The following is a 72,089-nucleotide window of genomic DNA, read 5'->3' on the forward strand; positions in this document are numbered from 1 at the left end:
TGACAGAGGTAGTGGGGAAACTAGTGGAGGGTTGACCCAAAGCAAAGGAAACAGAGCTCGCTGCTAAGCCCAGGAAAGGCTTTGGGCTTAAAAGAGAAAAACTCACATGTTTCCTTCATCAAGCAAGGAGACCTCAAAGGGCAAGTAGATGGTGGTGTGGGACCCGAACCCAGAGCCAGACCACTGCTTTGAATCCAGCTTGGCCACACTCACCAGCTGTGTGGTCTTGAGCACTTACCTCACCTTACCTGTATCCTTATCTTGGTACATGAAAAAGGACAAGAATGTCTCCCCTCTACGGTTGTAGTGAGGACAAGGGAACTTAGTATAGGAAACAGTCTTGGAAAGATCTCTAGCTTATTATTGTTTTGAAATTGAAAGTGTGTCTCAATTCTCAAGAGCTGTAGAAAATTTGATAGTGCTTTCCCCATTTTCCTTCATTTTAAATAATGCAGCAAGGTTTACAATAAAGCAGTCACGGATCCAGATAGCTGTAACTCATTTAACAGGACAGCAAAGTCGGAATCCGGAAAGCTGGATCTTCATCCCTGTTCTGTCTCTGACCAGCCTGCTTCTTTGAGATGAGTTTTTTCACTTCCCCTGGCTGCACTGTCTTCAACTATAAAACTGAGATAGTTAGAATGACCTTGATGCTTTTGGTAAAAATATTGATTAAAGATAGCTTGATCGGGACGCCTGGGTGGCTCAGTTGGTTAAGCAGCTGCCTTCGGCTCAGGTCATGATCCCAGCGTCCTGGGATCGAGTTCCACATCAGGCTCCTTGCTCGGCGGGGAGCCTGCTTCTCCCTCTGCCTCTGCCTGCCACTCTGTCTGCCTGTGCTCACTCTCTCCCCCTCTCTCTCTCTCTGATAAATAAATAAAATCTTTAAAAAAAAAAAAAAAAAAGATAGCTTGATCAACTTGTCAGTGCTTAAGCCAACTGAAAAATATGTATACACTTCCCTCAGCGAGAGCAGCAGGAGCCATTCAGTAGGGAAAGATTAGACTTTCCAACAAATGGTGCGGGCACAACTGGATACTTGCGTGCAAAGAATGATGATGGGCCCTTACCTCACACCATATAGACAATTAATTCAAATGGATCAAGGAATTAAATGTAAGAACTGAAACCATTAAAGCCTTAGAAGAAAACATAGGCGTCCGTCCTCATAACTTTAGATTAGGTAACAGTTTCTTAGATATGATATCAAAAGCACAAGAAGCCAAATTAAAAAAACAAACAGACAAACAAATTATGTCATCAGAATTTTGCTTTGGCATGTTTTAAAGACTCAACCAAGTAGTCATGTGTTTTTTGGTGTTTCTCTTTGCTGAGTAGTATTCAACTGTATAGAAAACCAACACTGGTTTGTCTATATAAAATAATGTCTTCTATCATTCACCCGTTGATAGAAATTTGGGTTTCCAGGCTTGATTCTTACCAATAAAACTGCTATGAGCATTTGTGTAAAAGAAAATAAGGAGGCATCTTGCTGGCTCAGTCAGTAGGGCATGAGACACTATCTCAGGGCCATGAGTTTCAAGCCCCACACTGGGCATAGAGCTTACTTAAAAAAAAAAATGGCATATTATAAAGGTTATTTTTAAAATGTGATTCAGTTAAGATTTTTTTTATTTATTTTTACCTTGTTCACTAGTAGTCGTGTGATGGGTGGAACTGGGTGGGGGAGGTAAGGGAGAGACGGGGAGAATAATACAAACTGATAATTCAATAACTATTCACTAATACCTTGTTTAGCCCATAGAGCTCAGAAAGTGACTGTTATTATTTCTGAGTTATAGATGATAAAATGTCCAGTGAAGATAGTTATGTCAATGGTGTGAAAACATATAAGCTGCACAACAGTCCTAATACATGTCTATCTAATTACTTACTTCTATGGAATTATTTCTTATTCATTTATTCATGCATAAGTGATAGATAAATATAGTATTGTAGTTATGAAATTCAAACCATACAAGTAAGCCCTTCCTCCCCATACTTGGGGACCCCTTCCTCCCCATACTTCCTCCCCATACTACGTCTCTCTTCAGTGGCACCCCCGGGGGTGGGGGTCAGCCAGCCCACCCTTTCTCCAGGCATGTGTATGTATAGAATACTTAAATTCACTGTAATGGGTGACTAATCACAGCTTATAAGTATAAATTAACATTCAATTTCTTCTTTTCATGTAACAGTACTATGTCTTGCAACTATGTGTCTGTACATAGTTCTAGCTCTTTAAATACTCACTGTGAACCAGCAGTAGGTCTCTAGGACAATCATTTCCAGCCTCCACTCAGCATTAACTTCTGTATCTGCTCGCAGGGTGGATGTCACAGTTACTTGAGATGATGGATACCTACATGCTTTATTTTAATTGATGTTAAGTTCACATAACATGAAATTCATCCTATTAAAGTGTACAACTCAGTGGCTTTTAGTGCATTCTCAATATTGCACAACTATTGCCACTATCTAATTCCAGAACAATCCCATCACTGCAAAATGGAGACTAGAACCCTTTAACACTTTCCACTCTTTCTTCCTCCTTCCCTATAGGCCCAGACAACCACTGCTCTGCTTTCTGTTTCTGTCTGCCTACAGCGAACATTTCATTTAAATGTAATCATACACCATGTGGCCTATGTGTTTGGATTCTTTGACACAAATGACAATGTGTTCTAGATTCTTCTAGAATAATGTGTTCAAGATGCATCTACATTGTAGCATATACCAAGACTTTATTCCTTTTTATAACAGAATAACATTCTATTGCTCGAATACGTCATACATGTTTATCCATTCCTCAATCGATGGACATGTTGGACTGTTTCCACTTTGGAGCTATTAGAAATAATGCTGCTATAAACATTTGTTTGCAAGTCTTTGTTTGAGAGCTTATTTTTAAGATGAAAGATTTTCATTCATTTCAGTTAATAATTTACTCAGCATCTTTCATATCCTAGAGATTGCACTAGGTTCTGGTGTTAGAACCATCCACAAGACAGGTAAGGTGCCTGACCTTAGGGAGTATACATTCTATTGGGGGAAAGAGACAGTAAATGAATAGGCAAATATATAAACATTTTAATTGGAAATGGTGTCAATTCTTATGAAATGGAAACAGGGCAGTGATAGAGAAGAGGAACTGGTCAGGGAAAAAGAAGGAAGAATTTAGGCAGGATGATCAGGGTACTGATCAGGGATTTCCAGAGAAAGAACCAGTAGGGTATGTGTGTGTGTATGTGTGTGTGTGTGTGTGTGTGTGTGTGGTGTGTGTGTGTGTGTGTAGAGAGAGAGAGACAGAGAGAGACCTATTTTAAGGAATTGTTTCATGCAATTATGGAGTTGACAAGTCAAAAATCTGAAGGATGGGCCAGTAGGAAGATCTGTTGTTACAATTTAAGTTCCTAGGTTGTTGAAAGACAACATCCCCTCTTGCTCTGGAGAGGGAAGTCTTTGTTCTGTTAAAAACTTCAACTGATTAGACACCAACATGACAGAGCTCAAGCTCCTCAAAGTGCACCAATTTAACTGTTAATCTAATCCACAACATACATCAGAAAACATCCAGGATGAAGTTTGACCACATATCTGGAAAATGTGGCCCAACCCAGCTGACATAAAATGAGCTGTCACGATCAAGGGAACTGTTTGTGAAGAGATGTCAATTCTGGCCACAATATGAGAATGCACAGGAGTCCTCCGTGCACAAGTTCAAGAGAAAAGCACAAGGACAGCAAGAGCCAAATCCTAGGCAGGCAGAGGGTACAGAGTTAGCTTGGAGTCGAGGGGAGAGAAGGTGTGGTGTCAGAGAGGCGAGCAGGGCAGAAACGTAAGGGGAATCTTCCCAGGGAGGGAGAAAAGCCATTTCCCGCCTGCAGCCCCCCTCCACACCCCACTGCATCACATGACCAACCCACACAGCCGCATGCCGCTGGGGCAGGTAGGCTGGAAATACTTCTCCAGACAGCCGCACAAAAAGAAATCATCAGGACTTTTGAAGGAAAACACAGGGAAAGTAACATCTAACATAAATATCATTTCTCTTGGTTCTTTCCCGTGCTTCCAGAAACAGACAAATTTACTTCTAAATTGTCCTGCTGAGTCGGCCTTTATTACCCGCCTTAGGAAGGCTGCATCTGGGCCAGCTGGGAAGCAGGCTGTCTTCAGTAACGCTCAGGCTCCTGGCTCAGACATCACGAGGCCAGCGGAAGCTTGATTTCCCCACAGATCCCAGCAGCAGCCCCAACGCCTTGATTGCTTCTGATCAAGGCAAACTGAGAAAGCAAAGCGGGGACATCTGTTCTCTTTCTGTCACTTGAAGCCAGCAAAAACCTGCAGTCAATGTGGTCACTCAAAACCCTCACAGAAGTAAATCCCAGCTCCAGGAAGCCCCAGTGGCAGAAGCCCGAATTAAAACTTTTTTCCAGCCTCTGTTAAGTAGGAAAACTGCAGGCTGACTACAGTCAGAATCAGAGGTCAATGCGTCTCCGTTGCTGACGTCCATCAGAAGTGTTAACTGGTCCTGCATCCTGACCTCCTGGGAGTGGGAGGACGGTTGAGGGAGGCCTGAATGTGACATCTGTCTTCGGCCTGTCCTCTGCTAGCACCTTTGCCAAATTCAGACTGACACAGTTTCAGCTGGAAAACATCTGCACCATGGCCTCTCACTGAGTTGCTGCAAAATGCCTCGTGTTCCCCCTGGGGGTTTCAGACTCTCTCTGCCACCCCAAACTGCCCTCAGAGCCCTAAATGTTCTCCTGCTTCCTCTTCCTGCGATCCCACTTCCAATTTAGATCAGGCCACAGGAGCCATTGTCACATTCCCCAGGGAGTCACGTTCCCTCCCTTCTCTGCACCATCACACGGTTGGTTTCTCCACCCAGAATCTCTGCAACCCTCAGCTCCTACCCCACGGGCATCCAGGTTCCTATCCCTCCACCAGGTCTCAGCTTTGGGGACCCTTCCCTGTCTGTCCTGTCTGAATTAGGTGGCACTCCCCCAAGGCCCCACAAAACCTCATTCTAAACACCACCCAGGGGGTCATAACCCTCACCTTGTATCCCCACCACACTGTGAGCTCTATGAGGGGAGGGTCCATAGTCCCCATTCATCTGGGGTCCCCCGCGCCTAGGGTGCACCTAGCAAAGAGCAGGTGTCATATTATCCCTCTTGAAGGAATGAATGAATGAATGGCATAGTGACAGTCTCTAGGGATACAAGGGAAAAGGACAAGACAACCGGTGCTTTCCAGAAGCTTACAGACAGCTGAGAGGCAGCCACAAATAGGCAATGTCATCAGAGAGGAAAGTGGTGGAAACGGGGGAGGTTATCTACTTCCTACCAGGGGCTCATGGTGCTTCCAGGAGGAGCCAATGGCCGACCTGAGTATTGAAGGATGAGTAGAAACGAGCAAGCTTGTGGGGGAAGGCAGCCTAGGCTTGGACACGAATCCGAGTCAGAGGGAGCAGCAGCATGCTCGTGTTTGTGGGAAGCCAGTCCTGCACGAGCTTCATGTCCGTTAGGTGATGAGGCTGGAGTGTTTGGTCCACAGAGGTCAGGGCTGCAAACACAGATCTGATGGCCAGCCACCTACACTGGAGGCTAACTCCGGGTGAGAAGGGGAGAGGGTGAGCACAGTCACCCACGCACCCACACAGGAAGGACGGACTCCGAGAAACCTCCACATCTAGTTACTGGGCAGAATGGGGAAAGAAGAGGAGGGACCGGTGAAGGAGAGCGGGAAGGACCAATCAGAGGCGAGAAGCACAACAAGGGGAGGGCCCTGCCTCGGAAGCCAAGGGTGAAGGAATTTGCTGGAAGATGCTTGTGTGGTTAAATCACCAGTGTCTAGCAGAGAGGCCATGACCTACCTGGGTGTCCATAAATTGCAGGGGCGGGGGGTGGGGTGCATGTGCCCAAAAGTCCGCCTTTCAGACCTCAGGCACAGGGGAGGAGATGGGAGATGAACAAATGGAACCAGAGAGACTTCGGCGCTGGTGGAAGCAGTTGGTGAGTCAGAGGGAGAAGGAAGGCACGGGGCAGGCTGGGGCCACACTCGCAGGCAAGGGACAAGGTGATCCTAGCCCAGAGACAACAGGCATGCAAGGATATGGACATCCCCGTTTCTAGGGTGATAGAAATTGAGAGAGTTTCCACCTCAAGTCAGGGTACTCACCTCCCTGACCTACAATCTTTTTGTTTGCCAAATGCAGAGGACGCCTTTCCAGCTCATGGGGGGCTCAGGGATGTGAGAGCCTCCAGGATCCTCGAGGCAAGCACCCCCTCACCCCCGCCGCCCACCCCACCTTGCCATGACCAAGTGAGATGCTAGTCTGTGACGCTCAACATTCCTGGAGAAATTCTGACATTTTAAACCCATTCGAGGAGATGGGGAGGATTTCATGAAGACAGACCATCTGAATTTTTTTTTTTTAAGTCATTACAGGAGTCTAAGTGAGTGTTCATAGGACCCTTTTGCCTCCAAATTTAAGTTCCGGTAGCACCAGGCAACTTCTCATAGGTCAAACCTGGTGAAATTGGCATTTTTGCAAATCAACACAGGTCAAATGGTGGCGATTTCATAGGGTTCTCCCTACTGGCCCCCTTGGAAGCCCAGGCCTTTTTCTTTCCCCAAACCCTGCCTGTGCTATGACCCTGATTTCAGTGTCTGCCTCTCAGCAGCACTCCTCCTTATGCACCCCTGCTAACTCCTGCTCATTCCTCAGGACACAGCTCAGGCTGCACGTCCCCCAGAAAGATTTCATCAAGCATTGTGCTGGTTAACCACGGCTACGTAGCAGTATCACCACAAACAGCAGTGTAAACCCCCCACGCGTGTTATCTTCTGGTTTCTGTGGGTTGGGAGCCCAGGCATGGCGTAGCTAAGTTTCCACCAAGCCACCACGAAAGTTATCAGCTGGGCCTCAGTCCTCATCCCAGAACTAACCAGGGGGAGTCTTGTCTCTAGGCTCATGTGGGTTTGGCAGAATCTATGTCCTTGCAGACTGTTGAGCCCAAGACCTCGGTTTCTCTCTGGCACTTGGCTCCAGGCAGCCCTCAACTCCTTCCTATGTGGGCCTCTCTCTAGGGCAGGTCACAGGGCCACTTGCTTCATCAAACCCAGCAAGGGGAAGTCGGAAGGCAAGAAGGATCAAGCTGCTAATCCGATTGGACCGCAGGAGGACACAGGTCCTCCTGGTGGAGCCGATGACACAAGGACATGCATGCCAGATGTGGGTGTACCTGGGGCCCACCTTAGACTTTGTCTACCACAGCCAACAAGACTGGATTCTGGGTCTTCCACTGCACACCCATTGCCCCAGGCATGACTCCTCCTCCACCTTTGTTACATAAACACAGTGGTTTCTTATTTATATGTCTTTTTCCCCCAAAACTTTTGTGAGCTGTTGGGTGGAAGGCATTTTGTCCTACTTACTGCATCACCCTGACCAGCCCAACGCGCCTAGTGCAAGCAGACACCCAGCACGCACGTGACACCCTCTAATTAGCGGCGTTGCTGCTGCATTGACGAGCCACTGGACAACGCAGAGCAAAAGTCTCTTCGAGGCTGCATCAACTTTCAAGAAGGCCTGGGTACGCAAAACCCAATTATTACATTCCACAGCTACATTACAAAATTAAAATTGGATGGATGAAATAATTAAAGGGATTTTCAGCGCACTAATGAGCAGAGATACTAAATGAGATTTCATGACGCCACATCAAAAACCGAATTCTGGTATGCGCTTGAGGTGTGCCTTCCCATCGCAGAATTAAATGACCCAGCAATGAGCCACTTTCCGGGTGGGAGTTTGGAAGCTGGTACTTCCAGATCTTGATCAGTAAGACAGGGAGCGAGCAAACACATGAATAAGAGGGTATAGAAAGGGAGAGAGGTAGAAAGAAAAGACAAGAACAAAGGAGAGAGATATAAAAATATTAAAATTAAGATATTTCATGTGCAGACGTCAAAGATATTCCATCGAAATGGGGATGGAGCTTATAGAGGAAAGGAGGTAGCAGAGGGTCAAACCCAGCTTGTGGAACAAAATGACTAAGCCAGGGGGGAATTTACATTCCATCTCTGCCTGGAAATCAGGCAGCCCAGTCCTGTGATAATTAAATCTTCTTGTTCATGAAACACCTATAATAAGCCAGACACAGTGCTGAACTCTGTGGATATGGTAGTACCAAGACATAGCTGTCCCCTGCACCTAGAGAGGCACATGGCACTGCTGGGGAATGCTGATCAAACATCAAAAAATAATTGACCACAATCATTTCAATCTGTGATTTACTACCCAATAAATGGGTATGATGATAGTGACAAATGTTGTTGTCTCTAATCACTAGTTTTACCATCTCAACTAGTTATTTAACCTTGTGACCAACAAGACTTTCCACTATGAAGTGTGGCCACTGATCCCTTCCTGCCAAATTAGCATAAAGATTAAATCAGACTAAATGAAAAGATAACAAGTAGCCCAACACATGGCAACCGGGAGACTTTCAATGCCTTTGCTCTCACTGTCCAGTTTAATTGTGCAAATGCATTTGTGGTTTGAGTGTCCAGCACTGCCCTGGACTACGAGTAGGTGCTCAGTTTCCACAACTCGGCCTCTGAAGTGAGGCATTTTGAGGGGAAAGGCAGCATTGCTGTTTGGATGTGGACGTGGGTTCCCTTGAAGAAAACCATCCTCTCTCTCTCATTTTATAAGCCCAGGGGGTTATTAAATTAAATAGTTCCCTTGTTAATAGTCAACAATAGTATCCCTACTTCCCAGCCATCCATGTTAAAATTAGTAAAAATTTTTATTGATCTAGATACCCAAGTGGATACACGGATAAACCAACAAAAACAATATGTCTTCATGAGATTTTGGTTTGAGAAGGAAATAGATAGAGATAGAAATAAAGATAGAGGGCGCCTGGGTGGCTCAGTGGGTTAAACCACTGCCTTCGGCTCAGGTCATGATCTCAGGGTCCGCATTGGGCTCTTTGCTCAGCAGGGAGCCTGCTTCCCTTCCTCTCTCTCTGCCTGCCTCTCTGCCTACTTGTGATCTCTCTCTGTCAAATAAATAAATAAAATCTTTAAAAAAAAAAAAGAAATAAAGATAGAGATACCTACCAGCATGCCTGGCCTCTAGGAATAATGTGCCATTATGATCTTGGGAAAATCACTTTCCCTTATTGGGTCAAGGTTTATTCCCTTTAAATTGAGTCAATTCAAATCTGTGTTCGGATAGTTTCCTTACTGGGAGAGATGGCTTCTAGGACGGTCCGCCTTCTGGAAAGGAAGAGTTGGTGCAGCACGAATCATTGGTGCTGTCTACTGTACGTGTCTGGCTCTTTGCTTGTGGACTTGTGGAGGGATTGCTCTCCCCCACCCCGATGAAATTAGTCTATCCACGTGACCTGCTTTGGCCATGAGATGTGAGCAGACGTGAGGTAAGTAAGTCAATTCCAGTCATAAAAATCAAGGGTTTACACACAATTCGCCCCAATCTCTTTTTCCCGCTGACCCGACGATTGCAGTATCTGAGGTGGTGACTGTCCATCATCAGGCCCCTGAGTGACTGCACTGAGCAGAGCCCTCTCTGGTGACATGCTTTAGGGAGTTGCTGTCACTGCAGCACGACGCAGCCCGTTCTGACTGATCAGACGAGCAATAATGAGGGAGGAAAGAACAACCTGATTCCATAGCAGAGGACTCTGGTCAGAGGAGGAGCTCACAACTTCAAGATCAGGAAGTGGCTTTGAGCTGAATGCATGACCCAGCTCTTGCAGCAGCTCACCGGCTATTACAGGGGTCTGTGGCCTTCTCCGGAACTCACACAGACCCTTATTCTTCAACTTCCAAGCCTGGAATTTTTGGTGGTTTGGCCAGTGTTGTGGTAGATCTGAGAAGATTTGGTTAATCATCAGAGACAGGGGCTGACCATGTCTTCCCCATGGGGCTCTCTAATACTGGCCAACTTGTGTATGCTGCTGGCCACACCAGGCAAAAGCATGAAGCTGACCTACAGCACCTTTAAATGCTGAGGATCTTAGGGGGATACCAAGGCAGTCTGAATGGGGGCCTGGTATACTTTCCTAGTTCTATGACCCCGAGATTCAGCTGCACTTGGGAGAGACAACCCAACAGAAGAGGCAATTCTGGAGATCTCTCTAAATAACAATCCCAGGCAGAGGGTGACTTTGCAGGAGAGGAGAGGAGGACTGTGAGCGAGGTATTCATCTTTCCTTGCGGAAGGCCGGGCACCATGAGCCTGGAGGGAACAGGCTTCATAAATGGCAGCAGGTGGAATGTAGGTTAGCTCCAGAAGGAGAACGTGTCAGAGCAGGTCACAAAACACAGAAGGAGTGACAGATGAGGTTGCCTCGTTGGCTCCCCTTGAAGACCCTGGGAAGGAGATGGGAAGTCTTTCTTAAGGTCAGAAGTTGAGGAACAAGTCCAGACTTAGTTGCATGCGGGTTTGGTTGTGTGTCTCATGGGCCGGGGCAGGAGCTAATAAATGGCTCTCCTCTTTCCTGTCTGGGTTCTCAGCCAACTGAGAAATCAGATGAATGGCGAGGCAGGTGCAGGCCAAAATATCAGCTGAGGGTAAGGAAAAAAATGTCCCTGTTAAATGAACTGTAGAGGGAGGCTGGCTTGTGTCCTGGTCCCAGTCACTGGTGGCCCAGAGGAGCCTTCCCACCACACATGGGACCAGAGCCCCGGAAGAGCCCTCAGCCTCGTGTGTCTCTGCATGCACACTGTGCTCTACAGAGAAGGAGGAGGAGGCACTGAGCTGACCAGGCCCCATGTAATCTTGCTAGTCCTGAAGTTAGAGAGGCCTCTGCTGTGCCTGGGCAGACTGGGGAGAGAAGCAGAAGGATCACCTCCAGGAGCCCCCAGCACGGAAGGGGGGCTCTATGGTTTATAAACAAAGACCTGCCTTCCTCTGGCAGAACACGGGCCCCTGTGGACTGGGCATGGCCTCGAATGCACGAGAATGTGGTCTGAGCCACCACTCACGGCTGTCCCCTGTGGGACTCCAGGCGCGTCACCTGGGCGCTCTAAATCCCGGTTTCCTTACACCAAAGCAAGAAACCATCCTATCAGAGTCACCCTGCGGATGAGTTTTTGAAGGTCACCCATGAGTCCTACAAGTAACTACAAGATGGAAAAGAAGTATTTGAAGCTTGGGCCGCTTCTGCAGGTCGAAGAAGGGTGTTATTAATCCTGCACGTGATTATAGCATCCTCTGTGCTCTGGGCCACGGCTGACGTGGCTCTGCCTTCATTCCTTGTGGTCATGTCCCCGTTTCGGGCTTGAAAAATTCTTTTCAGTCCGTTTTATTTATGTACCTTTCTACTTTGTGCCTAGATGGGTCAAGTTTTAATCTCAGACCCAGGGCTCTGGAGAACACCTTATCCATGTGCCTGTGGGAAAGGCCCCAGGGCTGAGGAACTGGAGAGAAGGGATGAGCCTGCCTATGACTGACCGGCACGCGCAGCCCGGGAAGTTATGAAAACACATTTAAATACTTTTCACAAGGGGCAAGTTTCCATTTTAAGTTAGTAAATCCCCTCAAGGAAGGAAATGTAGCAGAGCACACAAACAATGCCTAGCTGAAACTTTTTGTTCCAGAATTCTTTCTCCCAAACTTAGTGCTAATGCAGCAGAAAGGGGGAGAAAATGTTTTCAAGGGATACATTATGGCTTCGTGAGGGGAGGATTCTAGATACTTAGCACTTTCTGGGACCATCCCTTGATGTTCAAAATTATGCGTGGATCCCGCCAGACCAGTGGATATCCACCTACTGTGCGGATAACCCTGGGGAAGGGGAAATGGGAGACACAGACATGGATAAAGAAGACAGGTCGACAAAAGCTGTGGGCTTAAAAATCTTGGCAGAATAATTCAGCCCATTGTAAATACTTACGCAGACCCACGCAAGAGGCAATGCCCTCACCCTGGAGTTCACCCACGACACAGAACAAGCCCCACTCTCATCAAGCTCACGTTCTTGTGGAATGAGATGGACCGTCACCAGGTGGCCACATCATTTCAGTGACTCCTCGGGGTTACGGGGAAAATAAAATCAGAGATTCTGACCGACAGCATCTGGGGCAGAGGGGATCCTGGAGACAGGCTCAAGAAGGGGAGCTCACCTGAGTTCTGAATAGCTGAAAAGAGCCCCACACCAGTTCGCACAGGGAAGAAACTTCCAACCCCAAGGGAGAGAAGCTGCCAGGGTCCTGAGGTGGGAATGGGTTTGGTGTGTTGGATGAGCCAAAGCAAGGCTTTTGGACTGGAGCAGAGGGAGGAGGGAGGGGATCGCGGGAAGAGAAGTCAGGGTGTTTCTCTGACAAGTCAGGAAACCAAGGCCCAGAGACATCACTATGTAGCTGCCCTTACGTGGGGCTTTGTCATTTGCGTGTTCGCATACATTTCCTGATTGGCTGTCTGGCTCCCCCTTCCTCTGGTGTGCCAGGGCTCTTCTCGCTACCCATACTATGTAAGTAGGGAAAGCCCAGAAGCCAAGATGCTAATGAACTTGTGGAATGTCTTAGTGAGAAAGGGAGGCAGGACCCAACCCAGAAAGCCCAATAGAAATTCTGTTTTTCCCATTTCCCAAGGTGACCATGACCCCAGAGGAAATCTCATCTGTCTCAAAGGTCTCACTGTTTCTTCTTCTCTAGGCTAGGTCTCTCCCTTCACAACACAAACCCGGCTCTTTGGTTTCCATAAATCAGGTTAATCTTTCATTGCAGGACATGGCCCTGAGGAGATTTTGAGGAAATATTTGGAATTGAAAAAAAAAAAAAAAACAAGCAGGAACACCTGGCTTGCTCCGTCAGTAGAGCATGGGACTCGTAAACTCAGGGTCATGAGTTCAAGCCCCACGTTGGGAGCAGAGCGAAGGAAGGAAGGAAGGAAGGAAGGGAGGAAGCAGGAGGAAGGAGAAAAAGAAGAAGAAACAAGCGAAACCAAAAAGTCAGACTCCTAGCAACAGAGTAGAACAGTGAACGTCAGGGGCTGGAGGGTAGAAGAAACAGGGAGAGGTTGGTGAAAACGCAAACTGTCGGAATAAGATGAATGAGGTATGAGGATCTGAGTCACATGGTGACTGCAGTTGACCCCGCAAAACTGCATGACTGAAATTTGTTAAGAAAGTGGAACTTAAATGTCCTCACCAGGGATACCCAGGCAGCTCAGTCGGTTAAGCGTCTGCCTTCTGCTCTGGGATCCTTGATCCCAGGATCAAGTCCTGCATCAGACTCCTTGCCCAGCGGGGAGCCTACTTCTCCATCTAACTGCCACTCCCTCTGCTTGTGTACCCCCCACCAACAAATAAATAGATAAAATGCTTTTAAAAAGGGGCTTGGATTACATGGAGCACTGGGTGTCATATACAAAGTATGAATCATGGAACACTACCTCAAAAAGTAATGATGTATGGTATGGTGACTAACATAGCATAGTCAGAAATAATAATAATAAAATAGAATAAACATTATGACAATAAACAAATAAATCTTCTCACCAAAATGGATCAATGAATCAAATCTTTAAAAAGGAGATGACGGGTGTGGCCATTAACCAGCCCAGGATCCTTTCACTGTGCATGCATGGATCAAATCATCACGCTGGCCCCTTGCAGCATCTTGGCATCTTATTTGTTATTTATACCTCAGAAAAGCTGGAAACTGGAGGCCAGAGGAGCCTCGGAGAATTAGCCTCAGGGAAACACAAGGAGACCACTTCCTGTCAGGGCTGCTTTGCCTTCGCGCCTGCGCGCCGCCAGTGCCCGAGATGTCTGCAGGGCAGAGCTCGTTAACCAGGGCTGGAGTTGCACGTGCCTGGCATGAAGCATAATTTATTTCACTTTGGTTCCGTGTCTCCTGCAGATGGAGGCTTTCTTTACATATTATATTTTGCATCTTAAAAAATACACAAGACGGTGATGTGTTTTGTGAACTTTTTTTTTTCCATCGGACTAATGTTGAGAAAACCAATCTGACTCCCTGCCCCTCTCCCCCACAGCTGTGAAATCACAAATCAGGCATAATAATAGTGTTCTCCTTAAGGATTCACCCAAGCATTCCAGCCAGCCTGCTGTACCAATAATGAAATTTGCATTGTGCTTACAGGGCTGTTTTATTGATATAAATGGACTTTTTGTACCCAAGTGAGTGAGCAGTGGGTTCCTCTGTCTCAGTGCGTGTGGGGCCTCTTGTTCAATCCTGGGTGCCGATGGGGGATGTTCTGGAGACAGCAGACGTGGTCAAATAGTCAGATGTCTTAGAAAACAGAAAGTTCACAGTGAGGCTGCCTCTCTGTACTGTAGGGCCTAAAATCGCATGTGCTCCTGCCTTGACGTCTTTGAATTTCCCAGGGTCCCAACGTTCTCTCTGTGAGTTCCCCTGCTTTCCCCAGATGTGCTTCCAGCCGTCAGAAGAGGCTCCCCACCTGGTTCGTTCCCCTTATCGACCAGTCAGCGATGACCCACCTGAGCCCCAGTCTGACAGGTTTCACGTCCCTGCCATCAGAGGAGGAATTACTCCAACAAGTCAATCACATTCTTCCATAGGAAGCCCCACCCGCTTGTCACCAGCCCACATGCTTCCTTCCCAAGGACAACCTCTGTGAGACCCTGCGTGGGAGTGAGGTGCCCTGCCCTGGGCTCTGTGTATGTAACTAATGAAACGTTGTCACTCTCATCTGTCCGGTGTCCCTGCATTTGGCCATCATGTACTATTAAGGCAGGGAAGCTCTTGCTCCCCAGGGAGGTTAACAGAAGGCAATCAAAACTTCCTTTACAAAAAATCCCCACAATTCCAATTTAGTTGCCCTAATGGGTGGAGAACAAGAGGTGTGGCCATTCTGCTCTGTACTCGTCTGGTCAAAGGGCTCCTAGAGCCCAGTCCAGGCCCAAAGACCGATGCTTGTGGAAAGCAATCAGCAAACGGGAGCATGCTCTGAACACTGCCATCAGCTTACCTGGATAAGACAAGGCCGGGGGCTCAGACTCAGACTGGGCTCTCTTGTTCCGTTGTGAGTTGAGAGGGAAGGGGCTAGAGTGCAGACATGAAACTGAGAAGGAGCTATAGTCAAGGCTGCGAGTGCTCGGCCCAGCCCCCATGTCCCATCCCTTGGCTTCTGCATGCATCTTTCCAAAGGGCTCTCTCTGAAACTTGATTCGCAGGACTGTCCTCGTGCTACTAGAGCTGCTGTCTCCGAGCACATCGAGCACATCGTAAGGCAGAAGTTTATGAGCTCAGAGCCTTGCAGGAGCGATGGCCTGGTGTGAAGACGCAAAGTGTCCCCTGAGCAAGGCGGAACAAGACCTGTGTGGTGTGATTTACACTCTAGGACCCAGCTCAGGTCAAGGTTTCACGGACGCTTTACCGCTGTTTGGCCTCTCCCCACCTCTGTCCTGCTTATCCAGCTTCTGGGAAGGCTCTCCTGAAAGCACATCCTTCGTAAACTAGTCTCCCCCATCCCCAGTCATCTCAGAGAATCTAGAGGACCTGGACGAATTAGCATCCAAGGGCCACGCCTCAATCAGGTAAAGAAATAAAGCATCAGAAGCTGAAAATGGATGGAAAGAGGCAGAAATCAGTCACCACAGGCCAAACAAGAAAACGGGACACCAGACCAGGCACACACGAGTTTGTAATCAAGGCTTTGTAGCCTGGAGAGCTGAGGCACCATAGCAGAGAATCTGAACAGGGCCACCAGGACCCTGTGGTAGAAAGAAGCAAGCTGTGATGGACGAGAGCCACCAAGACTGAGAATGTGATCGTCTTGATTCACTCAAGTGTATTTCCTGGAAACCCAAACTGATTACCTTAGAAAAGAAAAGAACCGAGATAACTGACTTCTAATACATGAATAACATCCAACAGGGAGAAATTAAAAATGTTCTCTGGGATCCATCAATATACAGAATGAGGGGAGGACAGTTCGGGCTTGGTTTAAGGAAGATGATTCTAAGAGTCTTAACCATTCAAATGTGGCATGGCCCTCTCAGGAGTTAGTGAGCATTTAGTCACTGGAAGTGGACCAGAGTTTGGAGTGACATTATTCAGGGCATGGAAGCATCCTTTAGAGAAGACATGCATTCCAGCCAATAAATCATAGCTTCTTCCTCTCCTCCCAGCCCCACAAAGTGCTTCAGCAAATAGACCAAAGCTTCCAGTTTCAACTCCATTTATTTCCCTTGAGGTTTCTTCAACACTTACAAAAAAGTCAACAGGAAAAAAAAAAGTCTCCAAAATAAAGAGTGCCTTAAAACAGTGTGTACAGCTTTTGTATATTTCATATTTTTTTAAATAATTGAATAATCGAGGTAGGGCAATGAATTTATTATTTTGTTAACACAGATCATTTTTTTAATTACATCAATTTAAAAGAAGTGTGTAGGTTGGTACTGTTACACTGACAGATTTGCTATGAAAAAGTGAAGATTTAATGACATACTCATCTTGATCCACAGACCAGTATCTGGGAACACACGCTCCAAAAAATATGTCCACTAAAGACTCGCCATCCTGCTGGTTTTGGCTTTCGTGATTTAGATAATATATTATGTAATTCAAGGAGGTCTCTTTCCAACTTTCATAACTGAATTCAACATCTCAGCAATAATAGAGTCAAGACTGTTAGGGCTGTATTTTGTTTCCTGCCATACCTCACAAATTTTTTGTGTGTCAAGTTTACCAGGCACCTTCACATCCGTTATTTCAGTGGGTGCTCACAGTCATCCCACGTTGGTGGGTGGAATGGTATCACTCTTGCACACCGACGTGTGCCTGGGGCTCTGGTTAGGTCGGACCAAGCATGCCCCTGTGATGAGAGGAGCAATCCTCCCCTTTTCTAGCTATATCTGCTGAGCATGTGGCTTGCACTCACTCCAAAGAAATGACCTCATAATGTGAATGTGAAACCTGCCTGAGTCAAGAGTGAGGCCAGGAGGGAGAATACGCCAGGGAGGGAGTGGACCCGGTGTTCTAGGCAAAGGAAGCCGGAGTAATCAGGCAAGGCTTCCCAGAGGAGGGTCAGGTCAGGGAAGGCAAGAGCAAGTATTCGGACAGAAGGGACATCGGTGGGAAGGCGTACAAGCAGAGAGCCCAAGTCAGCTTGCGCCTGGGCCAGACCCTTTTCCCTCCTTTCTTTGCTTAGCTCATCTGCCTGCTGTCAACTGCCTGTTTTCTCAGGGGAAGAGTTCTCTGTCCCTAAACTACATTAAAAATTTAGTAATTCTGCTCCCCATCAGTCTCTTGTAACACCAGCTCCTTCTTATCTTATGCTTCACTTTACTGGAATGAAGCCTTTCCTCCCCAGCTCAGGTGTACACTTGTTGTTCTTCATCTGTGTATGCCCAAGGCCAAGCACTGTAGGGACTAATGATTAAGAAAGACACATATTCCAAAGAGTTTGAGCATTTCCTAGTTATAAGGAGGACCTGGTCCAGCATTTGAAGAAGGATCTGATCAGCTTTGCAGTTCAGAGCAGCAGGGTGGAGGAGGGTAGTCTGGCAAGGCATGGGAGGGGGCAGGCTGCCTCAGTGAACCAGATGGACATTACTGAGACCGCAAACTAGACTCTGGCAATGCAGAGCGTGGTTGGTGGGGAAGACAGAAATGCTACAGAGGGAATAGACTTGGCAGGACTCATTAGTTTCCTGGATGCCACAGGTCCAGTAGGAGTGAAGGAATCGGGATGTGATTGCTGCTTGAACACCAGGCAAGTCAGTGATGTTTCCAAGAAGATGGGACCCAGGAAGATGAGGAGATATACAGATGTATTAGTTTTCTGGGGCTGCTGTAACAAATTACCCCAAACTAAGTGGCCTGAAACAAGTAAAAGTCATTCCCTCATAATTCTAGGAGTCAGAAGTGTGAAACGAAGTTGTCAGCAGGGTTAGTTCCTCCTAAAGGCTCTGAGGGAGTGTACAAGTCAGGGTTCTCCAGAGAAAGAAGAAACAGGAATTGGCCCACATGCTTATGAAGGCTGATATGTCCCATAATCTGGCACCCACAGGCTGGAGACCCAGGAAAGCAGGGCTGCAATTCGACTGGAGTCCAAAAAGGAACAAAGTCTCAGTCTAAGCACAGAAGAAAACCAATGCCCCAGGTCAGCATTCAGGCTGAAGGCGTGAAATCTCCATCCCTCTTTCTTTTCTTCTACCCAGACCCGCAATTGAATGACACCCTCACACACAAGGGAAAGCAATCTGCTTTACTGAGCCTATTGATTCAGATTTTAATCTCTTCCAGAAACAGTCTCTCAAACACACCCAGAAATACTGTTTAATTAGATAAGTGGGAAGCCCATAGTCCAGTAAAGTTGATGTATAAAATTGATCATCACGGGGAGAATCTGTGTCATGTCCCCCTTCTCTTTCTGGTGACTCCTACAATCCTTGGAGTGCTTGATTTGTAGACACTCCAATCTCTGCCTCTGTCTTCCTATTGCCTTCTATCTCTGTGTCCCTGTGTACCAAGTCTCTTTCTGCCATTCTTTTATAAGGACATAAGTCTTTGAACTTAGGAGCCACCCTCAACCCAAGATGATCTCATCTTGTGATGGCTAACTTCACTATGCCTTTAACTAACTTTTTCTAAATAAGGTCACAGCCACAGTTACTGGGGGCTTAGGATTTGGACCTACCTTACAGGGGGCTACTGTTCAACTCCTAGGCATGTTTTATAAGAGCCAGTTGTCTGGACATCATTCAAGATAAGTTGAAACAAGGAGGATGGTGGGAACTAGAACAGCCATCCAAAGGGCTACAGACAAAATTCTATGGGCAGCTGCAGACTAGACCAGCTGCAGAATCATGCCTAAGAGATTGGTTAAGATACTTAATCTCCAGTGTTTCTTGCTCAGTAATAAATTTAGTCACGTCGCCAATACTTTTGAATCCTCGTTGATATCCAAAATAAATCTGGCATGGAATGATATGCCAACCAAGCTGTTGGAACAGTGTTCTGTCTTAGAATTTTGAAGCTAGAAAGGAAAATATTGGCTCCATAATGAGGTGTATTCATCTTTTTCAGCCATTTACGTATGAAAGAATGATTTGCTGAGTAGCTGAGCATGTGAGGCACTTGGTAAGACTGGAAAATGCAAGCATCACTCCGATGAGCACTGTCAAGTGGTCTTCTCAACCTCAGAAATGCTGACAGTTGGGGCCAGACCATTCTTCATTGTGGGAGGAGCCCTTTGATTTGTAGAATGTTTAGAAGCATTCTTGAAAGCCAGTAGCACTCTTCTCCTCTCAGTTGTGAGAACCGAAAGTAATACAAGCAGTGCCAAATGTCCCCTAGGAACAAAGTAACCCCCAGTTGAGAAGTATTATTGTGGTGCTATGGGAGGGGGGTGGCTGGACAGATTCCATAAGCAGGACAGTGCTGGGGCTGACCATGCAAAAGAGCATTTGAACAAGGTCATGGAGGCCCCAGGTTGTGGCCCCAGGCAGAGGGGAGATTGTGGAGGTCTTAAGGGTCCTGGGAAGAATCTGGAAGGGACTTGCGGAGAGGGTAAGGGGGGAAGGATATTTATCAACTCATTCAGAAATCTTTGCTATTTTAGTAAAGAGCAAGGCCATACCAGTGTCTTAATATGAAAAATCCAGAGTTGGGCCTCAAATCTGGCCTCTTTGTTTATAAATCCAGCACCTTTTATTACAAGAATGATCACCAAGCAGCCCCTGTAGATATGGGGTTAGGCTGACACAGTGGACATCCTTAGCGACAAGTGGATTTAACCAAATTAGAGCCTTGCCCTGCTTAAAATACAAAGATCTGCATTGAGCCTCTCTTTTCCTTCTCATATCCCTAAACCACTTGATTTAAACACCCAGATTTTGCATTAACTCACCAGAATAATTGACATCTCAATGTCTTCTTCTCTTTGTCACCCGTTACTAAATATAATTCTCTTCAGCAAAGTTTTCAGATTGACTGCTCCTGACAGACAACACAGATTTCAACATTTACACAGAAGTTGTCTGTCAAAAAAAAAAAAAAAGGGAAGAAGAAAAGAAGCAGAAAAAATATGCCCTATTTTAGGATGTCTCTTTGCTTAAAACGCAGGAGAGAGAGGAGGGAGAAATCTCTCCACATGCATAACAGCAATCTATGCCAGGATACACAGTCTTGCTGGAGAGGTTGCTAAGCAACGGCCTGGCAACATGTCAAGGGTCAGAGGGAGATGGGAGGTAAAAAGGTACCAAGGAGTGGGCACTGCAGGACATGCAGAGACCCAACCCTCTCGGGACACCCACCCTCCCCCCTCCCCGGCAGCTAGAACAACTCCGGTGGTAGGGTGAGTTTGCCTCTCAGTAGCCTCAAAGCCCAGAAGGGAGATTCCACACCCAAAGCACAGCTTGGAACACAGCCACTGTGGTTGGCATTTTGTCTGCCGTCTCTTGTGCAGTCGATGAGCTCAAGGTTGGGAGTCAAGCAAAGCTTCGTTTCTCCATCTGTAAAGTGGTGATTATAACTGTAGCTACATCAAAGGATGGTGGTGAGGATTTTACAATTTATTCCAGCTGCCTGTACTTCCCTCTCTGACAGCATTCAGTGTGCTACACTGACATTTTCTGTTCTATGTCTGCCTGTTACCACTAAGACTGTGTGCTCCAGGCGCAGGGACCACATCTTCCTCGTCCATCGTTGTCCTGTGACTAGCACATTTCCAGGAATACAACAAGGTCTCATTAAATAACCTGATTTTACATGATCTGAATCCTAGAGGGTCTTGTAAGATCACCGATGCTCTGGTTTCACTTAGATTCTTTTTTTTTTCTTTTTTTTTTTAATTTTTTATTTTTATAAACATATATTTTTATCCCCAGGGGTACAGGTCTGTGAATCACCAGGTTTACACACTTCACTTAGATTCTTAATCACCAACTGTCCTTGTACCTTCAACCCATCTTGACCATCTCATACCTACCACCACTTGACCATCTTCATTTATCAGCACATGTCTCCCTACCTCCTGAATGAACCTTGATCCCTGAACTATGGTTCCCTCCTCTCCCACTAACTTCTGACTAACTCTTCCTTATCCTCCAAAACCCAACTCAAGGATGGCCTCCTCCATGAAGGCCCTGTGTGAATTTACTTCAGCCTCTAGTTTAGAAGTAGATAGGGTGACAATAGGGAGTGGAGGGTATCATGGCACACCCAAAGCCCATTCTGGGTGCCAGAGAGAGAGAGAGCATTGTCCGCTTATGACCTCTGCTAGTCCAAGTCTTGGGGTAATTCATATTTGGCTTGGTAAAGGTCACACAGAGAATAAATGGTAGGCAGATCTTAAATAAAACCCAATTCTATCTGATCCCAAATTTCCTGCATATCTCACTAAATCATAAACTTTCTATCACATGTAGCACAAATCATTCATTCATTAATTCTAATAATCAACAATAATGTGTTAAGCACATACTTTGGACTAGTTGATGAAGGGTGCCAGATTATTATGTATTCAGTAATTCATCCAGTTCAGTCATGTGTTCTTGTGTTCAATGAAAGGCATCATGCCAGTCAACTGGACTTTCTAAGATGAATATACCCCTCGGCCATGATTTGCTCACAATTAGACTCTACAACACACTGTTGGTCTGGAGTCTTGTCTCCAGACCTGGGAAATCAGCACCTTCATGGGTGTTCCAGATCTCAGAGAGCTGCTGGCTTGGGGCATGGACCACAAGAGATGGTTTATATCTTGGTAGAGCTTGAGCTTTTTGTATATTTATTTTTGTTGTTGTTGGTTGTTTTTCGTTTGTTTTATTTTTATTGAAATTGAGTTGACATATAACATTGGGTAAATTTAAAAAGTACAACATACTGATTTGATACAAGTATATACTGTTTTGTGATTGTCAACATAGCAACAACACCTGTATCATATCACATTATTGTCCTTTCTTTTTTGTGATTGGAATGATTCAGATCTAGCCTCTTAGCAAGTAGATGACTATAATACAAATTGTGGTCTATATTCACTACGCCATGTACTAGATGTCTAGGGTATACTAACCACTAGTCACTGGCTTGTACCCTTAAACAACATCTTTCCTATTCCCCCACACCTGTCCTCTAGTAACTATCATTTTACTCTCTGTTTTGGTAAGTTTGTTTTGTTTTGTTAGATTCCACATATCAGTGACAATACACAGGATTTGTCTTTCTCTGTCTGACTAGTCTCACTTAGCATAATGTCCTCAAGGTCCATCCATGTTGTCACAAATGGCAGGACATCCTTCTTTCTTAAAGGCAAGAGCAAATCCTTGCATGTTTCCTAATCTAATTTGCTGTGGCTCAATTCCCCAAAGGCAGAGCAGAAAAATAGCCACTTTGGCATACCCACCATATTCCCTATCTTGTGAGTCTTTTTGCATTTGCTCACTTAATCTTTGCAACAGCTCTCTGAGGCAGGGACCTTTATCCTTGTCTTCACACATGAGAAAACTGAGCTCATAGGGAATAAACAACTCGCCCATAGCTAGTCAGTGGCAGAGCCAATACTGAAGACAGCTTTTCTCTAAAATCCATATTCCTTCCACACCAGCATGCTGCCTTACGCAGACCTCAAAAGATGGTTCAGAATTCCAGAGGCACAGAAGAACAGGAAGGGGGTGTCAGTGGAAGAAACAAGAAACAAGGCATCAAGGTGCACTGCAGTGGGGAAGCATTGAGTGTCTGGCATGGCCAAGGCAGAGTGTGAATGTAGACTTACACGGAAAACATAGCTGAAAAGATTTGGGACAGAGTGAGAAGTGCCTGGAGAATCCTTTGCAGGAAGTTTACCCTCCTGGTTCCATTTGCCCTGCAAGTAACCCAGTAAAGGAAGTCAGTCTTTTTTCTGTTAAAACCAGACCCCAAGCTTCCAGAAGTGGACCTAGGAAATGCACTCATGTTCATAAATATTTCCCTTGTCTGCCCCACAACAGAAACTCCTTAGCTCCACTGTAATTACTCCACTGCTCTCCAGTGGTTTATGAATTCATCCCCCTCTGCTAGACCCCATGACAGGTGCTAACCCAGTGCCCTTTCAGTAAGTGAGACCCTGATTCTGTGAGTGAGTAAAAAATACCTTTCATGCAACACATGCCTCCATAATACCCACCACGCCAAGCTCGTATTGCATGGACCACTGGGTGTAGTACATAAACAATGAATTCTGGTACACTGAAAAGAAATTAAAAAAAAAAAAAAACACCATTCATTATTTCCATCTAAATAACAGCTTAGAATCCTTTGAATAATTTGTACTCAGTGCTTAGGACTTGGTACTCTAGTGCTTAGGACTTGGTACTCTAGTGCTTATTTAAACCCTCTTTGGAAATATGTAACAGGGGACACAGCAGATAAACTTTTATAAAGCCCAAAGTGATTTGAAGTACTTGTCTGAATTTGACTTCTCTGTGACATCCCACCAGAGGCAAGGAGTAGGTACTCTTGCTGGGTTTGGGGAGGGGGGTGGTCAAAGAAATCTGAGCTTAGGCTGCTAATTGGGCTGTTCTTAATTATAGTCATTCTTTATGCTAGGGAGTGGGAAGGGGAGGCAGGGTTTTATTTTTAACAACTGCACTTTCTGTGAGAAGTGTGGCCCCCATTTACAGCAACAAATGGAATTTGTGCCAAGGAGATGCGGCTGAATTATTAAGTGCAAATAATTAGGCCCTTAGTTCCTGGAGTTGGGAAAAGGAGCTCTCTGTGCAGCACAGGGGTGGAGAAAGTACCATTCATTTTGAGTTTTTCATCATTTAAAATGATAATTAGTGAGAGATAATATGCCTCAGTAGCCAATTTCGCCTCTGATTATTTGCTTGAACATGGTAATTGTGTGGTTTTGTTTTGCTCTCTCTTCGACGTGCTTCCTAAAGTCCTTGTGATGTTTTAGGGGCTAGGGGACTCGTTATTGTCTCTGAAAGTAACCATGGAAGTATATAATTAGACATTATTCAGGGTGGAATGACCTAGGTTGCAGGGAGCCTCAGTGGTACCATGCATCTAGCTGCATGGACTCTCTCCTGGTATCAGCAGAGTATTATCTTCCCACAGATCCTGTAGTCCCATCCTGTGGGATTGTGAAGCAGCCCACGTTCAGGCAATAGGAGACCTGTTTCTCAGCCCTAGCTCTGCCTTGTCTGCAAAGGGTGTTTCTTCTCTGCAAGTTTAGGGGAAGGGGCAGTAGGTGATGTCAAGCTTTCCACTAAGTGTGCATTTTTTTGTTTTGTTTTGTACTTCATTTCTTCATTGCAAGTGGGAGACTGCTGTTGAATTTCTTCTCTATATTAGAAAGGCTGGGTATACCAGAAATAGGTAAAGAGAGAGTTCCATTTGTGTTGAAATATAAATATTTATTCTGTATATCATGGGTATATGAGAAGACTAATAAAAGGCATAGCCCCATGCTATGACAAACATCAAATATCAGTGAACCAGAGTGGCTCTTTGCTTCTAGAATGGATTGGGTAGCAAATACAAGGATTGGGTTGTATTTGCTGTTTGGAAATCCAGAAAGAAGTACCAACCCAGAAAGATAGCAATTAGGAAGCCACCAAAAGGTGGTGGGCGTGGGTGGGAGGCAGAAAAGACAGCTTCAAGTGAGCACTCCAGTGTAGTGTAGTGTAGATGGGGACTAGAAGCCTTTAGCCAGGTATCGTGTGATTCCAGGAATGCCATCTATGTAAGACAGTGCGTCAGGGTCAGAGATCAGCTCCTTCAAGGTAAATCCCAGACTCCTGAGCATGGCACAGTATGTCCTCTGTGACCCACACTCTACACCCCCAACCTCCCTGCTTCAGCCCCTCATGTGCCAGACCAACTGTTCGTCTGCCTGTTTCCTGTTGTACTCACACTGAACTTCTCAGAGTTTTTAGAATGCTCTACACTTGTCATCATCTCTGAGAATTTGTCAGCGTTCTTTCTTCTGTCCAGAATGTCTTTGTCTTCCCTCTTGGTCTACATGACTATGAATCACTCTGCAAAACTAAGTTCAAATATCAGTTCCTCTGGAAATTTTCCATCATTATGTCAAATGTACTTCCTCACTACATCAAAAACTAATGACGTACTGTTTGGTGACTAACATAACATAATAAGAAATAATAATTTTTTAAAAAGTACTTTCTCAGTACCTCCACAAGACCCTGCATTTATTCCAATGTTGTACTTACCTAGCACATCATAGGTGTTCAGTAATGTTTAAATAATTTATTTACATAGTTCTCTTTTGTGACTTACATAGGATCTCTTCTGTGTATTGCATCATTTGAGTTGGTTGAAGAAAGTTGCAAAGAGTGAGTTGGGTTGATGTGGTTAAACTGAGAAGTGTTGAGTTAGAACAGGATGAACTCAAGGCAAAGAGAAGCAGGAAAGTCCCCAGCCAATAAACCAGGGCATAAAATGCCCAAAGGCCTGGCTTTCCACCATACATTCCACCAGCAATGGCCACAGTCACCAAACTGTGGAAAGAACCAAGATCTCCTTTTCAACAGTGCTGTGGCTGGAAGATAGAAAAGCTCCAAAGCTCTCATGCATGGAGCCTGGCTCCTACACCAGGCATGTGATTTATCTGATGGGTAAGATTGGAAGAAAGACCAGTGGTACGTAGAGATTAGCCCCTTCTGGCCTCAGGTTACTCCACACCTCTATTATATGGGCTTAGTTCTATGTGCTCTCCTCCCAAGAGCACTGACCATGAGAGAGCTGGTAGATTCAACTCCAGAGTGAAATCTTAGGATATCCGCAGCAGTCACACATCTAAACTATAGTTTTCAATCAGTTTTATGTGGAATAAAGCTGACATTTTGAATGTTACTCTTCTGTCTCCATGTCTTATCTCTCAGGGTTCTGAGTGCTAAAAGGAAGAAGGAAGTCCCATTCTTCCCAACAGATATATTACATCAGCCTTCCATTCAACCACTCCAGGTTTCTGTTCCCCATCTCTATAATGGGAATAGCCCTGCCAGTCACCACGGTGTTGTGGGAAATAAATGGCACCAAACAGAATGTTAACACCTTCCCCACCCCCACTTTAGAAAAATAATTGATAAAAAATATTGATAATCAAATCCTATGATCTTCTTGCTCTATTCTTCTTCTTGCCCCCTCTTATTTTCCCTATTCTTATATTCCTCATTTTAGTGAAAGGAATCCCTTTCCACCCAGGAGCCACAGATGGAAACCCGTGCTGCTGACATTAGAGTCACATTTCTTAGCCTGCATTTTGCTCTCTCTCTGTCTCCCCTCATGTGCACCCAAATGGTTACCCCAAACACATGACAGAACTCATCATCTTTCAACCAAACCCCCAAATTGTGCCTACTTTCAGCCACCCAAAAAGAAATCACAATTGCTCAGGTCACATGGGCCAGGAGAAAATCCTACTGGAACAAAGTCCTCATTGCCCGTTTTTACTACTCGTGCCCTGAGTCTGATCTTCAGCAGTTCCATCCATCACCCACCATAGAAGGTTCTACTACAAGAGCTACCGGCTTTCTCTTAAGTATGTCCCATTACTTATCACCTTCCCCACTAGGCTGTAAATTTCTACAGGCAGGGCTGATGATGTCTGGTACTCTGTATCCACTTTGTTTTCTACACAGATCTTGGCAGAGAGAAGGACGTCAATGATGTTAGTCAAATGAAAAATAGATGGATGTAACCTCTGTTCCCTGTTCTCTCCTGTCCAGAAATAATCTGATTTTATGGGTGGCAGTGAAGAGTTGTCAGAAAAGTGACATTAGACATTATTAATATTATGTAGTGAAAAATAATGTCAACCTGTTCAGTTACACCCCATTTCTGTTTTTCCTCACCCAGTGGTCTAAGAGATCTCAGGCAGCCAGCCTGTAAGTTTCTTAGATAAAGACCCAAGTGTATCTGTCCAGGTTAAGGTCAGTATGATGATAACCACAGCTTCTACACTCTATTTTCAGCCAGCCCCAAGGCAACAAGTCACCTCTGCTCCAAAAACAAGACAAGACAAAACAAAAAAACAAACAAACAAACAAACAAAAAACTCCAGCATTTGGAAAACTTGACTCTATCTATAGTTCAACCATGACTGTGGTACTTTTAGTTTATTCCATGCTTTGTTTAAAAAAAAAAATGTGCATTCCCTTATCTTATTAAATTGTAAAATGTCTCTCCTGTCCAACACTTGTCCCAAGTGCCCTTTCTCACAGATTTTCCCATCCCCAGCCTCAGAGGTTTTGCTGAATGAAAAGAGTAAGTCAAAAAATGTTGGTGTACAAGTTGGTGCAGCCACTTGGGAGAACAGTGTGGAGATTCCTCAATAAATTAAAGATAAAGCTTCCCTATGACCCTGCCATTACACTAATCGGTATTTACCCCAAAGATACAGATGTAGTGAAAAGAAAGGCCATCTGTACCCCAGTGTTTATAGCAGCAATGGCCACAGTCACCAAACTGTGGAAAGAACCAAGATACCCTTCAATGGATGAATGGATAAGGAAGATGTGGTCCATATACACTGTGGAGTATTATGCCTCCATCAGAAAGGATGAATACCCAACTTTTGTAGCAACATGGATGAGACTGGAAGAGATTATGCTGAATGAAATAAGTCAAGCAAAGAGAGTCCATTATCATATGGTTTCACTTATTTGTGGAGCATAACAAATAGCATGGAGGACAAGGGGAGATGGAGAGGAGAAGGGAGTTGAGGGAAACTGGAAGGGGAGGTGAACCATGAGAGACTATGGACTCTAAAAAACAATCTGAGGGTTTTGAAGGGGTGGGGGGTGGGATGTTGGGGGAGCCAGGTGGTGGGTATTTAGAAGGGCACGGATTGCATTGAGCACTGGTTGTGGTGCAAAAACAATTAAAATTGTTACGCTGAAAAGAAATTTTAAAAAAAATGTTGGTGTGATTAAAAAGAAAAAGGTGAACTAAGAAGAAACAACACTGACAGCTTCTTGATACTTATTACCATGAGAAAATGATGTATCATCACCCTGGGAAATAGAAAGGAACCTACATATTGGCAAGATATCGGGGCACTGTGTACATTAAACGTGGAGGTTTACCTTGTTTGCTTGTCATGGCCTCCTTAGGTGAGTGCCTCCCTCTTACCAAAAATGACTCCTCTCCAACATGCACAGCCAATTTTCCATTCATTTCTGCCTCTTCTTTTTGTTTTCCCAGGACCACTGGCAGTCCAGGCTCACATGGAAGGGACTCCATGGCAGACACTATCTGTAACCCCTCATATCTGCTCAGAACCCAGCTCTACACAGGGCAGGCTCTTCCTTGGCTCTGCTTACACGTGGGCAAACTAGAAGACCCTAAAAGTGGCACGCATCAAAGAAAGAAGCAGAGGGGATAGGTAATGTCCTGGTACCTTGCATCCAAGCTGTTCTACCCTGCCTGCCAGTTTCCTCGGAAGCACTGAGCTCTGTTGCCATACTGGTAACTTTCTTGACAGAATACAGTCTGCCTGCTTCCTTCCTCTGCTAGTATCTCCTGGAATCATCTTTTAAGTAAATACTGGTACTCCATCTGGCCTCAGGCTCAGTTTCTGGAGGAGCCAAAAAAAAAAGGTAAGCCCCTACCCTGATTCAGATGACAGTTTCCCTTCCAAGCTCCTCTCCAGAGGAAATATCCCTTCCTGATGAGCAAGGCCTCGGTCGCCTGATATCTTGGTCTGCAGCAATAATCCTCAAACTTAGTCCAGGCATAGGATGGCGTCTCTTTTCTTTAGGCACAGAGTGTGGAACTGAAGAAGGGAACAGTCTACAGATGAGTGACATACGTAAATGCCAAATCAAATTGAGGTGCACATAGTAACTACAACATCAACATCCATTGGGGATGAAGAGAGGATGAGTCACTGACATCTCAAACTCAAATGCCCTACAGGTATCTCATTCTACAAACATTTAATGCACATTTTCCATACGCCAAAGATGGTGCTAGCTACATTGTCATGGCATTCTTTTTGTCATTGTATGACATTGTATGACATTCTTTCTATAGGAGGGCTCCTATTCTCATATTTTTTAAGCAATATCATAAATATTTTTATAATAGTAAAGAGAAGAAAAAGAAAAACACTTTACAATCCTCCTACAAAATGCAGGTAAAAAACTAAGAGAAATCTCTTCTATAGATAAGGTGTAAAGAGCAGAGCATGGACCTAGGCCTCCCAAAGGAGCATATGGCACTTGTCTTGTGAACCCAGTGCTGTTGGCATGGAAACAACATATATCTAAAGTTCTAAAATGTCTTCAGGTCAGTAACATGAGGATATTATCCAGCAGTCCATAGACGTGATTCAGAGTCAACACATAATCCTTCTGGTGCTGGAACAATAAAATGCCCAGAGGACTCAAGAACCAAGCAAGGGGTGAGGATGGTTAGACCTGCTTCATTAGTTCCTCAGCTGTGACATGCCTCTTAACCATTAGGGAACTCTATATATGCTCTTCCCACTGCCTGGGCTTCTCTTGCTGCTCTCCAGGCTATTCTACTAATCTCCTATTCATTCTTCAGATCTCAAATCTTTTGTCATTCTGTCAAGTGTATTTAAAGACTTCCTAGAGCAAATTCTTCCCCCTTTTTTATAAGAGGTTCCCTAGTTCTCTATGCTTTTATTTTATACCATGTATCATAGTTGATAACTGTGCATCTATTTGACATGTCTACTTTTTCTATGAGTTCCTTGAATTGAAACCGTCCTGTTTCCGTACCTGTTTCTGCTCACTGTTGAATCCCAGCATCTAGTTCAGGGTCTGACCAATAACCGGGGATCAACAATGATCACTGCATAATTAATGTAAACTCTACTGTTTTCTCCAACACCAGGGTGAACTGCTGAGCCCATCCACATTCATGCCTCACTCAGGGCTTCTCGCAGTGCACTCTATAGGAACACTAGGTCCAGGTTCTAGACCAAAAGAAAATATGTTTCTTGAATCTGGGTTAAGTAAGTCCAGAAGTTCAGGTTTTAATAAAAATTGTCCAGAGAATTGTCCAGTTCTCTTTACTTCTCAGAGCACTTAAAATACTAATGTGTTTGGTGACTCTGAAGATGGGAATCTGCTAAGAAAAGTGCCTCATCAGCCCCATGCCACTTGCACTGTGTGCTTGTCCATGAAGTTTCAGTACTTGCATTAAAGCATCTAGCACAGTCCAGGCAGGAAATATGTTTTCATAAGTGCTAACGGTAAAAAAAAAAAAAAAAAAAAAAAAAGTTAGAAAACAGATAGGGTAAGAACAGAAGAACAGACACAGCCCAAGCTGTGCAAATCCAAAATCTTATACAATTTGGGAGACTCCTTTTGAAAAGTATACAGAAAAATCATAATTTTGTAAATTTTACAAAAATATATGATTGTGTGAATACATCAGTAGTGACCTGCTTTGGAATCATGAGCAAGCTGCTTGACCATCTCTGTGTCCTCTGGCAAGACATTCCCACTAAAGGGTTCTCAGTTTACTCAAGTGTAAGAGGTACTTGAGGTAAAGACTGTGTGTCTTCAACTCTACGTACCCACTTCTCTCTTCAGTCACTACCTTTTTTATCGGAGCAACACTGTAGCACACAGTAGGCACTCAGGCAATGGCTCATTGATGATGAACTGAAAGGAAGGCAGGGAGGCAGGAAGGCAGGAGAGGAGAAAAGGAAGGGAGGGAGGGAGGGAGGAAGGAAGGAAAGAAGAAGGAAGGAACTTAACTTGGTTTATTCTCCAAACACCATAATTTTTAGAATTTCTCATCGCAGGAAGTTCCCTTGAATGAAGCATGGAAGATTTTTTTTTTTAATTTTTTTTTAGGATCTTACTTATTTATTTGACAGAGAGAGATCACAAGTAGGCAGAGAGGCAGGCAGAGAGAGAGAGGAGGAAGCAGGCTCCCTGCTGAGCAGAGAGCCCGATGCGGGACTCGATCCCAGGACCCTGAGATCATGACCTGAGCCGAAGGCAGCGGCTTAACCCACTGAGCCACCCAGGCGCCCCAAGCATGGAAGATTTATGAAGAAACTCTCTTTTTAAATTATCCAGAGCACAGAATAAAGGTCAGGAGTGAGTTACATTCTTCAAAACGCCATGATGTGCAAGGGAGATTCCAGCTTCTCTTCTGAATCCGTCAAATCCATTCTCTTCCTATTGCACGTTCAGTAACTCTTTAACTGCTTCTGGTTGTTTCCATGTCTTGGGAAGTTGGGGAGATTCCACCCTGGGACTTACATGGATGCCTGAAACAACCTTACTTTTGGCTGTTATTTATAGCAGTGGATAATCCAATCTACAGGAGACCTAACAGGGAAAACATGGGCTGGAGAGTTAGTAGTTGTACACATTCAAATCATCTGCAAAGCTCTTTCAAGACATTCCATCTCTAAGCCCCTTTCCAGAGCAATTAAGTCATACTCTCTGGCAGTGGTACCCAGGCATATGTATGTTTTCAGAGGTCCTGTGTGAGCACAACGTGCAAACCAGTTTGGAGAACTGCTATTTCCAAGATCTGCCCTTAATTCATTATGTGAATGCAGGTAGGCTTATTACTTTGTCCAGACCTTAGTTTTGTCATCAGTGAAATGTGTACCATGAATGATATCCTGTTTAAAGTGAAAATGGTTAAAGTTCCAAACTTGTTAAATGTGTGTTATTTTCCTATACCTGACCCTTTTGTAGCTGTGACAAGGAAAGATACTGTGCAGTGTGCAAAGAAGAAAGTGTGGTCCTTGACCTCAAGAAATTTTGAGGTACCTAGGAGTAAAAGGCAGAGAGACTTGTTAGATGATGGATGGATGGATGGATGGATGGATGGATGGATGGATGGAGAGATGGATGGGTGAATGGATGGATGGATGGATGGATGGATGGATGGATGGATGGATGGATGAATGGATGGATGGATGGATGGATGGATGGATGGAGAGATGGATGGGTGAATGGATGAATGGATGGATGGATGGATGGATGTTCATGTTTTCCTTGTGAAATATTCTACATATCATTTTAATTCCCTACATCTCCTTCTAAATCCTAGCACCACCCTGATGTGAATCAGGGAGAAATTTAATATACTATCATATAGGTTATAGGAAGATGCAAATCAGAATTTGATTTTTGTGTGGTTTACTTATTGGACATAAAGCACAGGAAATAGATTAATTATAATGCATAATTCTTGGCTCAAGAAACACTATTACCATCTTCCACACTTTCTTTTACTTTATATATTATTATTTTATCAAGTAAAGAGGATATATACATCTATCACCCAACCCATGAATAAGAACATTATCATGTATTGAATCTAGGAGTCTTCTCATCCCAAATTTTTTGCCTTCACCACTGAACCAAATCCAGAGATTAAAAACTACTTTAAATATTGTGTCTTACAAACTTTGTTTTATAAATAAGTTTCATCATGAACTCATGCTATGCACATAAGCACATATGTCTGAACTCTATATTATTTAGTTTTGCTTATGTCTTAACTTTACAAAAAGGTTGTCATAATACAGATAGTCTTCCATATCTTGCTTTTTAACTAAAAATTATGTTATTAAGATTTATCTCTGTCTTGTGGGTGAATCATTTGTTTTCACTGCTATGTAATATTCTGTTGCATAAATATACCCTATCTTCATCTACCTCCCTTAGTGTACACTCTAGTGGTTCCTAATTATGTACTATTAAAAAAGGACTGTTATTTGCCTCCTTAAACATGTACCCTGATACACATCTACAAAAGTTTCTCTTCAGTGTGTACCTAGAAGTGCAATTACAAGATTGTAGAGAATGTGCATGCTTAAATTTATAAGCTAACAGTTCACTGTTTTCCAATGTGTAGAGGCTAAGTAAAAGTCAACCATAAATGGATAAGAAAGCTTAAAACAAGAATGTGGTTATTTGTGTAACAAACATTTATGGAAAGCATACCAAGCACTGTGCTGTACGTGGGGGATAAAAGGATGCAACAACAGAAAAGGGCCCTGCATATCCCTGGGGCTACACACAAGTAGGAAGAAATGAAACTAGGACATCATGAGTGCACAGAGAGGGAAATAGTAGGATACTCTGAAATCAGAGAGGAAGGTCCTCTAATTCAAACTTAGAAGTTAGAAATGAGTGGCTCCTGGCTGGCTTACTCAGTTGAGCTTTTGTCTTCAGATCAGGTTATGATCTCAGGGTCCTGAGATTAAGCCTCACATCAGGCTCTCAGCTCAGTGGGAAGTCTGCTTGTCCCTCTCCCTCTGCTCCCCTACCTGACTCATACTCTCTTTATCAAATAAGCAAAGTCTTTTTAAAAAGAAATCAGAAATGAAATCAAAAATTTTTTTAATGACATCAAGAAGTAACAATAGAAATAATTCAGCCAAATTTCTTAATTTTCTAGGCAGAGACATAAATACTGAAGAGTGAAACACAGAGAAAAAACAGCAGTGGTTGATCAAAAGATCATTTTATGTCAACAAAAAGTAACATAAATCTCATGATTAGTGTGTTGTGACTTTTAAATAGAATCTTCAAGATTTAGCATAGTGCCAGTCACAAAAAATACTAATACTATTATCATCCAAGATGATGCCTCAGGTTTGGTACAGTTAATTGGGTGGATGAAGAACCACTCATGAAGATAGAGAAAAGAGGAAGAGGGAACGTGAGGACTTTGAAATGGTGTCAGTTTCAGTCATGTGATGTCTGTTTAGGAGGCCGTTATATAGAAGAAGTCGGAAATGCAGAGACTTAGAGAACATCATCAACTGGAGTTTGGGGAAAGGGGAAATCACCCAGAGATAGCATGTATAAATGCGAAGACTGAAAGCAGAACCCTGCCCTATTTAATATTTAAATAGGCAGAGAAAGTAGAACCCACAGAGAAGACCTGAGAAATGGAATGAACTACACCAGGAGATCATGAGGGCAGGAGCATGAAAACCTGGGGGACAGAGCATTTCAAGAAGCAGGTAGCACTGAGGATTGCCAAGAAGTCCAGAAAGGAAACACAGGGATTGCCAGGAAAGATAAAGCTGGAGGCCTTAAGAAATGCCCAGTCACTGGAGTGGTACGGCCGTCCATCTAGACATTCCAGGGTTCACAGTGAATGAGAGGTGAAGAACAAAAGGAATGCCTGATTCAGACAGACAGTGGGAAAAGTAACTGGGGGAATCATGGGCTCAAATAAATAATCTATTTGAAAGATGCAAAGACACAGCTTAAAATGTGTTGATAGGCTGAGGGAAAGAAGCCAGTGGAAAGAGAATTTGAAAATGTAAGAGCGGTCCTTAATTGAAGGAGTAAAAACCTCTGAGTGGGGAGAATGTAAGCCCTCTTCCCTTGTAGCCGGAAGCTGGATGATCTTTGCTTTGGAAGTTTGGATTGATAGTTTCCTTCAGTCCCTCGCCTATTCCAACAAAAGAGCTGTTCTACATAATCAAGTGTTATCTTCAGGTTTTCAGGTCCCATTTTTGTAACTTTTCCCAATGTAGTATTCCCCCCATTGTTTCATAGACTCTGAGAATTAGAAAGAATCATCTGGTGTCTAACTGTCTTACTTTACTGAGAAAACTGGCATCCTAGAATGTTATTCCTCTTCACTAAGGTGATAGCAAATATTATAATAAATTAGTCATGGAAATAAAAATAATGCCCAAGGCTTTATTTAAAAAAACGTATTCAACACGTATTGAGCATACAAAGCTCAGACAAAATATATGTTCTCGGGGCTAATAAAAGATGTTTTCCACTAGACCAGAATGTCCTTATATATTTAATTTTATGTCTCTAAAATAATAAAACAACAACTTTCTTGGGATTTCTAAATGAAGACTAGAATCAACGTCCACCTCATTACAGCATTGAGAACATTCAGCCTCCATTTGCTTACGTGGTATCAACTTAGTAAGTTCATAATATTGCACATTGGGCACAGCAAAACAAGGCTCCGATATCTCCTGAACCCGTACTCTATCTGTCACAATTCTGCCATGTACCAGCTATATGACCTTGGATCTCTGTTTGCTTTCCTCCAACATCCAACATGCAAATATTTCTTATAATTATGTAAAGACCAAAAGGGATAATGTATTGTAATCTCCTGGCATATAGAAGACACCTGGTAAATATTGATAGAAGAGAAGTTTGAAAATTTTAAGCAGAGATAGAATGTTCAAACAAAAACAAAGAATCCAAATACAAGCCAGAGACCATCTTGCCCAAAAAAATTTCTTTGTGGAGGCTCTGGATCACCAGAGGCATGGATACCCATGAAGAGCAGCACAGCCAATCAGCAGTCTCACTGTACCTCGAACCTGGATCTGTCCATTTCTAGCCAAGAGCTTTTGGTTCATAACAAATTGCAGTGTACCATGAATCTGGGTTTTGTCCTGTAGACAATGGAGACCTATCAAAGGTTTTCAAGAAGTGACATAATGAATCACCCATCAGAATTTGACACCAAATGTTTGAAATAATTGGAAAGGACCAGGATGGGGAGAGGAGTCTCTGCTCTTCACATAAGAGTATCCACATATCTGGTGAGTTCTATTTCTAAATTTAATAAACCATGAAAACTTTGACTTCCAACAGACACCTTAAAATAATGACAGAGTCCACAAAAATGCCAAGAGATTCACAAATTTAGTTTCCACAGGCCTGCCCCAGCTCCAGCAGGATTCTGAGTCCCTGAAAGCACTTGGTATGCATTGAGCTGATCAAAAAACATCAGTGAAAACATATTTCAGCTGTGGACATCATTTTTCTTTGGTACAGAGTGACTTTCACTCCTGACCAGAAAAAAAAGAAAGTACCCAAAATAAAAAGAAAAAAAAATGAAAAGCAAAGTCTTCATATCAAAGCCTTATTGATTTTTTTTTCATTTACAAAAACTCAACCATGTCTGTCTATTAAAAATAGAATGTCTAAGGGCTTGAACTTATGTCGTGCCAAGAACCCAAACTTTCTACTGACTTCCATGAGGGTTTCTCAGTTAGAACAAAAGCACAGAGGCCAAAGGAGGGTGAGGAAATTGAATCTCAAACCAAGGTTTTCAAAACCTTGCTTTCTTATTCTCTCTCCACACTCTACAAAATTTTGAGTTGAAATATTACACAGAAGGTAGCAAGGGCTTTATAAGAAATGCCATGTTGTAAGGGAAAGCAAGACAATCAGTAGACATTTGACACCTGTTGTGTCACAGGGGCTGTAGCAGCAGAGGCTGGATGTGTAACTTTCAAAACTACCTTTCTAGACTCATCCCCCATTGTTCCTTACCATCTTCCCCATCCTCTGACCATCCAACTACAATCTACTGCCCAAAGGCAAACATGACCTTGGTTGTAACATCTTCAAATCTTTGCCTCTCTTTTTACCCTCTTGTTCTTCAACACCCAACCTAAATGTCTGGGATCAGTATGGGTATCCCGAAATTATGTTTAAATATCTGCTTCCTCCAGATAACGGGAACTAGCTCCACAAGAACACCAGGGCTGCATCTACTGAATTCCTTGAGACAGTGGGTGAGTGATAGGTACTTTTTAAAGAATCTTCTTGAAGAATGGGCAGATAAGGGATGAGTCCAACACAGATTCAGCCATCAAAGAAGAGGCTAGAAGGGGAAGTCGTAGCAGAACAAAATTAACAGAAATACTAAACAAAGTGACAAAGGTCATGAGGACTGTGCAGACATGGGAGGGTAGCAACTGCTGGTCAGGGAGACTTCGTGGAGGAAGTGGCATGTGAAATGGAGCTTGGAGGATGTCTGGCGGCTGAACTAATGAAACCAAGCAGGGCACTTGTAAGGTTGAAAGTTAATGTAAGCAAAACACGAGGTCCATAGTGGGAACCAAATAAATGGCAGCTAATAATAATAATAATAATAATAATAATAGTACTCTAGTCTCAAATAGTTGTTAGTGCCTCTATTTTATTTCTTTTATACTTTTACTATGCTGACACTAGAGTCTCTAGCCATATGAGTGTGCAGTTGGTGTGTCTTACCAATAATAAACTCATCACATTACCAGTTTTTGCCCAGACAGGCATGGAGGATACTGAGCTCCTTGTTTTTTCAGCCTTGGGCTTCACATTAATTCCTATAACGCGGTTGAACTGGCAAACGCCTGGTTTATGCTTGTAAACTGTACTCTATATGGTCAAGAGTCAGCTCAGAGTTTTCATTCTCCCATCAGGATGGTCCCAAGAGGGGCAGGCATCTCTCTTTTCTTTTCAAGCTCTTATTTATTTATTTAAGAGAGAGAGCGCGCGCAGTGAGGGTAGGGGGAGAGAGAGAGGGAGAAGCAGACTCCCTGCTGATCGAAGAGCCAGACATGGATCTTGATCCCAGGACCCCGAGATCATGACCTGAGTCGAAGGCCAACACTTAACCAACTGAATCGCCCAGGCACACCAGCACCACTCTTTTCAACCAAATGCTCTGGCCTCTCAAAGAAGACACCAAGACACACCTTGAACTTTCGTCTCGATGATCTTTCGTTAATAAACAATGATGTAGGGCTCTCTTACTTTTCCTATAAGATACCTATTAAGTGCTTCACCCACTTCTAAGATAGCTATGGATTTTTTTTTTTCAACCCACACATATTTACATGGTACCTATATCATCCTTGGTTCTGAATGTGGCTGCAGTGAACACAGAAGCAATTCTCCTAAATGCTCTCCTGGCTTCAGTTTCTTCTTTCTACCGTCCATATGCGACACCACCTTGGTCCTGCTGAAATTCACATTTCCTCATGGGACTCTGCCGTTTCACAGACCCCTGTGGTATTCCCTGCAATGGTTTCCAAATAAGTGTTTGAAATTCCTCAGTCTATGCATGAATTTGTCCAGGGGGTAGGACGGCAGTTACAGCAGAGATATGAAGCCCGACGCCATAGGTTTGCATTTTAAAACCAGCGGCCTGTTGCTTAAAGAAAAAGCCAAAAATCTCGCTAAGGAGTAGACAAGGCCTTACTGACCTTGTTAAGATTTTGTCACCTTCTCAGCTTGTGGCCATGCCTCATGTGGACACTTCATGCTTCCACAGACAACTCTGTTAAAAAGTATGTGCCCAGGGCACCTGGCTAGCTCAGTGGGTTAAAGCCTCTGCCTTTGGCTCAGGTCATGATCCCAGGGTCCTGGGATGGAGCCCCACATCGGGCTCTCTGCTCGGCAGGGAGTCTGCTTCCTCCTCTCTCTCTGCCTGCCTCTCTGCCTACTTGTGAGCTCTCTCTCTGTTAAATAAATAAATAAAATCTTAAAAAAAAAAAAAAGTATGTGCCCAGGGTGCCTGGGTGGCTCTATCATTACGTGTCTGTCTTCGGCTAGATTCATGATCCCAGGATCCTGGGATCAAATGCCACGTTGAGTTCCCTGCTCCCTGGGAAGCCTGCTTCTCCCTCCCCACTCCCTCTGCTTGTGTTTCTGCTCTTGCTGTCTCTTTCGCTCTCTGTCAAATAAATAAATAAAAATCTTTGGGCAGGAAAAAAGGTATGTGTCCAGATGTGTGTCATTAACATATACTTACATAAACCCTCTCTACAATGTCTAACCCCATTCTTTCCTGGAAAGCTCGTATTTACCCCTTAACAGCTAACTCAAATGTCTTGTACTCTGTTAATCATGTCTTGACTTACCCAGCAGAAGTTAGATGCTCCCTCTCCCTTGACTTTCCTACACGTACAAGAAGGAGCCTCCTCTGAGTACTTGATATCTATTCCCCAGTTACAAAGTCAAACAGAGAAACCAAATGACCTTAATGCAAAAAATAATCATGAATAAATTGTTTAAAACAAAAAACAGTTTTGCTGTAACAGACTCTAGTTCTATTACCAGCTCTCTGCTCTTGTGGATTATTCTGCGGACCCCAAATAGTTCAAATGTTATACTAATGCTATGGGAACTGTTTGCAAAATGAAATTGGAATGCTTGCAAAGGTATAGACTTCTGTGGATTCCATGAAAGCCAAGCAGGAGAAGTTCTCAAAGCCCAGGGTGTCCACTGACCAATTAGAATTTCACTGAGGTAGACCGTTATCCAGTGAGAAAGAAAAAATTAGGAACCTGAAGAGACGCTTCAAAAAAGAATTACACAAATATTAAAGATTGATAAATGCTTTAAAATTGATAAATGCTTTAGAAAATGTGACAATTTAAATCAGTTAGGGTCAGCTAACTATTGTAACAAACATCCCTCAAATCTCAGAGGCTTCACACAAATACAAACTTTTTTCTCACTCAAGACATGGTCTAACGTGGGTAGCTCCAGGTGGCATGTGGTGGGGTGGGTGGGAAGGAGCTTCTCCTCTCACGCTTTTTCCATCCATGTCGCTCTGCTTCTTTCTAGATAGGGGCTTGGCAATCTTTTCCTGTAAAGGACCAGATAGTATTTTCAACTTGCAGGTCCTCTGGTTCTTGTCACAACTACTTAACTCTGCCATTGCAGCATGAAAGCTGCCTTAGACAATGCAGAAATGAATGGGCATGGCTGAATTCCAATAATCTCCAACAAACTATCTGCAAAAATAAGCGGTGGGCCAGTTGTGCTCTACTGGCTGCTGTTTGCCCATTTCTGTTCTGGACCTTTGTCATTCTCTCTATTCAGAGGTAAAGAGGGAAGAGAGAAGAAAGGCAGACCTCATAGGGTTATTAATGCTTGTACAGTCTGTGCAAGAATATTATCCCCCTAAGGTCTTTTTCCCTTTTTTGTCACTGATCTACTCTAAATGTATAGAAGAGTGTGTGCAGATGATCAATAAATATATAGTAAATGAAATTATTGAATGCATTTATTATAATATGATATTGAAAAACGAAATAAATAGATACTGAACCACTTTGTGCATTCTAAAAATTAAAAACAGTAGCTAATGTTTATTGATCATTTAATATATACCAGCTACTATTTTAAATCTGTGTAAATGTCATTAAGTTTCTCACAAGAACCTGACAAGGAAGTTCCAGTATTAAAACTTTTTTTTTTTTTCAGACTAAGTAACTAAGGTGCAGGAAATTCCAATTATGAGCTAAGTATGATTCCTTGCCAGTAAATGTCTTTACTTTCAAATTTTCGAATTTTGTGATTCTAAATTAAAACCTCATTCCAACTCTTTTTCTAAGCCACTTAATATGACATTTTCTCCTTTTTTAAAAAGATTTTATTTATTTATCAAACAGAGATCACAGGTAGGCAGAGAGAGAGGAAGGGAAGCAGGCTCCTGGCTGAGCAGAGAGCTCGACATGGGGCTCGATCCCAGGACCCTGGGATCACAACCTGAGCCCCAGGCAGAGGCTTTAACCCACTGAGCCACCCAGGTGCCCCAACATTTTCTCCTTTTAAAAGTAAATTCCCTTCCAGCGTCTGCTTCTTGGTACCGTGTGTTCTCTCTTCCTGAGCACCTCCCGGGACATTCGTAAGTGAGCCCATTATCAATTTATTATCTCTCAACCAAAAGTTAACCCTTCCATGCCAGCTCTGCAAAAAAAAGTAAGCTGGGACCTTCAACTATTTTTTGCTGTTGTTAGCTTTGCCAACAGAAGGCACTGAAAAGACCTTGCAGGAGGCACAAACCCCAGCAGGCACCCACAGCACAGTAGGGTCTCTAGCACCTCGCAGGGTTGTCAGCGGTGAGTTAAAGGAGAAAAAGAATATAAAATGCATGGCACAATCTCTTATTCCTCTCTTAATGAGTAATCAGATCTGCCGCTGATCCTATGGAGAATGTGGGGGTGAAAGGAGCGGAAGAAAACGGTCTTCTCTTCTGTCATTTGTGGAGGGAGAGGATGGCTTCCCACAAAACTCTTGCAAATGAGAGAAATTATTATATTTGTGAAGATCACAGATTTACAGGTCAGTGATTGTAAACATTCAGTATTTAGTTCTTTTGTTGAGAGAACAAAAGTGGAAACGGTATCATGTTTCTCCGAGGCGTGACATCCTGTAGCCTTTGTTTGAGTGGACTTGGAACCATCAGAGACAGCAAAGTCTGAGGTTGACTGTTTTTGTTTTTGTTCCATTTGTTTCTTCCTCTGCTTTTATTAAAATACTGCTTTTATTGAATAAGAAAAACTAATGAGGTATTCAAAACGTATAACAATTATTTATCAAGCTTGCAAAGCAAATCATTTCTGATCATCAAAATAACTACAAAAGTTAAGAGCTATAATTCACACAGTACATTGAGAAAATATAGTTCAAAGAGATTATGAAATGTGCTCAATAACACAAAGACAGAAAGTGACATATCCAGGATTTTCACCCCAGATTTGATTGGTTTAAAACATGCCTTCTCACACAGATGCTGGGATACTTCTGTCACAAATTGTCAATGATGATAACCCTCAGTAAAACCAGACTAAACCCAGGTCTGCCTGACTCCAGAGCAAAAGCTTCCCCTTTATAAGGAACAGGGTATGGGGGGTGGGTGGATAGAGCCAGAACCAAGTTTGATTATTTAACATGGGCTTTGTATTATAACCTACCCTATGTCAAGAATTTTGGTCACAAGTGACAGAATTCCAGGACCAACTAGCTCAGCAAGTTGCAATAAAGAGAATTTATTGACTCATGCAGCTGGTGAGTCCTGGAACAAAGCTGCCTTCAGGCAGAGCTATATATAAGGGCTCAAATAATGACAGGAGTATTCCATCTTTCTACCCACTTATGTTCATCTCTGGTTCCCTGTGAAACTGGCTTTATTTTCTTACTATGGTCCAGCTTTCTCCATGTAGAAGGCAAAAACAGCCACCACCAGCTCCAGACCTGTATGTCTACAGTCCTTGATTCAAAAGAAAAAGAGAGCTTCTCATCAATTGCCAATATGGAAAAATTCAGAGATGGTATCCAATGGGCTGAAAACCACTGGACTCCTCTAATAACCTGGAGTGTGAGACATCACCAAAGCACATGGAAGGGAAAAGGTGTACCCCAAACCATGAGATGAAGACAAGAAGTTGTCATTACATCCCTCATACCCACATGCATACAAGCCAACATTACCACTAAATTCTAGGATCCTCCAAACTGAATATTTTTGTAAGATTTTATTTATTTATTTAAGAAATAGAGAGGGGGAGTGTAAGTGGGAGGAGGAGTGGAGGGAGAGGGGCACGCCGACTCTGCTGAATGCAGAGTCAGATGGGCAGTTAGTCCCAGGATCCCAAGATCATGACCTGAGCAGATATCAAGAGTTGGCCACTCAACCGACTGAGCCACCCAGGTGCCCCCAAATTCAAGATAAAAATGATAAAACATGGAACATTTTAATACATAAAATCAGCCACACCACAATTGTATTGATCTGCTGCAGAACAGACACCACACATTTTTCATCAAATAGAATATAAACGGTTAACTCTGTGTCATGGGAAAGTCTACCATCTCTGTATCGTACGAGCCTTGCCAGTCAGGACACCATGGTTTGTCATGCGAGTTGGAATATTATAATGGATCTGTCATACTGAGGGATCATGATGTTAAGATATTTTTGTCCAACACCCAAAATTCTTTGCTACTGTGTCCTCAGAAGACTAATGTATTTAATGCAAAATATGCTTACCTCTCATTAATTAGTATTTAAAATACCCTAAGTCCCAAAAGAGAACTTTATATGCCAAACCAACACTTCAGAAAGCATGATCATACTTCATGGGGCACATGTTCTCAAGATGATACGTTTAAAAAGGTTCAATGTTGAAAAGTATACCACAATATTCTCTTACAGAAGGATACTCTGAAACAGTGGATACAACTCTAAGAACTATAGTAAAGAAGAAATGTTTAGCTTTTCCTAAAACCATGGTATCTTAGTTTGGATTTCCCTACAGGTAAAATCTGAGCATACTTTGCAGAAAGAGTTTCGAAGGTGATCACAAGAAGTAGGAAAAAAAGGAATGGTGACACAGGGAAGGAGAAAAAGTCAATAAATTGTGTATCACTGAGCTATTTTCCACTACAGTTACTAGCAGATTGAGCTCCAAGGGTTTCTATAAGGAATGGTGTGGAATCGCCATTAGATTGTCTCTCTTGATGCAGGAAATCTACCTCTGCCCCCCTATTGATTGAGGGTTTACCCCAAAAGCTGCAAATTGTTTGTATCCCTGGGCACCTTCACATAGGTCAAGGGTCTTTCAGGGGCTTAGGGAGAAGCCAGGAGACAATAAAGCAGAGAAGGAGCACGAAACACTGTGACAGGGGCAGGAGGTAGACTTCCAGCAGGTAGGGGACTGTACTCCAAGGGTGTGTTGAAATCAAAGGTGGAAAAAAAAATGCGACACAGATTTATTTTAAAAATCTGCTTCTGTATTGTTTCCCACAAACGTAGAATCCTTGTATGAAACAGCTTTTAACATCACACACAATTGAAAAACACCGTAAAACGAGTTTGCAGGAAAGGGCCGATAAGAGACAGACTTCCAGAATGGCAGACAAAGGGCCCCTGTAAAACCTGACACCTCCATAAAGGCAACAGAAACACCAGCTAAGTAAATAAATAATGAAATAATGAAATAAAAATTTTCAGAACTCCAGAAATTAACAGGTTTTTTGTTTTAGTTTTTTTCTAAGAAAGCTTTTAAAAATGCAGATTTTGGGGTCTCATCTCAAGAGGGTCTGATTCAGTCAGTGTAAGGTAGGCTGGGAAATCCAGACCAACTTTATTGCAAAGAAGTTTACTTGCACCTGAGCAATGAGGAATATCTTGCAATAATCCAAGGACCGTTTATTCAAGAAAGACTAGCTGAATCTTGGTAAAAATAGGGAGCTTGGTGATGCTTTCACTTGCCCTATTTTCATCCCTTTTTACCCCCAGCTCTACAGGCACCCTGCAAAACTGCTGTCTTGTCACTGCCAGCGTTGTGAAAGCAAACAGTCAAGCAGACACTGGAGGAAACAGATCAGGTTTGGAGTTCTTGAGAAAGGCCCTTCCCATCACCTTGCCCTAGTTTGCTTGTCTGGCAAGTCCTTGAAAAGCCCCATTCACAGGGCTGTTCATTATTTGATCTGATTCAGAACCCACACAATGAGAAAAGTCCTATCCCCGGGGCGTTTGTCAAAAACAATCAGTGGTCAAGAGAATGAGAAGAGAAAACGTAGACGGAGACACAATATTTGCCAAGGACACATCTGATAAAGACTGTTATCCGAAACATACACAGAACTCTGAAAACTCAACAATACAAAGTGAATAATCTGATTTTAAAATGGGAAGAAATAAAAACAGACATCTCATCAAAGAGGTGTGCAGATGGAGAATAAGCCAATGGAAAGCTTGGCATCATATATGATCGGGGCGCTGCAAATTAGAACTTGGAAGCGATCAAAATGTCCTTCAGCGGGTGAATGGATCAAGAAACGGTGGTCCATCCAGACAAGGGAATATTACTCAGCACCAAATAGCGATGAGCGCTCGAGCCATGAAAAGACACAGAGGGGCATTACATGCGTATCACTAAGGGAAAGAAGCCAATCCGGAAAGGCTACACATGGTATGATTCCAACTCTATGACCTTTTGGAAAAGGCAAGGCTATGGAGACAGTAAAAGGATTCGTGGTTTCCAGGGTAGAAGGGGGTGAAAGGGTGAAAAGACAGCCCTGAGGACCTTTCCAGTGTGGAAACTCTTCTGTACCATACTACCAGGGTGGATTAATTGCATGTTTGCCAAACCCCATAGAAGGTACAGCACCAAGAGTGAGCAAGGCACTTCGGGCGGTAGTGACATATCCACGGAGATATGTGGATTGTAACAAATGTACTAGTGTGTGCCAGGATGTTGATAAGGAGGGAGGTTGTGCGTTTGTGAGGGCAGGAGACATGGGAGCTGTTGGTATCTTTTGCTCATTTTTACTGTGAATTTCATACTGCTCTAAAAAAAATAAGTCTGTTAAAAAGCGAGGGGCAGGTGTTTAATGTTGTAATGCAGTGGCCTGAGGTGATGAGACTATTGGAGGCAAGGAAAAGGGCTAGCCCCAAACCCTGAAAGATCTGAGGAGTGAAGTTGTCATCAGGCATGTTGAGAAGCTCTGACGTATTTCTGGGATCTAGGAGGCCAGAACCATGTGTAGGGCTGTACACCATCTCAGGGAATATCTGAGAAGGCTAGAGTGTGTTGTCACAGGCTCTCTGGAGGCTCTGTGCAGGCAGGAAACAGGGATGAAGGCAGAGGTGTAAACAGCTCAGGTACTGAGAGTGAGTCCAAACACAGAAGCTCAGCTCTCCTGGCAGAGCGTGAGACACTGTTTCAAGCATTTAAGGAAACTTCTGTGGAATCTTCAGCTGACCCCTAAGTTAACTGGCTACAGACCTTAATGGCTACACACGAGAGAGAATACAGACTTTGTTTATTTTTCTAAGATTGTATTTATTTATTTGAAAGAGAGAGAGAAAGGGGGGGCAGAGGGAGAGAGAATCTCGAGAAGACCCCGCTGAGTGTGCAGCCCCCCGCGGGCCTCGATCACAAGATCCTGAGATCATGACCTGAGCTGACACCGAGAGTCAGACTCAGCCGACGGCACCGCCCCGATGCCCTGAAAATACAGACTTTAGACAAGTCACTACATAAACAAATAGCATCAAGAATGACAAAACAAAGAATAACAAATCCTGTCAACAGGGGAGTCCGATTTCCAACCACATTATATTACTGAAAATGCACCATTTTTTATAACAACGACATTATGGCACACACACAGACAGGTAAAGGAGGCTGCCCACCTCGCGCCTCAAGAAGCCAGTGGAAACTTACTGGACTTACTATATAAAGACTTCACAACACTCCTTAAATCAGTTGCTGTACATCTATCCAAAGCACTAAATGAAAGAATGAGAACAAGGTCTCATTAAGGAGGGAATATTAGTAAAGTCATAGAAATTATTTTTGAAAATAGAAATGCTGAAATAAGTCAAGCAGAGAGAGTCAATTATCATATGGTTTCACTTACTTGTGGAGCATAAGGAGTAACACGGAGGACATGGGGAGATGGAGAGGAGAACGGAGTTGGGGGTAATCAGAGGGGGAGATGACCATGAGAGACTGTGGACTCTGAGAAACAAACTGAGGGTTTTGGAGAGGACAGGGGTAAGGGGATGGGTGAGCCTGGTGGTGGGTATTCAGGAGGGCACGGATTGCATGGAGCACTGGGTGTGGTGCATAAACAATGAATCTTGAAACACTGAAAATAAAATAAAATAAAATAATAAAATAGAAATGCGGAAACTGAACAGAGAAATATCCGGAATAAAGATTTCACCAGAGCAGCTCACTGATAGATTTAAGATGCTAAGTAAATCAGCCAACTTGAAAGCAGAACCTGCAGTTTGTGGGAGAGATGTGTGAGAAGACAGCCAATGATACAAATTTTAACAGCATGATGCTACTGGGGGGGGGGGGGGTTGGCAAACACGTACTTTACAGGAACAGGGATTGCAAGGTTGCAAATGACAGTAATGGAAATTGCACTGTTGATTATGACTTTTGCAAGTTAGTACTCAAACACTTGGCCTGCGTCTGCATCATGATTCAAAAAAGGAGCCGTGAGAGGCTTTGATAAGACATCCTGGTGCAGCCCACATGCTCTTTCCTCCCCAGGCCATTCCCACTCAGTTGTTGCAGGAGGATTAGTCAATAGGATTGTCCAGAAAGTGTTTTGGCATCTATGCCACTGCCCAGAAAGGGCTACTTTGTGGTGTGGACTCCTAGCAGGATATGACTCTTGTCAACAGGGTTTTAAAATGCCTCCTCCCAATGCCGCAGCAAACTTAAGAAGTGCCACTCCCAGAGAGAACAGAACTGGTAAGAACACAGCACGTTCAGAACCCAGGAGCTCAAGTCAAACAGAGAGCCACAGCTTTGCTCAACCCCAGCCAGGATTTTGCAGATTGTACCTGAGCAATGCAGAAACTTCCAGAACAATTCATTAGTAAAGACTCAGAAGGTAAAGTTTATAAAGGGAAAAATGTCATAGCAGAAGACCGAGACCTGAAAACAAATGTGAAGCAAGCCATGGTCACCTCCCATCACCGTGGGAGTAGACTAATGTGAAAGCGGCAAGAACAGTCCAGCCCATTTAAAGACGTATCCATGATAGCTCATGCAGCTTTATTTGTAATGGCCAGAAAAACAGAAATCAACCCAAATATCTATCAACAGGTACATGGCTAGTCAAATTCTGGACTGTCATATGATGGAATATGACTCAGCAATAAAAAAAAGAATAATCTGTTGATACACACTGTAATACTCATGAATCTCAAAATAACCATGCTGAGGTCAAGAAGCCAGGCAGAAAAGAATGTATGCTTACTGTATAACAGAAAACACCAGAAAATGCACACTACTCTATAGTGACACAAAGCAGATCAGTGATTGCTTGTGCATGAGAAGGTTGTACATGAACAATTACAAGGGAGCATGAAGATACTTGTGGGATTGTCCACGTGTTGATTGTGGCCATGAGTTCATGGGTGTGTGCATGGAACAGAAGTCATAAATTGCTAATACGCACAGCTTATGATATGTCAGTTTTACCTGCTCGAAGCTGGGAGAGCAGAGACAGAGAGGATAGGTAGATGATAGATAGGTAGATAGGTAATAGAAAGAAAGAAACAAGAACGAAAGGAAGGGAGCAGAGAGAAAGAGGGAAATGCACTTCCGTTTTCCTGGCGCTCCTTCCTAGTAAGGAAGGGTTCTCCGTGACGATGGTGTGGAGACCAATCCACTCCCAACCTGCGTTTATAGACCGTTTTCTAATGCTTGTGAAGTAAATTATAGACCCATCTCATTGCAGAGTGTCTGCATGGATTTTCACGACGGACGCTGTTATCGTCGTAAATCCACAGTTAAAAGAACACTCCACGCCCTATTGTATGCTGGGACTGGGTTGGTGGACATTCCCTGATGGTCGAAGTCAAGATTCTGATGCCCCAAACAGAGGAATCCAGAGGAGGCTGTCCCCGCAGGACCCGAATGACCTCCTGCGTCGCTCTCTCTTTGCCTGCCTTCACCCAGCCAGTGGCCGGACTCTTCAGAGAGTCGTTGTCCCTCCTCAGTCCCACGCCCTACCCAGGAGGACTGCTGGGCGTTCTGAAGATCATTGGGCTTCATGTCGCTCAGAGCCACATCCTGGAAGGACTTTGTGGCTCTGCCGGCCTCTCCGGTTCCAGGGGCCTGGCCGGGCCTCCTCTGCCCTCCTGCCAGCCGCAGCTCCGACCCGCCACCTCAGAAGCCCAGGATGGAAAATGCACCTCAGCCTGGCTCTGACTCTGAAACTCTCCCCTCAGGAGCTTCAATTACTCTCCTGGCTTTCTCCTGATAAATAGAATTGTCTACCGTACAGTTCTGTGGAGGCAAAAGTGCGAAGACGCTGGCTGAAGCTGTCACCCGGCAGACCTGAGTAAGACATAAAGTCTCGTTTCCTGGGAGCAGCTCCATCCAGCAAACACGTTCCCGTGCTTGAGGGGAGGCAGGCCCTTGGTCAAGCTCTGGAGGGAAGGAAGGATGAGCAGGGAGCCTCCTGCACTCGGGGAGGGTGTCAAGACATCTCTGGAAACTGTCTTGTTAAAATGGGGGACAAAATGGACCAGAGCCAGTCCCAAATATATTCTGGATCCAGCTAACAGCAGTCACTTCCTGAAAGAATGACAGGAGGGGAATATATAAAATGCAATCCGTGAAGACAAGACCTGTGAGTGTGGGCGCCTCTGCCTTCGTCTCAGGTCATGATCCCAGGGTCCTGGGATCGAGTCCCACATGGGGCTCTCTGCTCAGCGGGGAGCCTGCTTCTGCCTCTCCCTCTGCCATGCGCTCACTCCTTCATTCTTTCTGTCAAATACATTAATTAAATAAATTTAAGAAAAGACTGGTTAGTGGGGGCAGCAGATAATGGGGACAACTAAAGTTCTGACAGAGGAAAGCAAGCAGACAGGGTGCCTGGCTTCTCGGAGCAGGTGAGCTTAGGCCTAAGCCTGAGAGGAGGGGGACAACAAACAAGCAGCGGCTACTCAACAATCCCATACCTTGCCACTCCTTGTTGGATATAAAGACCAGTTGCTTGTAGAGCAGCCGCCCACCCAACCCAAGAAGCAGACTAAGACTGCTCCCAGCCAAGCAGGACACTCGTGGTCTCTAGCTTCCCAGCCTCTCTTCTAGAGAGCTGTGGTTGTGTAACCTCTGAGACTGATGCAGAAACCTTCTGGGGTGGCTACGAACAATTACTTTTCTTTCTTTCAAAAGGGGGGCAGGGTCTCCTGGATGTACTCTCGGTTTTGGCTCAGGTGGTGATCTCAGGGTCGTGAGATCGAGCCCCACGTCAAGCTTAGCACTCAGTGGGAAGTCTGCTTGAGATTCCCTCTCTCTCCCTCTGCCCCTCCCACGCCTTCTAAAATAAATAAATCTTTGGAAAAAAAAAAAAGTAAGCAAGCAAATGCACAGGGCATTTATTAACTCCAGGAAACATTAAAATATTAGAAAGGAAATATAGTAATTGTACCCTTCTGAATAAATAATTCTCAAGCAATATTTCCATAGCCAGGATGTCATCCATACTGAATAATTTAGCTAACATTGTGCTCAAACTCTCTTTGGAAGGTGAAAAAGGGAACATAAGTGGAGAAGTTGTAAGAAAGACCTTAAATTCATCTACGGTAGTCATAAAGTCAACAAATAATATCTAAAATTGAAATGTCAATAAATAGCAGTAAAATTGTTTTGATCAGAAATAAGGAAAGAGATGGGCACCTGGGTGTCTCAGTCAGTAAGCATCTGCCTTCGGCTCGGGCCACGGTCCCAGGATCCTGGGATGGAGCCCCACATTGGGCTCCCTGCTCAGAGGGAAACCTGCTTCTCCCTCTCCCACTCCCCCTGCTTGTGATGCCTCGCTCACTGTCTCTCTCTCTCTCTCTGTCAAATAAATAAATAAAATCTTAAAAAAAAAGAAACAAAGAAGAAACCAGAAAAAACAGCCCAAAGCAGCAAACATGGTTGCCTCAGGAAACACTGAGAGTAGACTCAGAGAAGTGGGGCCTGACGAGTGTCGTTTTTTGTGATAATCTTTGCATAATGAGGTTCTCTAAGCTCTCCTGGGTACGAGTATTAATTTGTTGAAAGTTTACTATTCAAAATCACATCTGATGGAGGGAAGGAGCGAAGTATTCTTGAAGACAGTGGGGTTTTTGATGGTGCTGCAAGGACCCTTCTAGCCCACCTTCAAGAAAAGGGCTGTTCCTTAATCAAAGGCTACATCATCTCCCATTGCTCTATGAAAATGACTCCTTCTTCATCCAACAGGCATCTAGAGCACTCCAACAAGCACCGATAAGGTAATGAGGCCAGCTCTGGACCAGGTACCAGATGGACTTTCAGAAGAGATCCCAGGAGGACTTCACTGCCCATGACTTTGGCTTAAAGAAGGCCCGTATGAGGAGAAGCCTCCAAGACACTGGGATGGCATGCAACCAGACCCCAGCACACTTGTCTTGAACTGAGATGGCCCGGAAGGCCCCAAGCTGAGAAATGGTCCCTCCACCTTCACTCCATATGGGCCATTCTCTGTGCAGTACCCAGAGGAGTCCCTTTAATGTAGATCAGATGCCGTCACTCCTCTGCTGCAGTCCTGACATCTGACTCAATCAGAATAAAACCCCAATCCCTCCCATGGCCAAAAAGGCTACACAGTTGAGCCTCCTATTCCCCATTCCACCCCAGCTTTGATGTCCTCTGATGTCTCCCTCTTTGTCCTCTTCCTGCTGTGATACATTCATTTATTATCTCTTTCTGTCTAGTAGATGACAGCTAACCAGGCTAGAACTTCACTTTGGCCATCACTGTATCCTCAGCCCATACAACAGTACCGGGCACACAGCAAACATCCCACAATTAGTCGTTACTTAATAAATTAACAAAGAGCCAGTGAAGACTGTATTAGCAAGTCAACAATAACAGACTTGAGTTGTTAAGCCATGACTCTTCTTTCACTGTGAACAATGCATTGCAAATGAGAACATTCAAAGAGAGTCAGGAGGCTTGATGGAGATACAGGCCAGTGCAGCAACCTGGGTGTGAGGAAGCTGTGGGCGGAGGAGAGAGTCCGAAGCCAGCAGCTGCAAGATTTATGGAGGGTACAGCAGGAGAGGCAGGAGACAGACCAGGATGGTGCAGGGCTAAGGAAGAAAAAAAATGTTTTATAAATGAAGGATGCAAGCTTAGGAATCCTTGAGGTCACGGAAGATACATAATGAAAAATGACCATTGGCTTTAACAATAAAAAGACTGCTGATGACCACAACAAGGGCTTCATTGGGTAGTGGAGGTGGAAGTCAGATGTCACTGTCGATAGGGAACAGTCAGGAAGCAGAGATCTCAATATGTTCCAACTTTCACAGCACAGATGTGTCAGCAAGGAGGGAAATTCAGTAGAAGATGAGCTGTTCTCCTGGAGGTAGGGGTTCTTTTGAAGTTGGGAGCAACTTACACACGGTTAAGTCCAGGTGGAAAGGTGAAGAAGAAGATCCAGGTGATGCGACAAGGACCTTGACAGAAGTGTGGAGAGCACAGGTCAACGGAATGACCTTGAAGAGGGGGACCAGGTTACAGAGGTAGAAATAAATGTTAGTGGGTGTGTATGTTTGGTGGTGGCAGGTCCATAAGCCTTCTCGTTCCTCCAGCCCACACATATAGCTCTGTGCCGCACACTCTATGCCGGAGACTGTGTTGCAGCTGGGAACCCAAGCCTGAGGAAGACACATCCTCCAGAAATGACTCAGCGTGAGTGTTCCAAGATGCCATTTTCTCATTATTGCCTTCTTCTTATCCTTCGTGTCACAGATGGCCAGGGATCTTGAACTTCAAGTTTAATCCCATTTAAAAAGTCCATTAGCTTTGGCCCGAAATATGCTTCTGCTTCATGTAATTACTTGCCCCTCCTCACCCCCACTATAAAGTTTTCCACATAGTAAATCCCCAGCCTACCATTGGCTTTAACATTAGGACTCCAGTATTGCTCTGATGGTCTCTATAGAACTCTCCCGTAACAAAATAATCCTAAGAAGAACCTCCTCAGTCCTGAGCTTCACCTAGGACGCTACCGGCAGGGGCACTTACTATTACTATTCAATGAAGAAGCAAATAAATTCATCAACTACATCTTCAAGTCTGTACAGTGGGCATTATCCGCCAGCCGGCTGGGGATATGAGAGGATCTGAGCCAAAGAAGCAGCTCCAACATGAAATAGATCTGAGCGTGAGTCCAGCCCTGGCCCATGCCAGCTGAGCGAGCTTGAGTTAACTCCTGCGAACATCTCCGATGCCAACTTTCTTATTTTAAAACTGGGCAAAAGAATTCAAACTTTATAAGTTATTTTAAGAATTGCTTAAGTTAACAGAAATGGCCAAGAAATGATCAACCTAGGCAGTAAGTGAAGCAATAAAAGCGAAAACAAGAAGAGATCTTTAGTTATTAAATTAGGAGGGATGAGAAAAATGATAAAAATGTGTGTGAAAAGGAGAGAAGTAGGTCCTCTTACGGATTGCTGGGGGTGTGTAAGTAATACATTGTTTTTGAAGAGGAATCTGGCAATAGCCACAAAGTCACCTGTTCAAAATTTGCCCCAGAAAAAAATTTAAAAATAAATAAATAATGTTTTTTTTAAAGTTGCCCCAGGCATTCTGGCTAAGATGCGAGGGTGACTATGTAAAACTGTTTCAGAATTGTCTGTATTATAAACATTGGAAACAACTAAATAGTTAAAAATTATAGATCGTGAGAAGAGATTCATAATATACTATTGACAGAAAAGACATACTATAAATCAGTAATATGTAATTCCATTTTGTTTTCAAAATTTTGTATTTTCTAACATATATATACACATATACAAATTGATATATATTTATGTATATAATTACAAAAAGAAGGTCTCGGAATGTTCTGGGAAGTTGCACACCCAAATGTTATTAGTGGATATCTGCCAGCAGTGGTCCTCTCAAGAAAAATTGTGAAGCATTATTTTTGTTTTCAAATTTATCCCTAACTTAATTTTCATACCTTTATAATAATCATAATGGATCTCATTATGAAATCAAAAATAATATTTTGAAAATGAAAACAAGCATCACATTTAAAGCAGTACAGTGCCCCGGCTCTAATGGGGGCCCATTAAATGTCAGCCACTCGTAATTATTTCAAGCGAGAATACAGAACAAAATTAACTGACTTCTCTTCAGACCAAAATTACAGACTTAATCCTGTTCTCTCCATTCTCTGACCTACTTGAAAATATGCATTTTTTTTTAACTTTTTATTTTTTATAAACATATATTTTTATCCCCAGGGGTACAGGTCTGTGAATCACCAGGTTTACACACTTCACAGCACTCACCAAAGCACATACCCTCCCCAATGTCCATAATCCCACCCCCTACTCCCAAACCCCCTCCCCCCAGCAACCCTCAGTTTGTTTTGTGAGATTAAGAGTCACTTATGGTTTGTCTCCCTCCCAATCCCATCTTGTTTCATTTATTCTTCTCCTACCCACTTAAGCCTCCATGTTGCATCACCACTTCCTCATATCAGGGAGATCATATGATAGTTGTCTTTCTCTGCTTGACTTATTTCGCTAAGCATGATACGCTCTAATTCCATCCATGTTGTCGCAAATGGCAAGATTTCAAGTGTCAGGATATAAAATCAATGCACAGAAATCAGTTGCATTTCTCTACACCAACAGCAAGACAGAAGAAAGAGATATTAAGGAGTCAATCCCATTTACAATTGCATCCAAAACCATAAGATACCTAGGAATAAACCTAACCAAAGAGACACAGAATCTATACTCAGAAAACTATAAAGTACTCATGAAAGAAATTGAGGAAGACACAAAGAAATGGAAAAATGTTCCATGCTCCTGGATTGGAAGAATAAATATTGTGAAAATGTCTATGCTACCTAAAGCAATCTACACATTTAATGCAATTCCTATCAAAGTACCATCCATCTTTTTCAAAGAAATGGAACAAATAATGCTAAAATTTATATGGAACCAGAAAAGACCTCGAATAGCCAAAGGGATATTGAAAAAGAAAGCCAACGTTGGTGGCATCACAATTCCGGACTTCAAGCTCTATTACAAAGCTGTCATCATCAAGACAGCATGGTACTGGCACAAAAACAGACACATAGATCAATGGAACAGAATAGAAAATATGCATTTTGATGATCTCGTCTCTGTAACACGTAGCCCGGTGCCCGACCCTTGGTCAGTACCATGTAAACACAGGGGACAAGGAGTAACTGAATGCACATCCACCTGTACAAAGAGGTCTTCCCAGGAATCTAGAAAGCGAGGGAGAAGCAATGGAATGACTATTTCTATGGTGCCCAGTGCTATTCTAGTTGCTTCTTTTAGGTATCTTCTTTGATCTCACAGCCCTTGATGTAGTTTGACTCCCTCTTACAGATGAGGAAATGGGGCTCCAAGAGGCTCTGTCTCATAGCCGGCAGCGGAGAAGGACTGACACCCAGTTCCCTCTGACTGCTGACACCTGCCCCTGCCTCTGCCCCTCCAGCTTGGTCTGCCGCACCCTGCGTATAAGTGCATTGCGGGGGGTGGAGGGGGTTTACAAATCAACTTGGTCCTCCAGACACTACTGTCTTCGGGGTATCAAGCAGTGAGTTTCTGATGGAGTGGTGGTTCCCAGATGAGGAACCGAGCCTGGAGAACTACCAGTCCTCGGTAATGTGGCAGAGCAGCAGCCCTCCTCGGCTGAAGAGATTGAAGGAATTTTCAGCCAATCCCCTAAATTATCCTTTTTCTTCTCAGGAAACATAGCAATCAAAGAGACTAGCAAAGGGAAGCAGTAGGCTTGGAAAGGTCAGTGGTGCTAAAAAGTCCAGAATCTTCTTCCATTAATGCCCTAATTGTTTTTATCACCCACTTTTCACTCAAACGTCAAACTTCATCTTTGCCTTTCTCCTCTCCCAGGTCACAGATGTTTAATATTCCTGACTAAGACATAATGAGCCTTTTTATGTCACTGTAATATTTAGTCTATTTAAAACATGATTAGCTCCATCCATTGCGCAACGCAGGGATGACTAGAAATTTGGGAGATGGGATTCCATTAGGTGGATATTATGACCAAGCCAAGCTGAAAGGGAAATTAAACCGGATGGCAAAGTTCACTGTTATAAACTCCACCGACAGCCTGATGTTGATTGTCTGCGAAACCTGGGCCAAAAAAAAGTAAAGGATGAGTTTATCAAGGACTTTGAAAAGTTAAAATTTCCCACCTTGTGAAAGCCTGCTTCTCCAACGAATTTATTTTTTAACGTTCTCATGTACTAAGACTTTCTTAAATAACTTGAGTCTATGTGCTTCTAAATTGCAGTCCCCATCTTGAATGGTTCATTTGGCAAAAATAAGTTCACAAGTCAATGAGTAGGCAATTGCTCATAAAACATCATGGAAAAATGTAAAGTGCATTCTTCTGGGTTTTGTGCAGAAAAGCATGAGGGTGCTCCTATCACCTTTTTTCTTATTTCTCGAAATAACTGATGTTGTCCCATGCTCATGAAAAAACACACAATATCTTTAAAGCTCCCCCAACACACCAAGAAGCAAGGAAGAAAAAGACCAAGCTGAACATACTTGGGGCTATTCGTGGCAATGACTCAATTGGTACACATTCCATTCTGGACCTGTCACTTCGACATCTACCTAGGAGTTCACGCTTGAATTTTGTCTTCCGTTTTTTTCTATTCCAACAATGACTTTAAAACTCGAGCCACCCCACGAAGAAGAATTAGGACAATACTTGACATTCTTTGTGAACTACAAGTAGCAAAAGCTAACGTAACAGGGGCATAGCTACTGAGGGGAGAAAGTAAGCATTTTTGTAACACTCAGCCTCTGCTTTCTGTCAATAACAATTAAATGTTAATAACAGTATTGGATGAATATTGAAGGCATGGCACCATTTAAATATTAAGCCCACCCCACCACCACAGACCATACTACAAATCTGGCTGACCTCACTTTTTTTTTAATTATTTTTATTAACATATAATGTATTATTAGCCCCAGGGGTACAGGTCTGTGAATCATCAGGCTTAAACATGTCACAGCACATACCTTAGCACATACCTTCCCCAATGTCCATCACCTAGCCACCCTCTCCATACTCCTGCCGCCTCCCAGCAAGCCTCAGTTTGTTTTGTGAGATTAAGAATCTCTTATGGTTTGTCTCCCTCCCAATCTCATCTTGTTTCATTTTTTTCCTTCCCTACGTCCCACAACCCCCTGCCCTGCCTCTCAAGTTCCTCATATCAGGGAGATCATATGATAATTGTCTTTCTCTGATTGACTTATATCGCTCAGCATAATACCCTCTAGTTCCATCCACGTCATTGCAAACTCTGGCTGACCTCACTTCTTGAGTATGTTTTAATCCAGGGGTGCCTGGGTGGCTCGGTTGGCTAAGCATCTGCCTTCAGCTGAGATCATGATCTTGGGGTCCTGGGATGAAGCTCTGAGTCTGGCGCCCCACTCAGCGGGCAGCCCACTTTGCCCATCTCACTCTGCCCCTCTTCTCCAATTTGTGCTCTCTCTCTCAAATAAATAAATAAAGGCTTTAAAAAAAATATGTTGAAATCTATCTGCTCTTCTTTCTAAATTATTCCCGCTAGAGCCAAACGGTTCTTGACTCTGTGCTATGCTGTTTCTGCAGGAGCTGCTGACCTAGTGTCCCACCCCCACACCTGCCCCCATGGGCTTCATTGTCCTATTGCAGGATCCCCTTCTCGACGTTCACCTCCCTCCAAACCTGGCCATCTGGGGCCCCTTCCTCCATGCTTCCTCTCCCAGGAGCACAGCTTTCTTCTTGTCTCTGGAATTTTTGTGGCTCTGCCGTTATAGACTCCCAGCCTGGAAGGATGAGGTTTTATCTGAGGGAATCTGGCCTCCTGGAGAATCAAAACCTTTGTTTCCCTGATGACTTGGGAGTTCTGTAGACCTTGGAGAAGGAAGGTCCTCAAAAACATGGGGTGGACTAGACTGTGAAATTGTGTGGCTTATCTTCTTCATTCATATATCACAATATGGTGTCTTATTCTGCCTAGTAGTCTGTGTGTGTGTGCATACAAATCAATGTAATCATTATTATTGATTTTGAATCATGCTATCTTATCAAATTATTTCACTGTTTTTATTTATTTTTGGTTAATTGCCTTGAATTTTCCAGGTATATCATCATATTTTATTTACCTAGTGATTATTTCACCTCCTCCTTTCAAATTCTTGTACATCTAGCCCCTTTATCTTATCAGCACATCTAGAATAATGAGAAATTATAGTCCTGATGGCATCCTTGTTTTTTGCCTGAATTTAGTGAGAATGTTTCAAGCGTTTCCTCATTTATCCTGAAAATGGTTTGGAGACAGAAGAGGTATCGCTTATCAAATTGGGAAAATATTATGAGGTCCTTTTACATTAAAATTTTTAAAGTTAAGAATGAATATTCGATTTTGTCTAATTTGGCATCTAAGAAGATTATCAGAAATTGTTTCTCTTAGATACATCAGTAATTTAATCCAATATGATGGCTTAAAAAATAAAGACCTATATAGTTTTGTGTCAAGGAAAACAGAAGAATGTTTCAAGGAAAGGGAATATGTGCAAAGCCTTTGCTCCAAAGTGGCACAGTGAATTTAAAAAATTAAAAGAAGGTTGGGGCTCCTGGGTGGCTCAGTGGGTTAAAGCCTCTGCCTTCGGCTCAGGTCATGATCTCAGGGTCCTGGGATGGAGCCCCACATCAGGCTCTCTGCTCAGTGGGGAGCCTGCTTCCCTTCCTCTCTCTCTGCCTGCCTCTCTGCCTACTTGTGATCTCTGTCTGTCAAATAAATAAATAAATAAAATCTTAAAAAAAAAAAAATTAAAAGAAGGACACCTGGGTGGCTCAGTCGGTTGGGCATCTGCCTTCATCTCACATCGTTATCCCAGGGTCCTGGGATTGAGTCCCATGTCAGTCCCCCTGCTTAACAAGAAGCCTGCTTGTCTCTCTGACTGCCACTACCCCTGCTTGTACTCTCTCTCTGTCAAATAAATAAACAAAATGTTTTTTTTAAAAATTGAAAGGATAAATAAATATGTTTTTTATAGAAAACCAATCTTGATTATTGGAGTAAGTACCATATAGTCATGTTGCACTTTTTTTCTAATGTGTTGCTGAATTATTTGTTAAAATTTTATTCAGGGTTTTGTACTATCATGTCTGACCACAATTCATTGCTGGGGGATTTAGCATACCCTGTGTCACTCCTCCATTATGAAAGGAGTCTTGGAAGCTTGCTTCTGCTTTCCTCCAGGTTTTCCCCACTTGCTCTTTCCCTCTGTCAATGTTGCCTTATGTCGTTTTGCTGTAATAACTTATCATAAATATTTTGGCATCTGACCTAAGGGAGATTGAGTTAAGGATATGTGGGGATTTGTTGAGATACATGTATGTGGTTTGCAATCACCACCAGTCATAGTTAACTTATTTCTAGACTTCCTGGTGTAGGAATAGCTTCTGGAAGCTTCCACTCATGCTCTGTGTTAACTCACCCTGCAACTTGAAGATGCAGGGTTTTATCCTGGAAGAAATGTGGTCCCTGGCACAAAGGATACATACTCAGCTGAAGCACAACTAGGTTTGCGATGTACACAGCCAGGAGTTTGATGGTGGAAAATTTTTCCAATCAACTGTGTACAATTATAAAATTGGTTCTCCTTGATGTCTAGTCAAAACAAGAGTTCTCTCCTGCCAGCAGTATGCTCAAAATCTCAGCAGGCACAATTATAAATGCACTGTACATGTTTTTCTTTTGTGATGGGAATTATTTAAAAAAAAAAAATTGAGTGTATCCTAACCCCTGTGCTTGTAGAGTAGAAACCAGCAGCAAACTATAAATGGCAGGTATCTCTGTGTGAGAAGTGGGGTGTTTCATGCATCACAATTGTATCAGATTGCATCTCACATATCCAATAAAATACATCTTGTCCTAAGTCATCTGGTTGCTGATGGAAGAGAACACAAACTTGTCAGTGACACAGCAAAGCAGCCTAAAGAAACAGAAGACAAACTCCTACACATTCATCAGAAAGTCAATGGATACAGAGTAAAAATAATTGGATTACACTAATAAGTAGCTCAGTACAGAGTAGTTGCAATTTATAAAAGCATTTGAATTGCTTTTGTATATGCCTTAATTTCAGATTCATTTTATGTTTTCAGAATTAATAAAGCAAAATTCAAACTCATTGGGAAGTCTCTTAGTAGAAGTCAAAAAAAAAAAAAAATAGACAAAGCAAGACCGGCAGAATCTTCTTCTGTTTTTCTTTTTTAATTGAACTATAGTTGATGCACAATGCAGCATTTTTTTTTCGGGTGTACGACATAGCGATATGACAAAGGACTGGCAGACTCTTCCTGACGTCTGACCCTCTGATTACATCACAACAGGAATTAAACCTCATGATCAAGGTCATGAATATATAGACCAGAACCCTGGTAGCCAAAAGCATCTACAAGAAATGACTACTGAAGAGATAACACCAAGAATGAGAATCCGGACACACCCCAACAGCAAGCACAAGAAGAGGGCTGCAAATAAGGATGAAGGGGGACATCACTTGTGCTAGTGACAACACAGGCATGGGGTCAGCAGCAGCTCAACTGCTCAGCTCACCGACCTCAGTACCTGATCGCTCCTAATGGCCTGGGACAATGTGCAGTGTCTTCTTCATGTCTGACTCAAACATAGTTGCTTTTCCAGGATCATGTTCATAAGAATAGGGAGAATCATCTTATAAAGAAATACAAAGAATCAACCAACACATAAAATGACATAAAAGATACTTTTGAGGGGTGCCTAGGTGACTCAGTGGGTTAAGCCTCTGCCTTTGGCTCAAGTCATGATCTCAGGGTCCTGGGATCGAGCCCCGCGTCAGGCTCTCTGTTCAGCAGGGAGCCTGCTTCCTCCACTCTCTCTGCCTGCCTCTCTGCCTACTTGTGATCTCTCTCTGTCAAATAAATAAATAAAATCTTTTTTAAAAAAAGATACTTTTGAAACAAGTGTTTAAAAAAAATCAAGAGCCAGGTTGCTGCGATCTTGGGTGTCCTGTGAGAGGTTGTACATATACACATATGCCCTATATGGCTGGGTGCTGTTTGGGTGGTAAAGCGTGTGTCATTAAGGGGTACCATGAAATAAACCAGACACTAAATGGTACGCCATTATTGGAGATTCTGCACTGAAGATCCACGTGCAGTGACGCGTGGCAAATACTGGATATCACTCTTTTAATAGAAAACCCGATCAGAAATTGTTGACTCTTTGGGCAACTGACAACTATCTATCTATAATGTTATTCAGCAAAGTAAAACAAGTTTTTGGACTATTGTAGCCTGACCTTGAATGACATAATGGAAACATGGCTATATTATGGAGAACAAAAGCTTCCACATGCCCTTCAAAAATACTTTTAAAAATGGCACGAAATGGGGGTGCCTGGGTGGCTCAGTGGGTTAAGCCGCTGCCTTCGGCTCAGGTCATGATCTCAGGGTCCTGGGATAGAGTCCTGCGTTGGGCTCTCTGCTCAGCGGGGAGCCTGCTTCCTCCTCTCTCTCACTCTCTCTGCCTGCCTCTCTGCCTACTTGTGATCTCTGTCTGTCAAATAAAATAAATAAAATCTTTAAAAAAAAAAATGGCACGAAATGTGCAGAGAGCATCTCATTCCCTTGATTCCACTGATGAAAAAAACTTCCTCCACAGTGTAGAGGCTGGTGACGGCTTTGGTATTCAGCTTCATTAGATAGTTTCCTTTCAGGTCCAAACTATAGTTGTGTTATTTTATACACACAGGCCATCTTGGATTTTTCCGTGAAGATTTTGAGGGTGATAAGGTGGCCTGGTCGTTATAAAGTTATTCAGGACTTGCACATGGGCAAAAAGACATTTAAAGCGCTCTGGCATGGTTTTGTTTTGTTTTTTAAGATTTTGTTTATTTCACAGAGATCACAAGTAGGCAGAGATGCAGGCAGAGAAAGAGGGAGGAAGCAGGCTCCCCGCTGAGCAGAGAGCCTGATGCGGGGCTCGATCCCAGGACCCTGGGATCATGACCTGAGCCGAAGGCAGAGGCTTTAACCCACTGAGCCACCCAGGTGCCCCTGGCATGTATTTTTGAAGACAGAAGAGAAACCTGAGCACCAAGAAAATGTAAAACAACAACAACGACAAAAACCATATTCAAAAAGTTGATAAAACTTCAATACACCATTTCAACTGAAATTTGAAAAGGCATTTGGAATGTTACAATAAAACAAATAAGAAATCACAGGTTCCTGAATTGGGTGTTTATGAGAGATACATTCTTTTTTCAACGTGAAATTTATTTGCTAAGGAAATGAGAGGAAATTCAACTAAGAATTAATGGAAACAAAATGAAAATATGAGGGGAAAAAAGCACTAGAAATTAACCTGACATTTAAAAGCAAATTATAAGGGAAATAACATTTAGATCGCACTAAATGTGGTAATTGTGACTCTGTTCATAGAAATAACGCATAGGCTCTTGGATTGTTTGATATTTTGATCAATGTAAGAGAGTGAATTCTCTGCATATATTAGGAAGATGTTCAATTTTCTGGCAGATTTGAAACAAAGTGCTGACATCAACAGAGGTCATATAAAATACCATACTCAAATCCAAACACACTACCACAAGAGCAAATCATTACAAGCTGGCTAACAGGTGTCAGTAAATCAAAGATGATGTAAGATTTACGTGTTACACCTGGGTAGCTCAGTCGGTTAAACATCTGCCTTCAGCTCAGGTCATGATCTGGGGGTCCTGGGATGGAGCCCCACATCCTGCTCCCTGCTCAGCAGGAGTCTGCTTCTCCCTCTGCCTCCCATTGATGCTCACCCTCTCTCTCTCTCAAATAAATAATTTTTTTAAAAGAAAGAAAGAAAATTGGAGCACCTGGGTGGCTCAGTCATTAAGCATCTGCCTTAGGCTCAGGTCATGATTTCAGGGTCTTGGGATCGAGCCCCGAATCAGCCTCCCTGCTCAACCGGAAGCCTTCTTCTCTCTCTCCTACTCCTCCTGCTTGTGTTCCCTCTCACTGTCTCTCTGTGTCAAATAAATAAATAAAATCTTAAAAAAAAAAAAAAGAAAAGATAATTTAAAATGCCCTGCAATCTTACAGAAAATCTATTGCAGAAATTAGATAGATTTTTCCCCAAATTGTTAACAATCCTAAAATCTATATGACATGACCAACCATGGGTTGAGATGCTAAAAAGAACCTTTCTTAACTATCAGTAAAAACTGTTTTAATCCACCATGCTAGGAGAAAGGCTGAATAAGATTTCTATTGCATCATTAGAAATTAATACAAAATCGTTGTCCTGTGAAGAGGCAATAAAAGAACATGTACCCAAAATCTTTGGGAAAACATGTTATAGAAGTGTGCCCAGAAGTTAATACAAAATAATAATAATAATAATAATAATAATAATAATATGTATTTTTCCTGGATTTTGTGAGATTATTTTGGATTTTATAGATTGTCAATCTATATAATATATTCCCTCAATCTAACTAAATATTCCATTTTAATCTTATTCTCTGTTCACAATGTTCTGTTCTTTTTGTATTTTTTTTTTAAATTTATTTTTTATTTTCAGCATAACACACAATGTTCTGTTCTTTAAAGAGTGTATGCAAAGTTGTATTATCACAGAGGCTGTCATGAGCAGTAATAAGATCTTACCCATTAAAACAACAGATCTGAGCATAGCCTTAGCAAAGGCAAAAATTTAAGGTAAAAATGCTGAGCCATTATTTAAACTTTAATACATCACAAATTACTTCTCTCATTGCTCCACTATTCAGAATCTCCTTCCTTCTTAAATAATTTGCAATCATTGACCTATGTATGTTGTAACAAATGCTAGTTGTAGGTCGATGGAAAAACAGGAAAAAGACAAATTGACTTTTCAGAGCTGGTTAACAACAAAACACAATGACAGCCTAGGTTTTCTAAGAAAGGGCCACCAGAAAACACTGCATTATAGAGTGATCTCGATCACTTTATCTCATCATTTGGGACCTGGAAGCATCTGGCCAATCCAGGAGACCTGCCCTGCAGAGACCAGGAGACCAGACCAATTGCTGACCTATGGGATTATTATAAGAAAATGAAACTGTTCTAAATCAGTATGTTTGGGGCACCTGGGTGGTTCAGTGGGTTAAAGCCTCTGCCTTCAGCTCAGGTCATGATCCCAGGACCCTGGGATCGAGCTCCCTGCATAGCAGGGAGCCTGCTTCCCTTCCTCTCTCTCTTTGCCTTCTTCTCTGCCTACTTGTGATCTCTGTCTGCCAAATAAATAAAAAAATCTTAAAAAAAAATCAATATGTTATGGGGTGGTTTGTCACACAGCAAAAGCTGACTTACGTGCTCATGAAACTGCCTAATCAAAAGAGACACAGCTAAAAGGGTAAGGACTTCTGTCCTGTACCAGCTTTGACCACAATCTTGATCCATGTTGCTGTTTTGAATACATTGTATCCTCTGTCTTGAATGCCTTTTTCCCTCCTTTTTGCTGGTGATCTCAAACATTTCCACTCCTGCGGATGTTGCATTCTCTGCAGTTTCCTTCTGTGACCCCGGTTGTTATCTGTTCTCTCTCCCGGTGCCTCTGATATATGTTATATCTCCATCGTGTGGTCTCACTCACCTCCGTGTCTTTAGTAGTGATCACAATGGCAGGTGGGCAATGTTCTGGGTGACCAAACATCACTGTGGCTAATGAAATGACTTTCAACTAAGAAAGATGTCATTTCAAAGTCCAGCTTTACTATGTACTAGCTGTGTGACCTTAGCAACTAGACTTGACTGGGTAGAACAGGAAGCCAGAATGTTGGAGTAAATGAGGGGTTGGTCATTTTCTGCCACAAAAGTGAGTCTGAGTGGGCAATCCCAGGTCTGCTGGTGGCTCCATGGTGAGAAAGGGCTCGGACTTCTCTCATTCCTTCCATCCCACTTTGCTTGTGATTTTCGTTCTCAAGTTCACCTCGTGGTCCAAGAAGCCTCTAAGTACTCCAGCCAACACAACCTTGTCCCAAGCAAGAAGGAGGAAGTAAAGAACCAGGAAAAGGATGTTTCTCTGAGTCAAATTATCTCCCTTTATAGAGTTCCCCCCAAACCTTAACCAAAAATGTCTTCATCTGTCTCCTCAGCCATTCTCATCTGCAAGAGAATAGAACATCCACTTCCACAACTGAGCCATTGCCACCCCCCAGCAATCTACGGAAGGCTTCTGCAATGAAAGAAAAAAGGAGACAGGGTATTCAGTAGGAAACCTGGAGTCTCTGCAACATTTTGGACCCATCAGTTGAACTCCTCTGATCCTAAATTCTCTCAGAGGCACACTGGGAACGAGACCCTTTAAGGATGGCTGTGTGGCTTTTGTGGGATGACTCCTGGCAAGGACCATGCATGGTCTTTCCCATGTAGTGGCTCAATAAACGGTGACTCTTCTTAAGGTGACTTTTTGTGAAAATACGTTACCTGCTACCTATTTCTCAGTCCACTTTATTTTAAGTGTCTCAGAAATTCTGAACCATCCATAGCTGTTCATCTTTCTTTTCCCAATGCCAAGCACAGTGCCTGGTATATGAGATAATCAATGAATACCTAGTCAAATAAAGTCAGCTGAAAATTAATTATTGAAACGGCATGGAAAGCTCCTCCCAATACAAACGCTTATCTGGACAAATTGTGGCTCTGCATTGGCAATAGAATTTGCAGAGAGAAAGCTTGACAAAGGATTTCTTTAAGCACAATCAACCCTCAAATAGCCACTCAGCAAATGGATAGTCAGTTACTATAAATCACTCCTGTCGGCTACAGAGGACTGAGAAACTCAAGTCAATAAGAATGTTTAATAAACAAGAAGTGTGTAGAAAATGAGCAGATTATGGTCATCTTGGTAGTCTAAAGTGTCTGTTCACTTCTCTGCTCCCTCCTTAGAACCTAATTCCCTCTTGCCTCCAACCCTGTGCCTTTTGAGATAAGCGAACCAGTCCTGGTCTTTCTTGGCTGACAATGGTCATGGAAACTGGAGGATTTACAACAACAGACAAGAGAGGAAGACTTCCATAGCATCCTACTGGTGATGAAAAGTCCAGACCAATGAGCCTAGTATCCAAGACCCTTGTTGGTCTGGCTCATGTCAGCTTTTCCAGCACTAGGCAATCTGCTAGTGTCTGAAGACATGCATTGTTTTAAAATATTTATTTATTTGAGAGAGAGAGAGAGAGTGTGTGTGTGTGTGTAGTAGGGGCAGGGGGAAAAGAGAAACTCAAGCAGACTGAGTGCAGAGCCCAACTCAGAGCTTGATCTCATAGTCCTGAGATCATGACGTGAGCTGAAACCAAGAGTTGAAAGCTTCACTGTCTGCACCACCAAGGCGTGCATTTCACCCACAAACAACTGTAAGAAACGGGTGCTTCTTTCCATAGTTTATTGATGAGAACACTGAGACTCAGAAGCTACGCAACAAGTTATTTAGTACCATTGAGTTCTAACAGATAGAAAACCAGCTCAAATAAACTTACAACAAAAATTAAAAAAATTAAAAATAAAAATAGTCTCTATAACTAGGAAGTCCAACGGTAGAGTTGAGGTCAGGTAAAGCCAGATCCAGGAGCTCAGCCATTGAATCAAATCTCAATCTTTCTCAACTCTCAGCACTGCTGGCCTCAGCTTGGCTTTAGTCCCTGATAGTGTCTATCTCCACCATGGCAAGAAGGCCCCCAAGCTCCGTTTACATGGTCCTGAAAGCTCAGGACTCCACAGAAGAGGAGACCTCCTTCTTGATCATGCAAGCAAAATCTTAGGGAGAAACCGGAATCCAGTGTGACTCACATGTGTAGCCTTGGACTAAGCAATGTGGCCAGAGAAGAGGCAGAATAGGTCCCAGGACCAAGCAGGGACTCCGAGAATTTAATCCCACACAAGCCTTGTAGGTTGAACATGATTTGACTAGAATGGGAATGTGGTTATTCCCCAGAGACAGGAGGTATATGCTGAGCTCATTTACACAAAGTCTAGCCTGGTAATAGATCTAGACTTTCATTCTGACTTACCTTTCTCCAAACACGAGGATTTTTTTTAGTACAAAATTTGGGTATCAGATTAAAGACTGAAAAACTACATGATTTTTAAATGAAATCCTGTTTGTACATGTTTATTCTTACTAGACCATGTTAGTATTTACATGTGTGGTTTCACTATATCTTCACTACTGTGGACGAAGACTGCTCCTTAGGACCGGCCACTCTGCAGAGGAAAAAAGTGCATCCAGAGGGACTGAGGTACATAGCCCAAGTCAACAGCTGGCAAATGGGAGATACAGGACCCATGCAGAAATCCCACAAACCCCTGCAGACACTCCTCTGCTTGGCAGTAGGTGCTAAGGCGGTTTAGGTGTGAAGTCAGCCCAGCCTGCTTGGGCATAACATCAAAGCATTCTGCACTGGCGTCTTTACCATGCAGGAGTCCTGGGCCTAGTGCTGCCAGGCCCTGGCTCAGGCGGTGTTCCAGGTTGAGTCAGTTTTCCAGAAGTAGGGTGTGCCCCCCCAGCGGACTCCTCTCACTTCAGCCCTGTGGTTAACTGACTACAAGCCGAGCCCTGGCCCCCCGGAGTCTGCCTGTGTCCACCCCATCTCTCAAACCTGGGATGGCCTTGTGAGTTGTTTTGGTCAATGGAATGCAGCAAGAGTAATGTGGGGTGGGCTTTCCAGCCAGGCCTCAAAAGTCTAGCCAGGAGGGAGGTGAGGGACCATGTGGAAAGGGGAGGGATCCCTGGGTAAGCCTGGGCCAGTCTACCCTGGCCCATGGCAGCTGACCCCTGCGAGTGAGCCCAGAAGACATCAGCAGAACTGCCTACAGGAGCCACACCTGAGTGCAGATGTGTGCGTGAGCCCGGCTGAGGCCAGAAGAAAAGTATAGCTAACCTCTAAACCCATTAACAGCAGTTGGCACTTACTGCCTTAGGATGCTGAGTTTGGGAGAGGTTTGTTACATATTAATGGCGAACTGATACAATCCCCATAGACACAGTGGGGCTGCTCAGATCCGGCTGAGGTCTCCACATGCCTTTGACCTCACTGAATACCTGGTCAGTCTCCTTCTTCATCATGGGCCACACCATGCCCCATCTGTTCACTTTCTCTGCCAGGCTCTCAAAGTTGGTCCTGGCCTAGATACCGGTTGCTCCCGACCAAGTAATAATATTCTAAACCCGAAGTTGCCATCAGTAGGGCCCGTGAAAGAGCAGAGGGGAGCTCCTAGCCTGGAAGGGATCACCATCCACCTGAAAAAGGAAGATTCACATCTGAAAACAATCAGCAAGTAATTGTCCCAATACTGCCTGATACACACAGCAGCCAGTGTCAGATGGGAAGTAACTGCTTATCGGTCCGTCCCAGGCACCAAGCTGGGAGACCCACGAGGGCAGGACCAACTCCAGCTTCTCCATGGATCCCCAACAGCTAAGCTTTTGCCTAGACCAGAGCAAGTGCGCATATACATGTGCCCCAGGAATGAATGGTACAAGGCAACGGGCTCATGTGTTAATCCAGCGGTTCAGCCTCATGGGAATAGGAAATTCAGCAGGTGGTCGGAATGTACTGAGGGTCACAGATGAATGAAGGCAGGACAGATACTGGTGAGGATGCAGAGAAAGGGGAACCATCTTACACTGTTGGTGGGAATGCAAGCTGGTACAGCCACTCTGGAAAACAGCATGGAGGTTCCTCAAAAAGTTGAATTTAGAGCTACCCTACAACCCAGCAATCGCACTACTGGGTATTTACCCTAAAGATAAGAATGTAGTGATCCAAAGGGGCACATGCACAAGAATGCTTATGGCAGCAATGTCCACAATAGCCAAACTATGGAAAGAACCTAGATGTCCATCAACAGATGAATAGATAAAGAAGGGGTATATATATACAATGGCATACTGTGCAGCCATCAAAAGAAATGAAACCTTGCCATTTGTGATGACGTGGGTGGAACTAGAGGGTATTATGCTTAGCAAAATAAGTCAGTCAGAGAAAGACAATTGTCATATGATCTCTCTGATATGAGGAAGTTGAGAGGCAATGTGGGGGGCTTGGGGGGTAGGAACGGAATAAATGAAACAAGATGGGAGCAGGAGGGAGAAAAACCATAATAAATTCTTAATCTCACAAAACAAACTAAGGGTTGCCAGGGGGGTGGGAGGTAGGGAGAGGGTGTTGGGTTATGGACATTGGGGAGGATGCGTGCTATGGTGAGTGCCGTGAAGTGTAAACCAGGCAATTCACAGACCTGTACCCTGGGGCTAATAATACATTATATGTTAATAAAAAAGAATTTAAAATTTAAAAATAAAGATGAATGAAGGACTGAGTGCCTCACACGTGATGGACATTTGCTGTGTATCCGTCTGTGTGAATAGCCATGGGAAGAGTAGCAGCGAATGTCCTGTCCGTCCCTGACCATAGGCCCCCCAGGCCCAAGCTCATTATTCTGTCTCCATTTTCTCACTATGAAGAAGACTTAAAGTCAGAGGATTTCCATGAGAATCAGAAGTGATCCTTGGTTCCTCCAGAGAACAAGCAACAATCAAGGGAGCGGCTCCCAGCCCCAAGAGGTTCCAAACCCAGGCAGGAGCATCTTCGTGGAGGTGAGAGGAATAAACCTACAAGCTACAAACACAGCCCGCTCCGAGGAAGGGGAGCCACAGCCAGAGTCCAGCAGACAGGCACTCGCCAAAACCTCAGGGCGGGGCCAGCGTGCACACAGAGCCTGTGATGAGAAAGCTGACCTTGGTCACCCGCTAAGCTCCTGAAAGGTGCCGGCATCTGTCTTCTATATTGGTTCCCGTCTGTTATTTTCCACCTTTCACTCTGTGTGCTTCTCATTGACTTTTTTCACAGTCCACGGTGTTTTCCCATTACTTGTTTCACAGCGCTGCCTGAGCGCTCTCGCCCGTGACCCCAGTGATGCTGGCTGCATAAGGCAGTGCATGCGGGCCTCCGGCCCCAGCTGTGGAGACGCCTGTGGTCTGGAAGGAAGGCAGCTGGCCCAGGAGCCTCGCTAGAGCCCCGCCTGGTAAGGGAGCCACAAGCTCCTAGTTTTTCCACCAGCTTTGAAATCAGGTAGGGCAGTGTTTGAATCTCAGCTCTGCCGCCCACCTCACTGTGTAAATTGCACAATTCAACCTCCCTGACTCAATTTCCTTATTGGAAAGACGGAGACAATAGCATCTGTATCACTGAGTTTAAGAATTAAAGCTCTGGTTTTACAAGTACTTCTTAGGTGCCCTGGATTGTTCTAAATATTTTTGTTGTTTTAAGAGCTTAATTCCTGTAATGTCGACTCAGAGCTCCCATTTTTCAGATGGAGAAAGGGAGGTAGAAAATAGTTACTTTACCCAGGAGAACATGCAGCTAGCCAAGGAGTTGTACTCAGGTGGTGCAAGTACCCACATCACTAATCCCTCTTTATACACCACAGACCCTGGATCAGGATTCAAAGAGTTAAGATACCCAAAGAGCCTGGCCTTTGCCCAGCACATAGTAGGAAACTTAAAAATAGTAGTTATTACCCAAGTCCTAAAGCACATGGTAAAAAACAAAACACCTAAATCTGGCTTCTCAATCCATGATGGAGTGATAGGAGACCAAAGACAAAGATTACAATGACCCAGAGAGCTGACTTCCCGAGCAGTGGGTGTCAATACGGATGATGGGTGATTTTCACACCCCAGAGGACATTTGGCAACATCTGGGGATATTTTGGCTGTCACAACTAGGGTGGGGATATTCCTGGTATCTAATGTGTATAGGCCAATTATTTTGCTAATCATCTGATAACACACAGGATAACAACTCCCCCAGTTGCTAACACACACACACACACACACACACACACACAATTATCTGGCTCCAAATGTCAGTCATATCAAGGTTAGAAAATTGTCTTCAAGCACTGAGTTTGGACCATGTTCATTGATGTAGGTTAATTGCTCAGAACCCATCTCACATGGAGTAGCCACATAAAAATACTTATTAGACAAATGCACACATAAATGAATTAATGGATATATTTCCTCATCCTAAGATGTTGCCAGTTGAACATCATACCATCAATTTAACAGCAGTTGTCCAAAGGGGAAAGAAACAGCACTACATTCACTGTTAAGATACACCCCAAGTTGGAAATGTTAAAATGCATGTGTATGAATGTGCTTCTTAGCACTGAGTAAACAGAGAATATCCTTCACGTTTAATAATACTGTGATCAAAGAAGAGGCAATCCTTCCAGTTCTGGTGGAGAGAGCTACCAGAACAGAGCCTGAGATCCCGTTAAGGTATTTCTCACCCTCCCAAAAGCACACAGAGTATCAGGATGGCAAGGAGATATTATCTTGAGCCTCAAGAGATAAGGTGAGTGCTGAGTTGAGAAGGATTATGAGAATGTCTCAGTTCAGCAGGATAGACACCCATGATTGATTAGTGATATCTGAGCCGATATGGAAAGGGGATGATTCAGACATGGCACAAACCTGCTGTCCTAAGAAACTCATTATAGTCAAAGGAATTTGCATCACACTAGATTTGAACCTCTGCTCAGCCATGAAGAGGTATTTCTTTGGGTGGATCAGTCCACTTCTCTGAAACCCCAGCTATGTTCCTAAAATGTCTACAATACATCTTAGTTCCATTACATGGTTGTTTTGATGAGCTCTGTTGAGTATAATGAAAATGCTAATTATTACAATGAGATTAGAATGAGACCATTTATTCTACTGTTTATTAATCTCAAGTTCCAAGTTAATATCTGGGAGCTTTCTGTTTTCTATATTTCAAAATATACACCAACATCATTCTAGATGCTTCCTCATGGGCCATTAGTTAACAGTGTGGTGTGTTGTACAGCAGTTTGGGAGACATGCCTACGTTGTTGAGTTTACACTATTTGAAGGAAGAGTTTTATGTCATCCTTTGCACTTGTCTCTGTCCTTTTTTAATCGACACGTCAGGATGGACATAGCTTCTATAATAGGAAATTGACTATAGAATGAATTCGTGGTCTAATAAATGTCTTTTTGGGGACAAAAGACCATCTGTCCACAGATAAAGGAAGATACACTAAAGAGCTATCCTAACTAGTCTCTCCATGGGCCCTAGCAAGTCATGCCTCCCACTATTCAAACTCTTGCACAATCCTTGCCCTTGAACCTAGGCTGGTCTGGTGATTTTAGCCCATAGACTATGGAGAAAGTGATTCTGCCTGATTTCTGAGGCTGAGTCAGAAGAAACCTTGTCAATTCCTCCTTGGCTTCTTGGAACACTCATTCTTATGGAACCAGATTCCACGTAAGCAATTTGATGACCATCATGCTGCCGTGGTGTGAGGAAGCCCACGTCTCTACATGAAGAGAGAAGCCCACCCATCCCCAGGTATTCTCTCCACTCCAACCAAAGCACCAGAAGTGGGTAATGACACCTTGTATGTTTAGCTCAGTTGAGTCTTCAATGACTCCACCCCAGCTGCTGTGTGACTTTGACCATGTCGAAGACCAGACCAGAAACACGCAGTTGAGATCTGCTGATCCACAGAATCAGGAGAGGTAATTAAAAAAATATATCATTTTAAGTCACTAGGTTTTGGGGTAATTTGTTACTCAGTAGAAGATCTCTAAAACAAGAACCATAGAGGTTGTCACAGATAGGAGAAAGTCATCCAAGATAAACTACTTACTTTTTGCCTGGAGTAGGTCACATTATGAGGTACTGAGGCTAAGGACTTCAATATATCTTTGGAGGTGGAAGGGAAACAATTAAACCCGTAACAGTAGATACTTAGAAAAGTTTTTTGGCTGGAGTATAATGTCCATGCAGGTTATTAATAGGTGATAAATCTAAAAAGTTTTGTATCTGAGCCTGGAAGTATGTGTCTGACAGCATGCTAAGGACATTAGATGTTATGGTCAGAGAAA

Source organism: Mustela nivalis, assembly GCF_964662115.1.
Source record: "Mustela nivalis genome assembly, chromosome: 2".
NCBI classification, from domain to species: Eukaryota; Metazoa; Chordata; class Mammalia; order Carnivora; family Mustelidae; genus Mustela; species Mustela nivalis.